The 71,768-nt window shown below is 48.0% G+C and overlaps 2 protein-coding genes across 3 annotated transcripts in view; both read right to left on the bottom strand.

Annotated features, from left to right (window-relative positions):
- SIN3B (SIN3 transcription regulator family member B) overlaps positions 1-28,362 on the bottom strand; it is a 37,851-nt gene extending 9,489 nt beyond the window's left edge. Inside the window, exons 1-12 of one of the 2 annotated variants that reach the window (XM_060093838.1) lie at positions 28,245-28,362; positions 27,905-28,011; positions 26,475-26,628; positions 20,652-20,786; positions 19,687-19,887; positions 15,430-15,573; positions 8,709-8,831; positions 7,537-7,626; positions 6,960-7,078; positions 2,908-3,115; positions 1,497-1,613; positions 1-94 (exon numbers count right to left, since the gene is read on the bottom strand). The exon at positions 1-94 is cut by the window's left edge and continues 145 nt beyond it. In XM_060093838.1, coding sequence (XP_059949821.1) covers positions 1-94; positions 1,497-1,613; positions 2,908-3,115; positions 6,960-7,078; positions 7,537-7,626; positions 8,709-8,831; positions 15,430-15,573; positions 19,687-19,887; positions 20,652-20,786; positions 26,475-26,628; positions 27,905-28,011; positions 28,245-28,349 — 1,597 coding nt within the window. In that variant the 5' untranslated portion in view covers positions 28,350-28,362. The remainder of the gene's footprint in view (positions 95-1,496; positions 1,614-2,907; positions 3,116-6,959; positions 7,079-7,536; positions 7,627-8,708; positions 8,832-15,429; positions 15,574-19,686; positions 19,888-20,651; positions 20,787-26,474; positions 26,629-27,904; positions 28,012-28,244) is intronic. The other variant, XM_060093839.1, reaches the window with a different exon arrangement.
- A 3,863-nt stretch (positions 28,363-32,225) lies between these two features.
- NWD1 (NACHT and WD repeat domain containing 1) lies at positions 32,226-67,780 on the bottom strand. Its single transcript, XM_060094452.1, is given in 13 exon segments — positions 32,226-32,285; positions 33,032-33,240; positions 40,946-41,068; positions 43,858-44,055; positions 46,024-46,100; positions 47,563-47,766; positions 56,777-56,888; positions 56,891-57,788; positions 57,790-58,049; positions 61,723-62,020; positions 65,194-65,310; positions 67,701-67,744; positions 67,747-67,780. Coding segments are annotated over 13 exon segments (2,634 nt in total).
- Between the last annotated feature and the right edge of the window lie 3,988 nt (positions 67,781-71,768).

Below are 71,768 nucleotides of genomic sequence, written 5' to 3'. Positions count from 1 at the left end.
TCTCCTGGTCTTCCGGCGCCATCCGGGAGAGCTTCTTCTGCACGCTTTCCAACACCCGGATTGTGGCCAGGTTGGTCTCCAGGACAACGTCTAACTATGGAAAGGAAAGCAGAAAGGGGTCAGCTGTCGGGGCATCACCGGGGCCCTAGGGACGGGCCTGGGCTGGCAGAAGGGATGTGCAGAACTGAGGAGGGGACGACAGACATCAGGGTGTGGTGGCCCTGACATGGGTCCGGAGGACTGGAGCGAGCATAGCTGGTTACGGGGGTGAGGGGGCGGTCCAGACCTGGGCGATGATGGCATCACCTGGACCTCACCACTGGTGGACCCATCTGAGGAGGGGAATGGGTCCTAGGCTGACCCTTTCCCCAGGCATCAAAAGCTCGTTACAGGGCTTCCCTGGTGGCGCAGTGGTTGAGAGTCCACCTGCCGATGCAGGGGACACGGGTTCGTGTCCCGGTCTGGGAGGATCCCATATGCCGCAGAGCGGCTGGGCCCGTGAGCCATGGCCGTTGGGCCTGCGCGTCCGGAGCCTGTGCTCCGCAACGGGAGAGGCCACAACAGTGAGAGGCCCACATACCGCAAAAAAAAAAAAAAAAAAAAAAAAGCACGTTACACTCAGCAATGAAGAGGAAGGGATGCGTGGTACATACGGCCCCCGGTGACTCCCCAGAACATGTGCTGGGGGGAGCCAATCCCCAAAAGTTATATACCATGTGACTGATTCCACTTAGGACAAAGTGAAGGAGATGGAGGATAGGTTGATGGATGCTGGGAATTGGGGAGGGAGGTGAATGGGGATATAAAGGAACAGTGTGAGAGATCCTCCTGGTGGGGGAACTGTTCAGTATCTTGGCTGTGGTGCTGGATACATGGACCTTCACAGGTGAGAGAACCACACAGAGCTAAACACACATGCACATGCTTGTGCATAGATACCCTGCCCCCCCCGTGCCCCCCACGAATACGAGTCCAACTAGGGAGACGTGAATAAGATCATGGCTGGGTCAATGTCCACATCCCAGCTCTGACACTGTGCCAGAGATTTACAAGCTGTTACCACTGGGGAAAGGGCACCCGGATCACTCTGTGTTATTTTTTAAGCTGCATGTGAATCTACAATGATCTCGGTAAAAATTTTTATTAAAAAAATTAACTTAAGTGAACCTAATTTTAGTTAATGAAAACACACACACACACACACACCTCACACACACACACACATACACACACATCCTCACACACACACACACACACACACACTCCTCCCACACACACACACACACTCCTCCCAATGCCTAGCCAGCCTGGAGGCCAGCAAGGCAGAAAAGGGAGGCTTTCAGGAGCTGCCCCCTGCTGGAAAGTGCTGGAATCCCTGATACTCTAAAGGAGACCAGAGGGCTCAAGGAGGATCTGGATACATCCCCAGGGTGCAGAGGAGATGAACTGGGGAAAGCGAGGGCAGGGCCGTGGAGAAGGTGGGCCCGCACACACACCTCGAAACGCTCGTCCTCACAGCGGTGCAGCTGCTCCTCATAGGGCGTCTTCTTGGAGCTGACGAAGGTGGAGTCCTCTGACCAGGAGGGGAAGGACACCCAGGTGTCGTTCAGTACCTGCACCAAGAGGAAATGCCGTGACCAGCGCGGCAGGCCCCCGCTGCCAGAGTGGTTTACTGTGTTGTCCAGCGTAGAAGATACGAGGATAAGTAACAATACTGATTTTACAGGAAATTACCTTATCATACAAATAGTAAAATTACTTTTAAAGTGGTTTTAAGAGAAAATGTGGCTTTGATCAAGTGAACAAATCTTACTATCAATACTCTGGGGTTAGCAAACTTTCTCTGTAGAGGGCCAGATAAATATTTTAGGTTTTGCAGGTCATTTGGTCTGTCAGGTCTACAGGGATACATCGTTTTATTGTGCTTCACAGATACTGCCTTTTTTTTTTTTTTTTTTAAAGAATGTGAAGGTTTGCGGCAACCCTGCATCGAGCAAGCTCATCGGTGCCATTTTTCCAACAGCATTTGCTCACTTTGTGTCTCTGTGTCACACTCTGGTGATTCTCACAATATTTCAAGCTTTTTCATTATTATTATATTTGTTATAGGGATCTGTGATCAGTGACTCGCTGAAGGCTCAGATGATGGTTAGCGTATTTTAGCAATAAAATATTTTAAATTAAGGTATATACATTGTTTTGTTCAGACATAACACTACTGTGCACTTAATAGGCTACAGTACAGTATAAACGTAACTTTTATATGCACTGGGAGACCAAAAAATTTGTGTGACTGGCTTTATTGCGATGTTTGCTTTATTGCAGTGCTCTGGAACCAAACCCACAATATCTCCAAGGCACGCCTGTACTCAACTCTGCTCTTGTCCTGGTAAAGCAGCCGCAGGCAGTATGTAAACAAATGGGCATGTCTGTGTGCCAATAAAACTTTACTTACAAACACAGGCAGTGGGCCGGATTTGGCTTATGGGCCATAGTCTGCTGACTCCCAGACTACATATCCTGGAATCCAGCAGGCACTCTTGAATTCTGGAAATGCAGTAAGCCTGTCTACTAACCCTGAAAAAGTGTTCAGTGGTCAAGCTAAACAGAAACATGCTGAGGGCAGTGAACCTGGAACAGAGTGGGCTCAAGGCAGAAATAAATCTCAGTCTAAATGACGGAGGAACAAGCCAAACCCTATGCTGGCGCCGTGTGCTCTGCGGCTTGCCAGAACCACCAGCAGGGTAAGAAACTGTCATCTCCACCCATGCATTTTGTTTTGGCACATCCCGGGCACCATCCACCATTCATTATCGGGGGGATCGACACTCGGTCTTCCATGTGGAACACAGGAGGGGGTAAGGAGCATGCAGCACACAAGCTGACGTGAGCCCCGGGAAGCGCTACCTCCTTGCAGATGGCCGTCCTCCCGCTGCACTTGGGCTGCTGGTAGGTTTTGGGGAGCGCCCGGTAGCTGGATCCGATGCGCTTGCATGAGGCGTAGTCGATTTCCCGGCTTATTCCATCCCCGGATCTGTCACTCATGGGTGGGGCGAAGGACAGCTCTTTCACCCCCAGGAAGGACTTGAACTGTGCAAAGAGTTCTGGAAATTTCCTTCAGAAATAAAGACAAGTCGGAGGGAGGTGGGAGGGACAAATTAGGAGTTTGGGATTAGCAGATACACACTACTATATATAAAATAGATAAACAACAAGGTCCTATTGTATAGCACAGGGAACTATATTTGGTATCTTATAATAACCTATAATGGAACAGAATCTGAGAAAGAATAAATAAATATATATATCTGAATCCCTCTGCTGTACACCAAAAACTAACACAACATTGTAAATCAACTATACTTCAATTTTTTTTTTTAAGTCTAAAAAAAAAAAAGAAAGAAAGACAAATGGTAAGTAGCATCCCAAGGGCCTTCTGAGAATGATCTAGAGACGTTAAAATGGCTTCATGTTGATGCCGGCAGTTAAAGATGGTCAGAATCAACATGAGAGAGGAGGGGCGAGAGGCAGAATGAGCATCCAACATGTGTGAAGTTGCCACGTGTGTGAATCTGCCCTCCAGCCCTCTGTCACCAACCAGGCCCCACCACTTGCGGGAGGTCCTTGAACACGCCAGATAAGATGACCTCGACTGGCAGAAGCTGGGGTCAGCGATGTTCCCTGACTGGAAGAGGCTGGGCATTAGGCCAAGGATCAGCAAACTAGTCAACCTCCCCACACCTGCCTGTAAATAGTGGGTCACGTCCACTCGCTTAGTATTGCCTGTGGCTGCTTGCGCATAATGCCAGAAGCTGGTTAGCAGTGACCCTTGGCCCTTGACAGATAAAATCTGCTTCCCAGCTCCAGGGCCTTCCTCCCTCATGAGGGAGACCCCCTCCCTAGACAAATTCTCATAATGTAATGGTCGTGCATGTCGATGGGAAGATTTTAACGCAACTGACCCCCAATGTCATCTGCATTAATGTTTAAATGAATATCAAATCCTACAGAAAGGGTGCAGGTATTTTGACAGCTGGTGTGATGATCCTGCCATGACTAAGCCTGGCAGTCTCCCTTCATTAACTATATGCCCCGAGGCGGCCCGCCTGTAAGGACCCCCGCCAACTCAGCTCACAAGGAAAACTCTCAAGCCAACGGAAATGCAGGGAAGGAAGACATCAACAACATCGGTGCAGAGGATGCCTGAGGTTACAGCAGGATAAACCACTCTGAAGGGGAGGCTTACCCCACTCCAGCCCCAACTCCAGCCATGCTGTCACCAGGTGGCAGCTCTCTGGGCCACTGCACTCAGCTGCCCGTGGGTGTACAAACCCAGAAAGAAGCTTGCCCATGCAAACAGAGGCCTCATGGTGGGGAGGGGGGTGGGCGTGAACGCTAACCCAGCTGGGCATCAGGTCAAGATGAGCGAGCAGAAGCCGCTTCATCTCTCCAATCTGCTGCACACCCCCGTGGCCCTCTCCCCGGCTTGGAGTCCCTAACTGCTGCTCACATGTCGAAACGGGAATAGCTGACCCTGACCGAGCTCAGAGCACTGGATTCTGACCTGCGCAGATGTACTTCGATGTGAGCGTGTCCAAATCCACGTAAAAAACCATCCACATTTTAGCCGAGACTGTGTGACGCCTGCCACCCTGCTCTGGGTGGTTTTTCAGAGCGTTAACAGACCTTTAGCAGCCCCAGAAAGTTAACCCAAGTGAAAAGGTCACCCTGATGTGTCTACACTCTTGGGACCACCAAGGAAGCACCTCCTGATGACCCTAACTCGACCTTTGACTATCCCAGCCCAAGAGCATAATCTCAGCACGGATTACAGGGGGAAACTGGAGATAAACATCCATTGTTGCAGACCCTGCTGAGAAAACCATGGTACATACACTGTGCAGTCGCTAAAAACGATCGTTTGGGTCTAAGAATTGCTGAGTTTAAAAAAGAAAAAAAGAGAAAACTACAGCCCAGCCTGACAGTGTGATGCCATTTATGTGAAACTGAACAGCCACACTCAGATCCCGAGAGCAGAGGATGAGCAAAGGGTGGGCTTCCAGACCGCATCCCCCTGAACTCGCCCATCACCACGCAAAGCTCTCTTATGAGAGCTTATCCTGGAAAGAGTGAGAGGTATCCGTTCTGGGCCTCAGTTTCCTCAGCTTAAAATGTATTGAGACACATCGAATGTGTTTTAAATTCATGAGTTCACATAACGCCAAAGAAATTGGTCCCCTTTTCAGTTCCTAATTGGCCTGATGAGACAGGAAAGCGACTCATCACCCTGACACTGTAATAAAGGGAGAAATCAAGCATCTACCTTGGGTCACCAAAAGGTGATAAATACTGTTGAGATGCTCTCTTTTGCAACCCGCGGTGAATGAATAAACAAAGGAATAAACCACAGAAAGAACTCAGAGGATACCACTGCCTCCTGACAGACAGACAGATGTGGGGGAATGTGAAGGTGCATTTGGCAAAATGCACCCACGCCATGGGGATGCCAATGCAGACACGGTAAGGAATAAACTTGCAGAGGGAACCTAGAGATGAAGAGGGACGTACAAGACGTATTAGAAAACAAAACCCAGACCACGAGGTGAGACTGAGCCGTGCGTTTGGCGGTGTCCGCCTGGGTTGGCTGCGCTGTAATTAGTGTAGGGAGGTGGTCACTCCCAAGCCAAGGGAGGGAGCATGACTGAGATGGCAGGTGGAGGGGCTCCTGGAGGTTGGCAATGGTCCATTTGTGACCTGGGTGGTGGGCCTAAGGGTGTCTGCCTAATAATGATTCACCAAGCCGTTCTTCTGTTACGTGGTTTCCTGGATCTGTGTTTTATTTTACATTTTTAAAAAAAGTTTAAAAAACTTTTTTAATTAATAGAAAGGGAATCAGGTAGCTGTCCCCAGGGGCCAGCAGCCTCTGGGGTTGTCTTGGGGGCTAAACAGGACGCCGCACACGTCATGTATAATGCGCACTCACTGTGTTCGAGATGCTATTTTAAGGGTCTTCAGGCAGAGCCCATTTGAAAGTTTCTGAAACCCTGCGCAGGTATATTTATGATCCCCCTTTGACAGAATGGAAACTGAGGCTCAGGCGGGCCAGGAAACTCGCTGGGCATGACAGGGCTGGTGAGTGGGAAGCACACTGGGAGCCAGCAGGCTCCCCTTCCCACAGCACAGGTGCATGACCTGCAGATGCACAGTCACCTCCCAGGACAGCTCTGCCCCCTCAGAGGCTGCCGGGCCCTCGGGGGGCAGCTCACACAGGGCAGCAGGACGTGCTGGAAGTGGGTAACGGATCTGCTAACGGAGTTTCTCTCTGGGCAGCAGGGATGCTGTGTGGTCATTTCATTCTTCCCAGTAATTTCTGATTCTTAGAATTTTAAAAAGCATAATGAATCTCCAGGGAATTATGCTGGGTGAAAAAAGCTGATCCTGAATGGTTACACAGTGTGATTCCATTTACATAATACTTTTGCTATATAAACTTTAGAGAAGGAACACAGGTTTTAGGGGTTGTCAGGGGCTTGGGGTGTGGGAGGGACGTGGGTGTGGGTCTCAAAGGCCAACGCAAGGATCTTCATGGTTCTGAAGCTATTCAGTACCTGGACAGTGGTGGTGGACACACCAACCTTCACAGGTGATACAGCCATACACACACACACACACACAGGTAAAATGGGAAACCTGAAAAGGTGGGTGGCTTGTGTGAATATCAACATACTGGCTATGACACTGACTAGAGATGTTACCACGAGGGAACACTCCCCAGGACCTCTCTGTGTTCTTTCTTACAACTGCTGGTGAATCTATAATGATCTCTGTAACAACTTCAACTTAAAGACAAGATCGAAAAAAACACGTATACCGTTTTCCAAAAACAATAGCCAAAAGAAGGGTGAAAGGAGTTTACGGAAACAAAACCCAAGCAGGGAGCCCCGAGAAGTGTTGCTCACCCTAGAAATGGGCTGACCAGCTGGAGGAGCTCAGAGCCCGACACAAGCTCCTGGTTGAAGAGCGCGATGCAGCGGAGAAAGTTCTCGTAGACCTCCTGGCTCTTCAGCACCCTGCGCACCTGCGGGGAGAGCGAGTCAGGGGGCCCCTACCGGGCCCAACTCCTGCTCCTGAGCATACCTGGCTCTGCTATCACCAGGTGCACACAGAGTCACCAACACAGGCGTGTTCTAAAGGGGCCGGCTGTGGTCTGCAGCGGACTGCTCTCCGTGCAGTGATCTTTGGCTCAGATAGCATGTGCCTAGAGCCATCTCACTGGCTCTGCCCACTGACTCTGGACAGAAGCCTCAGGACCATCCCAGCTTTAGAGATGCCACACAGCTTCTGAGTGGCAGACACGTGCCCCCAGACTTGGTGTGGGCTCTGAGCTCTGCCTTTCCCACCTGTTTCGCTACCTCCTGCCCGCTGCCCACCACTGGCCGCCTGCCGCCTGCTCCCAACCCTGCCTGCTCAGATCTGAGCTGGGCGAGGCCAGCCTGGACGGGGGAAGGCCCAGAAGTCATGGGTCCCACCGGTCACCTTGTCAAAGAAGGAGAACTCCTGCAGAGTCCCGTACTTCCCCACGGTGGCGATGGACAGGTCTTTGGTACCACGGAGTTTCATTTTCTTCTGTGGAGAGAAATTCCATGCCATGGATGCTGTGTGCCTCCCACGGGCAGCCCCTGTGTCCATCTTTATTAGAATCATAACATCACCAACACTGAGCTCTCCTGATGGGAACCGCCATCAGGTGCTGGATGAGGTCTGCCCAAGACCCCCGTGGATGAACCTCTCAGGACCACCCACCTCAGCCTCCATGACCTAGTGAAGGGTTAAAGGTCACACAACCACTCTGCCCACAATCTGGGATCTAACTTTCAGCAGTTTAGCTCTTTTGATGTCAGGAGGGATTGTCATAGAGTAAGAACAGCCAGGGAAACATGCCCCTAGACACTGTATCAGAAACCTCTTCCCCTGCCTGTTTTGTCCTGTGGGCCGTGATGGTGATGGGAAGGGGACTTGAACTTGGCCACTCTGCTGAGACATCGAGGACACTATAGAACCATCTCCCACATGCCTGAAGAATGATGGGGGTGTGTCAAGAGGACACAAGAGCCAGCCCAAAGGGCCACACTGGCCAGATCTGGGACGGTTTAGGCATCCAGATAAACAGTGATAGTCACGGATTATAACCCGAGTCTATGATGATACACATAATTAAATAAATGGAGATGAAAAAAAGCTCTTCCTTACAGTAGAAAGCCAACTAGTAAATGCATAAGGAATGATGGAATTAGAAAATCACCATCACAGGTGATGAGAACAACAGGAGCTGGACCTCAGGGCCTCTCACCCCCTAGCAGGGCACCTTGTGCAGTAACCGACCTGCACAACTGTACATAAGGGCCCTGCCTGTGAAAGAGTTGTGATGGTGAAAAGGAGCAGACTGAGCAGTACATCCGGTTTCTGCGAGACGAGGTGACACTCCTTCTCACACAATCTTGTGAGCCAGGGGGAACAGGTGACCAGCCACCTCACAGGTGAGTCGACTTCTCAAGGTCCCACAGCCAGTGAATTTCAAGCTGGACTAGAGCCTGGACTCAGCCTCATGCCCCAGGTCTCTGCATATTGCTCCTCAAGTCATCTACGGACAAGGCCAGGCTGCTGGGTGTGCACGCATGCACACATCTATGTGCACAGCTGACAGTTACCTTGGCTGGTGCAGACACGGGACGGAGGAGTGAGGGCCGAGAGCGCTTTTTGCTGTGTTCTAGATTCTTCTCGTGCTCACTCTTTTGGACACTGTTCATTTCGCACGGCCCATTTCCTGTGAACTAAGGACACAAACACAGGAGGTGGTCAGCGTTGGAGAGACACAGCCGGGCCCGTCAGTGCTGGTTCTCATTGTATCCTAGTGCATGGAACCACTTGCCGCTCAGCTCGTGGCCCCAGCAAGCACTGTCTGCCACGGGCCAGGGGCTCTGTCCCAGTGCGAGGTGACCCTGGCTCTCAAGATGCTCACGTTTACTGGAGGAAAGACCCATGTACCCAGCTCACCACAGTCGCACACTGTGAGGCTGGGAGAAAGCTCATGGAAGGCCTCGATGGGCGAGGGTCCTGACAGGTGAGGGAGGGCTCAGTGGGGAGATACTGAAGCTGGGCCTTGGCGTGTGGGGCTCACCCAGCAGACCACTGACAGGGTGTCTACCTGTATGTTCGAGCGCACCACCGAAAGGAAAAGAATTTCAAGCTAGAGGACCAGCAACATGCAAGGTCCTGGCAGCAAGAGGAAGAAGTTGATGGTGCCAAGTCACTGGGGCAGGGGAGGAGGGGCTCCAACCAAGTTTGCAATCTTTCCTGTGAATAAGAAAACACATCTTGGGGACAATGTCATCACTTGGTGGGGTGCTCACTGATAGTCCTCCCAGGCTCTACACCAAGCACTGATTAACAGGTCAGGGTGCTGGCAATATTTATGAAGAATGGTTCTGGAAGGATCTATTTGGCATTTGCATCTGTATGAAAGTCAGAGCAGGCAGGGGGAAGGTGAACGGACCATGGATTTTCTTCAGGGCTGGGCTGGAGAGGCACACTGCAATCACCCCCACTATGTTCACGTTGCCTGCACCCACTCCCGCCACGGGGCCTATATGCAGAGACACTACGTGAAGGGTGTGCTGTCAGCCCAAAGCTTGGGCTGGGTGAACAAATCATGGTGCATCCAAACCAAACAGAGGCAACTGTCAGCTATGAGTTAGCTCTGTGTCTCTGTGCCCACTGTGTCACTGCTAGGGACAGGCATACATGATACACTGTTATGACAAACCGAAAAAACCCCTAGGGGCAGAACAAATGGGACGCCATCTTTTTTAAAAGGATAAACATTTGTTTGCACATTCAGAGGAGGTTTCTGGAGAGATACATACTATAAGACACTTGTAAGTACTTAACTCTGAGGAAACTGAGGCTAGGAAAAAGGGAAGTTAACTTTTCATACTTGATGCTCTCACGAATGCTCGATTTTTCTCATGAGCATGTACTTTTTTTATATTCATAATTATAATAATAAAGACCTATTGTTTAACTACAGGCAAAACCTGTCCCTTAGAGGATTAAGCTTCTTTGGGGGGATTAGTTATCCAAAGACCCAAGGCTGCTCCAAGAACCTAATGTGGAATAATTCTCAACTGGTATTTGCTGTAGATCCCAGAACAGGTGCAAACACCAATCCCTAAAGGAGGGGGACAGGTGACGATATGACGCGCTGAGTAGGACTTGGGGGGGTGGGTTGGGAGGAAAGGGGGTAACCCACTGCTCGCCTGGCTAAGCTCACCCAGCTGGAAGGCAAGCTCAGTACCATCGATCTTCCCCTAACAGTTCAGGCAGTTCTTTTGTTTCAGTTAAATGTCCCAATGTACAAATGCCTGAGGCAGAAGACCCCCAAAGACCATTCACATAGGGACTGGCTCGGCTTGCGTTTGTAAATAAAATTGTACTGGCACACAGCCATGCCCATTCGTGGACGTACGGGCCTGTGGCTGCTTTCTTGCTACCACGGCAGAGCTGAGTCTCTGCCACAGAGACTGTCTGGTCTGCAAAGCCTAAGATACTTACTGTCTGGCCCTTTATAGAAAAACTTTGCTAATCCCTGATCTAGGCGAAGCAGTCGAGTTTAATTAGGACAATATCAAATTTCACCTTTGGTTTCTTTTTCCTGCAGTTTTAACAGAAATCTAAAAGTTAATGAAAAGATCACTCTATATGACAAATTATTTATGAGCGTTTTAGTAATTTTTAAAAGTTGATTAAATCTTTTAAAATGTACAAGACAGTTCTAATTACACAATATACACTTAAGAAAACACTGCTGAATTGATAACAAATGCCATTTAAAGAAACTCTGTGGGCAGGTGCTTTTCTGAGAGAAAAGCTTATTTTTCTAGGGTGGGCTTTGTCAGTGTCCAACTTGGTAAATGCCAAGTTGTGTCCACCAGGGGGCACTGCAACCACGGCCCTCAGAGGACGAGAGGCTCTACTCACCCCCAACCCTGACCCATCAAGATGATAACTCAGGAACCAAGGCCTGCAAAGAGTTCATGTGAGCTGTGCAGCAGCAAAAGCTGGCCAGGGACTTTCTTCCCTGAGGCCATGAGGGTGGGCTGCCCCTTGACCCTGAAGCATTGACAGCAATGACCCTGGGAAGGCCACCCAGGGATGCCACTGTGCACACATCTCTGCAGGGATGGGGTTCAGGGGAAAAGCTGCCAACGCCAGGGTCAGAGCTGAGATTTAGGCCAAGATCCAAGAGACCCAAAAACTATCCACCAACTGTACAAGGGAGCAACACAGGGCTTTACAGTAGGTGACAGCATGCAGCTTGGGCTCCTAGGGACACAGAGGCCCAAGCACCCACAACCCTGGGCTAAGCCAACACAAGAAGGGTGTGAAGCGGGAAGGAGGTGGTGAGACCCCTCTACTCCTCAGCCACGTGGCCCCCGGAGCCAGTTAGGAGAGTCTTTGATGAGCAGGAGCATACAGAGAAGGAAGATGGCAATGATGCTAGGACTGCCAAGGACAGTTATTTGGGAACAGGGAGAAAATAACCAAGTAGGGATTCTGAAGTTCAGAGAGATCCACGGGGCAGATAATGGACTCAGAGGAGAAAGCTAGATTCGGGGATAGGGCCGTGAGGAGGCAGCTGGGCTGAGAGGCCCAGTGTAGAGGTGAGCTCCCTGCCCCTGGGGAGCCCAGACACGGGCTTCCTTCAACCGCCCCCCGCCCCCCCGGTATCCCCCAAGAGCCTCCAGCAGGCCAGGCAGCTGGCTGGTCCTGGGGATGCAGAGGGAGACCCTGGGAGGAGGGGATGAGACGACCAGATGGGATTCTAGGCCTACTTTCCCAGCACAACCGCAGCTGCTCTTTCCGGAACACTGAGCACGAGCCAGGCCCTGCGAGAAGCACTTAAAGGACAACAGCTCAGTCCCCACCTGAGCAGGAGGGCCGGTCAGTCCCGTGTGAGAGAGAAGGCAACGAGGCCTGGGAGGTGACACGGCCTGCTCAAGCCTGCCTGCAGCACCCAGAGCCCGAGGAGGCCCAGGCTGTGTGCTCACGGGGCTCTGTCCAGGCCCCCAGGATACCCAAGGCTCCGGGCAGGTGGGCAGGACTGGTTACAGCTCCTGGACTTGTTTTCAGCCCAAAGGATGGGCACAGAGCTTCTCTGACTCTGACTCAGGAAGTGCTTCTGGGTGGAACCTCCTCTTAGGGATGGTGCTCTGTGTCCCAGAGACAGTAACACGGGGACAAGCCCCGACCTGCACACCGGAAGTCTGCCCAATCGACTAAGAGTCTTGAACAGCATCCAGACTCAGACTGCTATCACCCCCGAGCCCCTTCCTTCAAGACCCACTGCCCCCCAGCCCTGTGCCCGCACTGCATCTTCATTCAAGAAGCAGACCCGGGAGAGGCGGTGGTGACACAGGAAGGTGGGAAGGGTGGACTCTTGTGTGCTCACACCCCAAGTTGTCATCAAGGGCAAAGAGGAAGAATAAAAAGAGGAAAGAGAACACTCAACAACCTAGGAATAGAAGGAGCCTCCTCAACTCGAGGGTGTTTACAGAAAACCCACAGCTCACATCACACTCAATGGTGCAAGATGGAAAGCTTTTCCTCTAAGGTCAGGAGCAAGATGTGGACGCTGACTCTCACCACTTCTATTCAGCATAGTACTAGAAGTTCCATCAGAGCAATTAGGCCAAAAAAGGAAATAAAAGGCATCCAAATTGGAAAGGAAGAAAGAAAACTATCTCTATTAGCAAATCCTAAGGAATCCACGAAAACTATCAAAGCTAATAAACTGGATACGGCAAAGTTGCAGGATACAAAATCAACACAAAAAAGCAGTGGTGTTGGGCTTCCCTGGTGGCGCAGTGGTTGAGAGTCCGCCTGCCGATGCAGGGGACACGGGTTCGTGCCCCGGTCCGGGAAGATCCCACATGCCGCGGAGCGGCTGGGCCCGTGAGCCATGGCCGCTGAGCCTGTGCGTCCGGAGCCTGTGCTCCGCGGTGGGAGAGGCCACAACAGTGAAAGGCCCGCGTACCGCAAAAAAAAAAAAAAAAAAAAAAAAAAAAAAAAAGCAGTGGTGCTTCTATACATGAGCAATGAATAATCCAAAAATGAAATTAAGAAAACAATTCCATTTACAACAACAAAAAGAACAAAATATTTGGAAATACATTTAACCAAGGGGGTGCAAGACTAACACAATGAAAAAAACTTAGAAACACTGCTGAAAGAAACTAAAGACTTAAATAAATGGAAAAATGCTGTGTATTAATCTTGTTAGGATGGCAATACTCCCCCAAACAGTTGAAAGATTCAATGCAATCATTTTCAAAATCCCAACGGCCTTTTTTGCTGGAGTGGAAAAGCCAATCTTTAAATTCATATGGAATTGCAAGGGGCCCTGACTAGCCAAAACAATCTTGAAAAAAAAACAAAGTTGGGGGACTCACACTCCCTGATTTCAAACTTACTACAAAGCTACAGTAATCATGACAGTGTGGTGCTGGCCTAAGGGCAGACATGGTGATCAATGGATTAGAACTGAGTCCAGAAATAAACCCATAAAACTATGGTCAATTGATTTTTGACAAGAGTGCCAAGACCATGCAATGATGGAAAGAGAACAGTTTCCTCAACAAACTGGATTGCCACATGTAAAGTGGACCCCTATCTCACCATATACAAACATTAACTCAGAATGGATCACCAACCTGAATAGAAGAGCTAACACTGTACAAGTATTAAAAGAAAACTTCAGGTAAACCTTCATGACCTCAGAACTAGCAATGGATTCTGAGATTTGACACTGAAAACAGGAGCAACAAAAGAAAAAATAGGTAACTGGTCTTGACCAAAATTTAAAACTGATGTGCATCAACACTAACAAGAAAGTGAAAAGACAACCTACAGAACAGAGGAAAATATCTGATAAAGGACTAATGTCAAGAACATATAAATAACTCTTACAACCCAGCAACAGAGACAAAGTAAAAAAGGTGCAAAGTACTTAAATAGACATTTCTCCAAAGAAGATAAACAGATGGCCAATGAGCACATGAAATGCCCAATATCATTACTCAGCAGGGAAATGCAAATCAAAACCGTAAGATACCATTTCACACCAACTACAAAGGCTATACGTTTTTTTTAAAAAGGAAAACCTCAAGCATTGGTGATGATGTGGAAAACTGAAACCCTGGTATGTTGCTAGTGAGAACGTAAAATGGTCCAGCCACCGTGGAAAACAGTTTGGCAGTTCCTCAAAAGTTAAACACAGTTACCACATGAGTCAGCACCTCCACTCCTAGGCATAGACAGAAAATAACTGAAAGCAGGTGTTCAAACAAAAACTTGTACATGCGTGTTCATAGCACGATTCACAATGACTGAAAGGGGGCAACAACCCAAGTGTCCACTGATGGATGAATGAATGAACAAAATGTGGTCCATCCACACAACGGAATTATTATTTAGCCATAGAAGGGATGAAGTTCTGACACATGCTACATCATGGATGAACCTTAAAATCATGATGCTGAGTGAAAGAAGCCAGACACCAACCAAAGGCCACATGTTGCATGAGTCCATCTATGTGAAATGTCCGAACAGGTAAATCCATAGAGGCAGAAAGCAGATTGGTGGTTGCCAGAATCTAGGGAGGGGGGGATGGGGAGTGACTGCTAATGGGGACGGGTCTCCTTTTGGGGTGATGGGAATGTTCTGAAACTAGAGAGGGGTGATGGCTGCACAACATTTTAAATATTCTAAATGCTACTGAAATGTACATTTTAAAATGGTGAGTTTTATGTTACGTGAATTTTCCTTCAATTTTTTTTTTAAAGCCATAAGTTCATAGGAAAAAAAAAAGAAAAAGAGGAAATGGAAAGGGCAGGTCAGCAGGCCTCAGTCCACAGCAAAGGGAGAAAGGCTGACAGTGCAGTCTGCGCCCCCAACCTCCCCATCGCAGGCCCCTCCTCCGCTATCAGCTCTCTGCGCTCCCACCCCGAGTCACTGCCAAGCCTCCACCCAGTCCCTCCAGGGGGGTAGGCAGTGAGCCTGACCCCTCCTGCACCTTCCCACAAGGGCCTGGTTACAGGCAGGTCTCCACGGGAAGACGCTCTGCCTCCCAACCAGCCCTCGTCGCCTGGCTGCTGTCTGTCCAGAGAAGCCCTTCTGAGGATTTGCGCCAGCTCCCCATGGAGGTGGAGCCTGCACGGGGGGCTCATGCGTGTCTGCACTGGCTGTGGCTTCTGAGGGAACCCAGTGTGTCTGGGGAGTGGATAAACCTGGCCTGGCCTGGGGGCTGCACTGGCAGGGGGTTCTGGCTGATGAGAACGTGGCCCCAGACTGGCGTCGGCGCTCTGTACTCACCAGGGACCGCTTGGCTTCGGGCAGGAACTGTCCAAACTCGGAGAGCAGGTCCTCCTGGCCGCGGAAGAGGTTGGCCACCTCGGTGAACACCTCCTCTTCAGACATGCCTCGGAACGGACGGCCCTTCGTGCTCAGCTGCTCCTTCTGCCCGTGTTCAGGGGAGGGAAAACGAGTCGTTAGCCAAGGAAGCAGGAGGCACCCTAGGCTGTGACACTCAGGCATCCCACTGTGGAGGAGACAGAGGGATGACTCACGAAGGAGAACTGGCTGGCAGAGCCCATGACTGCTGCCACCAGCAGAGGTGGCCCAGCCCGCTGCCCTGCTGACACCTCCGGGTGTCCCCCAACCACTCCCCCGTCCCCCACCCCCTGCTCTGGAGAACAGCCTGTGCGCTTGAGTCTTGACCCTGCTGCACAACGTGGCCTGAGCCCCGGCCATGGATGCGGCCTGTGCTGGGAGTGTGGAGGGGATGTGAGAGGGGACGGTCATGGAAGGACCTGACCTCAGCTCTCAAGCACCCTCGAGCAGAGGCTGGGGAAGTGCAAGGTCAGTGGCAAACCCACGGTCCTCCCAAGGTCAAGGGAACTCATTCTGCTGGGCAGGGGACTGAGGAGCTAGCTCTGGGTCTGGAAGGGGCAGAGGGTGAAGAAGGAAGGGAGGGGACTTAGAGGTCAAAGGACCTGTTCCCCCAGAGTCACTAAGACTCTGGAAGGAAGATGGCTTGACCTGGAGCTTAAAGCAACAAGATGAGGACTAGACGGGACCCAGGTCGGCAGGGCAGGTAGCAGCGAACACAACTCAAGCCGGCCATCAGAAGTTAGTCCCTGTCAACTACACCCAGGAACGTGACAGAGCATGAGGCGCTGGTGTCGGGCCCTCCCAGAGTGCCCAGCAGCAGGGCTTCGACACCCCCCCTCCACAGCTGCAAAGAGGGAAGAGACAAGGAATGGGGAGCCCTTTGCACGCCCTCTCCTCTCGGCCCTATGTACCCTGAGGAAAGCTACTTTCCAATCCTGGCACACGGAGCACCCGTTTGCGGGCAGAAAAAACTGCCTCCACCCCCTCCTGACCAAAGTTACCGGGACACTTGAAGGCCAAAGAAAAAAACAGGCAAAGACCATTCAGCTCAGAGAATAAATACAAATCATCCCTATACAGATGAAACAGTGATCAGACTGAGTGATGTTTGAAGAAATACAATTTAAAACTGTGTCGCAGCATTTTTGCTCATCAAATTGCATAAGGACTGGTGATTTCTGATGAGGGTGTGGGGAACTGGGCACTCTCATTACAAGGCGGAAAGGAAGATTGCTGCCACCGGCAGAGGGAAGCCTGACGCCATCTATGATCATGTGCTGAGCGCACACCCTCTGACCTAGGGACGCACCTTCTGGGAATTTTCCTGCAGAGAGAGTCAGTTCTGCTCTAACAGTTCCACCCGTTTTGAACACAGATCTGTTTGGGACACGGACTAGGGAATGATTTGAGCGTGGTATGGATTCTGCATTTGCTGAGGCAGGATTTTGTCCAGGAGCAACATGGGGTGAATGTGGAAAAGTGCACCCGGCTGAGCCAAGCCACCTGGTAATACACGACCTCCGACATACACACGCCCCCAGCATCGCTCCCTCAGCTGCTAGAGCCACTCTGCCTGAGCCCCCTCTGGGGTGACAACCCATCCCATTTTAGGAAACCTGCTCCTGGTACCTCACAGTGACCCGCAGGCTGCAACCTTTCCACACCCATATCTACACATGACACTCAGGTCTTTTCCAAGGTCAGGTGCTGGATGTGCTGCAATATTCACATCATGCTTAGCCATTTAATGCACGTACAATGGCGCTATCGGTTTCAAGTAGGTGCCTATCTTTTTTTAATGTGTTGCTGACACAGTTTTTGAGTCTCACGCTCTGATCCCATTTTCCCATAAGACCTGTGGTTGGTGAGCATTTATTTGCAAAGCACGGTCATTTTGGGGGGACGTCAGGGCAGAACTGGCTGTGCTCATCCAGGCACACGACATATGTTCGAAGTTGTATAAAGGAAACAGCTGTCCATGGCTGACCTGAGGCAAGCACTGTGCTTGCATCAGTGACCTCGGTTAACCGTATTTAACCGGGATCAGCACCACCAGCGCTATAGCCATTTTATGGATTAGAACCCCGAGGTCCAGGGAGGTGAGGGAAAGGGCTCTGAGGGGGCGGGGGGCACAGCTAAGGTCTGACTTGAGGCCCAACAGAGATAAAAAACAGTAACGTGTGGCCCTAGAGCTGCTGTTTTGGCCTCACAGTGTCTTTTAAAAATCCACATCAGTGTTCGAAAATCCAGAAGAACTCACACAGAAATTCAGATTTCCAGCTCCTTTTGAAGAAACAGGCAACCTGAGAGTCGCCAGGGGGCTTGTTCAAAAAGCAGATGCTGGGCAGGACCTGGGGTGGCAACTCTGAGGGGAGGCCCAGGCAGCTTGCATTTCCAACCAGCTCCCTGTGGCTCTGGCTGGGGAACACTGAGCTGTACTTCCTTCCTCACGCTTTCTCCAAATCAACCCATGGCCCTTCGCTAGGACCTTGGATAAGTCACTTCTCTACACACCAACAAACCGTCCCCCCTCCCCCCTCGATTCCCATCAACATAACAGATACCTGCCGGCCTTCCCTCTAACGATCCTTCCACCCCTGAGATGTGGTGACCCCACGAAATCTGTGAAGAGCCCATAAACACTCATGATCACAACATCACCCCTCCACACAGACTGATGTTCACAGCTGCCACTTGCAACCACTTATCTGTGAGAAGCAGGAAGTTCTCAATGCCGTACAAGGACCGTGCAGACACCGGACGTGAGGCTGACAGGACCAAGCATGTCACTGGCACCACTGCCCACAAATGTTTAGAGTATTGAAACAGTTTCAGTGGGTTTACAGGGAGCAATTGCTATCAATCTGATCCTAAACATTTATGCTAAAAAGACTCCCATGTTTTTATTTCACTTATCAAGGTTGTGCAGAAGATTTCATTTTTAAAAGTGGGTTCTGATGCTTAGAAAAATAAAAGGCATCAGAAACTCCATGTCTGGGTGAGGATGACATCCGAACTCCTTGCATGACACAGATGTCCCTTGCCACCCGCCTGCCTGCACTTCCTGCTAAGTCCCCTGAAGCCAGCTGCCTGTTCCGGCCCCTGGGCCTTTGCACAGGCCATTCCCAGCACCGAGAGTCCACCTTTTGCCTGACGGTTCTGACTGATTCGCCAAGATTCAACCTGAGTATCCTCTCCGTAACCCACTATGGGGTCAGCAGCCCTCAACCCTGACACACCTGTCCTACACACAGTCCTTCTTGTCCACCCTAATCGTTTCCAAGTTTCCTCCACCTCTCAACTGAACTCCTAAGCAACAGCAACCATTCATCCCTGTCGACCCAGCACCTGGCACAAAGCCCGGTTGTAATCAGCATAAATAAAGGGTAGTTTATTGTCTAAACAATAACTAAGCCATCTTATAAAAAGAAAACTATCTTCTTGGGTTCTTCTTTAATCCTCTAATGTGTGTTTCCTATTGAGGGTGCAGAGGTGCCTCAAGGGGCAAATTAAAATCAAACCTAAATAGAACTCCAACAGGTACACCCATGTTCACAGCAGCGTTATTCACAACAGCCAGAATGTGGGAGCAACCCAAGTGTCTGCTGATGGATGAATGGATATAGAAAATAAGGCGTAGCCATACAATGGAATATTACTCAGCCTTAAAAAGAAGGCCATTCTGACACATGCTACGGTACAGACGGACCTTCAGCGCATTATGCTATGTGAAACAAGCCAGGCACAGAGGACAAATACTGTACAATTCCACTCCTAGGAGGCCCCTATCGGTGGAGTCAGATTCATAGAGACAGAAAGTACTGATAGAAGGGTGGGCGCCAGGAGCTGCGGGAAATGAGGAAGGGGCAGTTAGTGTTTCATGGGGACAGAGTTCCAGGTTAGGAAGATGAAAAAGTTCTGGAAATGGATGATGGTGATGGCTGTGCAACAATGTGAATGTACTTAATGCCACTGAATGGTACACTTAAAGTTGGTTAAGTTTTGTATTTATATATATTTTACCACGGTAAAAAAAAAAAAATGCTAAAAAAAAAAGAGCTAATCAGAATTTTCCAGGATTTCATGAATTCAGATTAGAAAATCTGAATGTTTCCAATGCACCTGATATTGGATGATGCCACAAACACCCACAAAGAAGCGTGACCTACAGCTTCTTACCTGGTAAGTGTGCAGTATCTCCAGGAATGACCTGTAGATTTCTGGGTGATCTAGAAAGCGGGTCTTAATCTTGTTCACGTAGCTGATGGCGTTGTTGAATTCCACGGAATCTGACTCCAAGGGCACCTGGGGTTTGTCCTCCTTATATAGCATCTGCTGCTTGACGTTCTCTGCACAGTCGCTGTGGTTGTGCGAATTCTCCTGACAACAGTACGACAGTGAGTTACTGTTGGGCCCGGCACCGGGAACAGATTGTGAGAAACGCCAGACTGAGCCACTGTGTGCAAGAACAGGCAAAACTTAGCACAGAGCCAAGTTTTTTACGTCGACGCAGAAAAAGGTTACTTCTGGGGGCCTGGAGAGAGAGAAGCAGGGAGGGGGCACCCAGACAGAGACAGCCCCACCTCGGCGTTCTGAGTGCCTGAGCGTTCCTGGGACAGTCTCACGAACTCACCTCTGCCTGATCCTTCCAACAGATGCAAAGAACATGAACCTGAGAGGCACACTCTGTACACTTGGAGAGATTAGCATTCGGGAGAGATTTACAAAGAGTGGATTGTTTAATCCTTTTTGGAGCAGAGTAAAGTCTTCCCACACCTCTGGCCAGCAAGACTGTTTTCAGGTGTGAAAGCACCTGCTGTCAGCAGGCGTGAGACTGGGACCCTGCAGGTCATGGGGGCCCACTGTCCAGGTTGCCCAGGGCTGTGGGACTTCTGGTGCTAGGCCTGGGGCAAGTCACTTGAGAGGAGAGAGATGGGCCCTGAGCAGTCATCAAGCACGCTCTCCACTGATGTGCTTTTCTGTCAGTACCAATAAAAATAAAAAACAGACACACGTCTCTCTCCTGGGAAGTCGGAATCCTAATTCACAGTGGGACAGGACCACCCCCCAAAGGAGGTGATATTTATGCTTCTAAACTGGAATTTTGTGTGTTGTCCTGAGGGCGGCCTCCCTCTGCCACTGACCACGGCTGGGCTGTCGGGAGCGACCCTCGGCATCCTGCAGGTCCCCAACTGGGTCTCGGGCAGGCTGGGATCCTTCCAGTTCAGCTTTAGGTCTTTGCTAACACACCACCTTTCAGCGAGTCTTCCAGAACCATCCTGCACCAAAATAAAATGACTCTTACCTCCCAGCACTCTGAGCCCCCTTCTTGCTCTATTTTTCTCCACAGCACATATCACCTTCCTACAGGAAACATATTTTACTTATTTTTTTCTCTCTCCAGCCCTGATCAGAAGGCAAACTCCAGGAGGGCAGGGATTCTATTTTGGTCAATGCTATATCCTCAGTGTCTGGAACAGAGTGGGCTTCATCCACTGTTGGGGATGATCAGATGGACCGATGAAGGAAAAAATCCCCTGTGGCGCCTGGCACTGCCTCTGGCACCCACAGCTGACCCTAGACTCCAGGGGACGCCGGGCACACTGCTGCCCACTGCTGCAGAACTGTCATCACAACAGACACCTCCACCAGGCACACCCGCCGGCACCTGAGTGGGTCTACTAGTGCACTGGGGCCGCCACAACAAATACCACACACTGGGCAGCGTCAGCAACAGACATTTATTTCCTTGAAGTTCTGGAGGCTGGAAGTCCAAGATCAAGGTGCCAGAAGGGTTGGTATCTCCTGAGGCCTCTTGGCTGGTAGACAGGTGTCTTCTCGCTGTGTCCTCACAGGGTCATTCCTCTGTGCACACATATCCCTGGGGTCTCTCCTTGTGTCCTAATTTCCTCTCCTTATAAGGACACCAGTCAGACTGGATTGAGGCCCATCCTAATGGCCTCATTTTGCCTAAATTATCTCTGTAAAGACCCCATCTCCAAATACAGTCACATTCTGAGATACTGAGGGTTAGAACTTCAAGATATGAATTTGGGGGTGGGGTGGGGGCACAATTCAGCCCATGACAGTGGGTGTAGAGGCAACTCTAGGAAGTCTGAGCCGAGGAAAACAGACACAAAAGATCCAGAGCAGTCACAACTCTAAGCACCGTTTCTCCCCGGCACTAGAATTTGTTCTATGACACTTTGGGGACGCCGTTCCTGATTACCTTTGCTTAAGCTCACAGAAGTCTGTGCTCATGTTCCTTCATGGTACACAGGCTTGGAGGCAGAAGGAGCTGGAAGGAGTTCAACAGGGGCAGGGGGGAAGGGAGCAGCCCTTGAGCAGCCTTGGAGCCAAGGTTTGCTTCAGAGGAGGCTGTGGGGAGCTCCCTCCCCACCACTGCGAGGGGGCATTTTCAAGCACCATGTGCCTCTTCCAGTTCCCTGGAGTGAGTCACCGTGACAAGATGGGAGAAGCACCCCTGGAGACCAGGGTTCGGCAAAAGGCCAGACAGTAATGGTGCAATTGCTGTGGCAAACAGTCTGGCGATTCTTTAGTAAGTTAAACATGGTCACTAGGTGACTGAGCAATTCCACTCCTAGGTATCCACCCACAGAACCAAAGACAGGTGTTCAAACAAATCCTTGTACATGCATGTTCATAGCAGCAGTGTTCACAATCGCCAGAAGGTGGAAAAAACCTACGTGTCTGTCCATCAACAGATGAACGGATGACCAAAAGGCGGTCCATACCTGCAGTGGAATAGTATGCAGCCTTAAAAAGGAATGATGCTCTGGTATAACATGGATGAACCTCGAAAACATGCTGAGAGAAGGAAGCCCAGACACAAAAGGACATATAGTATATGATTCCATTTATATTAAGTATCCTGAACAGGAAACTCTACAGAGACAGAGAGTGGATTAGTGGTTGCCAGGGGCTGGTTGGGTGGGGGCAGAATTGGGAAGTACCGTTTCTTTTTGGGGTCATAGAAATGTTCTGGGATTAGTAGTGGTGGTTGCATGGTACTGTGAATACACTAAAAGCCACTGAATTGGACACTTTAAAATGGTCACAATGATGAATTTTATGTTACGTAAATATCACAATTTTAAAAAAAATTTTAAGTAATCTGAAAGATGTAAAAATGACCAGCCATACAAAAATAAGCTGGCTTTGTTCCCTGGGCCACAGTTTGCCAACCCTTGGTCTAAACTTTTTAGAACAATCCAGGCTTTTGTCTTCTCTGTCTGCTGTGGGTGGCCTCGACCAGGCACAGTTAGAAACGCCTCCTAGACACTGATAAGCGCCCCACGTGGCCGACTTGTCCATCTGAGTGTCCACATACAGCCCCAACTAGATATTTAAGAGATGCCTCAGATGGACTTTCCAAACACAGAACAGCCCCCCGGCCCACCCCCACTGGTCATCCCAGCAGGTGCTGCCTTCACCCAGAGACTCAGGCATCCCAGAATCACCCCTGGTGATCTCACTGATTTTTCTCGCTTTTGCTGACACCCACCCACATCACCGTCTGCTCCAACTGGTTCCCACGCCCCTCCCTAGCCTCCCAGATCCGCTCTTGCCCCCTCAGTCCACTTCTGGCACAGCAGCCAGAGCAGCCTTTCCAGAACTTTCCCCTGGCTTCCCACGCTCCTGGCTCTCTCTCCTACACTCTCTGCTTCGGGCTCTGACCGCACCAGCTTCTTGGCTGTCTCTCAGGCACACCCACTCATTCCCACCTCAGGCCTCTATGTCCCCACCAGGAAGACTCCCCGGGGGGCCACAGGCATGGCTCCTGCTCCCCTCACTCAGCCTCTGCCCACGGCACCTTCCCAGGCCTGGCCCCTGCTGTCACCTGCAGCACTGAACTCCTTCCTGTATTTCACATCTGTCCACGTGTGTCTCACGTGAGTCCCCACCTCAACCATGCAAGCGCCCTGAGAGCCAGGACTCTGAACAAACCTCAGCGTCTGGCACAGAGGAGGTGGCCTACACCTGCTCCATGGGTGACTAAGACAAACACGAGAGGCAACCTCCCAGGAACTGACTGAGCTTCAAATGACCCTTCCTGGAGGGAAGACGGCCGGCTTCCCTTTGAACGTAAAGGGGTCACTAAATTACAAGCTGCACCTCAAGGTTTATCTCTTTACTTATCATTCAAGCAGCCGTCGTCCCAGCCAAGCACAAGAGGGCCGGCCCCAAGAGGCAGGGTCCATCCTGAACAAGACCCAGCAGCCAAGATTCATCACTTTCCCACTGACATCCAGTGTCTCATCCCTCTGATGTCCCGAAACAGGGACAGTCGTGAACAAGACAGACGTAGTCCTCCTGTCTAATCTGGAGGACTCAGTCTGCCAGGGAAGGCAAACCAACACGAAACAGTGGATTTTTTCTTTCTTAGCTTTGCTATGTTATTTTGAAGTGTATAAAACGAGGTGCTGTGCAAATGACTTGGGGATGGGAGTGGAGGGCTCTCTGAGGAGGTGACGTTACAACTAAGGCCAACCAGATCCCAAAAGATGTTGATTCAGGAGGCTGCAGCTGCAGCAAGGGGACGTTCTTCCTGCCATGGTCCCCGGCCCCTCTCTGGCCACACTTCCCACATCATGGCACATGTCTATCTTCCCCTTAGATTAGTGCTCTCAACTGGGGTGATTCTTCCCCCCAGGGGACACGTGGCAATGTCTAGAGACATTTCAGGTTGTCATACTGGGGGAGGGGGCGCTACTGGTATCAGGTGGGTGGAGGCCAGGGATGCTGCTCAACACCCTACAGAGCACGAAACGGCCCCCACAAGGAAGAATGATCTGGCCCCAGTGGCAACAGTGCCAAGGCTGAGAAACCCTGCACAAAAGGCTCCCCACAGGCTGAGACTTATTTATCTTCCTCAGCACCTAAGAACTATTCCCTCCTTGTCTATAGTTGACAGGATACATGACGAGATGAAAAACGGAAAACACACACACACACACACACATACACACACACAGGGAGCTATACTTCAAAATAGTGAAGCTAGAAAAACCAATTAAAAAAAAAAAAAAATCACCAGGGCACTGGCGAGTAGGGAGCCCTATAAAGTTCTCAGGCTACCGTGGATTCGAAAAGGACTCTAGGAAGGTGAGAGGACATTGCGTTTGCGCCTGGCGTGAAGCAGGGCTGGAAACATGGCAGGTCCGTGGATGTGACTGAAACCATGTGGGCGGCACGTGTCCCGAGGGAACGAAGGGCACGTAATTCTCCCCCTGAGGAAGGGGCCCTACATATGGCTGTTGCCAGGCTGCAGCAAGACCATAAAGCCCTGGTAGGCAGCTATCAAGGGAAAGTTCTCATCAAGCCCGTCTTCAAGTTAATAGACCTGTGGTCACGAAATCCACCTAGGGGCCGACAAGACTGGTCCGGTCTCCTTATCTCTCCAATAGTCCTCGAAGCTGTGTGTGGAGCAGCAGGGGCCTTCTGGCTACTTAAGGGAAGGTGAGGCTCATGTGGAAATCCAGCCCCAAGAGCAGTTACTCCAACAGGTCTTGATAAGGTGAATCCCACACGTGGAGTGCAATTTAGGTCTTGGACTCTGGCTCTTTCTTAATGAGCAATGGTAATGACACCCAGTGTTTACTCAGCGCTTCAGATTCAGGAAAGTGCTCCTGCACACACTGCTGCAAACGAGCTTGCTTTTCTCCCCTAGCCATGACTGTTCTGAAGATTAATCTCCGCTAAGGCTTTTATCATCTGGAGGAAGGAGCGCTACCTCTGGCTCCTGGGGCTCCATTTGCAAACATGAAATGGAAGCTTTTGGAATTCAGTAGCCGAAGGCTTCCAAGTTCCTTTTTAAAACTGTGGTGCACTCCTCGGCTTTAATGAGACAATGTACTGATGGTGGAGGTTGCCTTGTGTAGAGAAAAGGCAGAATTTATGTGCCAGCCCCCCTCGGAGAGGGACCAGCCACTGCCACATTGCCTCTCACTGCTGTCTTTTCAAATCCTGACTCCCTAATTGATAGGAAACTGCAATCTCCTTTATCATCAGAGAAACCTACAAAATGCATCCAGAGTAGATTTTTGCCTTCCCTGCAAAAACCCCTGGGGCAGAGATGGAGGAGGTTGAAAGAGCTCGTTCACTTACACCAGCACTTCTCAATGCTGTGATTTTTGCTCCCAGGAGACACCTGGCTATGTCTAGAGACATTTTTGGCTGTCTTGACTGGGTGAGGGCCTAGTGGGTGGAGGCCAGGGATGCGGCTGAACACCCCACAATGCCCTGGACAGCACCCCCGCAGCAAAGGGTTATGCCCTAAATGGCAACGGGGCCGAGGAGAGAAAAAGACAACCGTTACCTTATAAAAGTAAAGCTCAAACAGGCTTTCTTTTTCTCAGGGGATCTGGTGAGCAAACACAAGAAGGGACTGCATAGACAGAAGAGGCAGCAACCTGTCACTCGAGAAAGAAGGGACCAAAGCCACAAGCCTGAGCTCAGTCAGTGATCCTGTTGGCAGGTGAATGAAGCACAGCAACAATAAACGTGTCTAGTCACACATGCATCTCCACCGCTTTATTTTGTGGGTGGCACCGAGGATGATCAGAGGGACCACAGGCCCAAGTACAAGTGTGGCTGGCCTGCCTAGTGCGCTCAGGGGGAGAGCCTCAAACCAAGACGTCCATGACTGTGGATGCGATTATTTTGACTGGACGTACAACTGTGTCAGGAGAATGCCTCCCTGACACACACAGACACATCCACTCTTGATTTAAATCCGCCAAACGCATCAATTTGGGATGCAGAGGCTGCCCATGCAGGTGTTTCAAGCTATTTTGATTTCTGCTAGAAGCATTTTAAGAAAAAGATCGGCTCTTCACTAGCTTTCCAGCAGTGAAATACACGAGCCACGCTGTCCGGCCTGTGTATCTGAGTACCACGGCGGGCTGTGCTAAGGCCACATCACTCAAACCACTGCAGCGGCATACCTGGCTCGACAGAGGCGACTGTATGTTTAACTTGCCGTTCTTGGGAATGTCTATTCTGTACCCGAGAGGAAGGAAAGCGTTGAATCCAACAATCAGGTCAGGGTGTTCGTGGAAGAGCTGTGACACTCGTCGGATGACTCCAGGAGTATCAATGCTGGAACGAAGAATGACAGTGGGCAGAAGCGTCTCGGGAAGCAAACTGAAAGCAGAATCGACTCCTCCCTTACCCATGCCATGGCACGAGCTCCTTAACAGACAGTGAAGCACCCTCAAATGTGACTGGCGTGATTCTGCCCACAGTGATCCACTGCCAAGGCAACCGGGCCTGGGCTCCCTGTGCCTTCCTGGCAAAACCCACAGAAAATGTACACAGCACGGCTCCCAAAACACTGCAAGCACATGTGCTAGGTTCTGAAAACGTCAGGACAGCCAGCTGCAAGTCCTGGGCTCCAAGAAGTGACAGAAGGTTAAAGCCCTCTAAATGGGAGACAGATTCATTTCATATGAATTAGGAGACTATGACACAGGAGTTGTTCCCAGCAAGTGACTATAACGTATAAATGTCAAAGGCCCTGCAAGTATGAAAGCTGCTAAGAACCTGAGGGGAGAGACAGGGTCTCCCTTAGGGCTGCAGTCAGGGCCAAGGTCTTAGCATCATGCTTGTGGAAGGAAACCAGGCGGGCCCTGCCGTATTTCTTCAGAGGGGGAAGCAGCACAGTGGGGATGTGACACTTTAGAATCTAAGTCAGAGGCACCGAGGTCTGGTCCCGTCCCTGCTCCTAAGGTGGATCTGGGCAAACCGCTGGCCCACTCTAAGCCTCAGTGAACCCCTGTCAAACAAGCTCACTATCCATCGGGAGGTCCCCCGTCTATCTCTAACCCTCCTGATTCTGTGCCTATGAATACAGCTAATGTGTTTGAAACGCCTTCTAAGTGCCAGGTTCCTTACTAAGCATTTTATGCGCAGTATTTCCAAGCGGGCCTGGCACTGAGGTGAGGCAAGTGAGGCACTCACCTTGGGGATAAGACTTAAGAGAGTGCGAAAACATTCGACAATCAAGATAAATAACATTTTCACGCAGTGCTTGAAAAAAAAAATCTAAAATAATTTTTAAAAATCCCCAACGAACAAAATTCTTTTAAACAAATCAACATTTTGAGTAAAGACAGGATCCGACTCTGTGCTTGCTCGACTGCCTCACTCGCCGCACCCCATCACTGCCCTCGTTCCAGGAATCCCCGCAACAGCTCTACAAGGGGGTACCTTTCCGTCTCTTTTTTGGAAGAAGGAACTGAGGCTCCCAGAAGTTCGACAACCTGCACAAGGGGTCACCCTGTTGAGGGGCAGCCGGGGTTGGGGGCTCCCACCCCGCTCAGGCAGACTGAGGCCCAGGGTGGACCCCCGGGATGGGTAGGGGCCCCGCTGGTACCTTTGGCTTTTGAACTCCTTCATGATCTCCAGGAAACCATTGTAAGTGGCAGGGTCGCTGCCGAAGCGGATCTTCACCTGGTCCAGGTAGGTGAGGGCGTCCTCCACCTGAGGGGAGGGGGGAGGGTCCAGGTGGGCCGCGGTCGGCGGAGGAGGGGACAGGAGCGGGGGTCCCTGGCGGGAGGGGGACGGGCCGGGCATCCGAGGGGCGGAGGTGGGGAGTCGGGGGTCCGGGGCCGCGCGGAGGGGAGGCCGAGGGCCGGGCGGGGCCCGGTGGGGGGCGCCGACCTGCGGGGGCTGGACGACAGGGTTCTCCCAGGGAGGGCTGGCCCACCACTTACGTGCACCGGCAGCTTCTCGTGGCCCGCAGAGCCCGAGCGACCCCAGCGGGCGCCGCTCAGCCCCCGGCCCGCGGGGCCTCCGCCGCCGCCGCCAGCGTGCGCCATGTTGGAAGTCGGAGCTGCGGCCCGCCCCGCCCCCGCCCGAGGCCCGGCCGCGCATGCGCTGGCCCCGCCCCAGAGGGGCGCGGCCTGGTGACGCCAGGGAAGGCGGGGCTTCTTGAAGGTTCCCTGTAGGATCTTACCCTTAAAACTGAAATGCAATTAAAACGCTTTACATACCACGCGTGGGCAAACCAAGACCTGCTGCCTGCTTTTGTCCGGTCCCACAAGCAAGCTCAGAATGGTTTTTACAATTTTCAAAGTTGGAAAAAATCGGAGAAGGCTATTCCGTGACACGTGAAAATTCTATGGAATTCAAATTTCGGTGTCTGTAAAATAAAGTTCTGTTGGAACACAGGCACGCCCACTCGTTTACCGGTCATTTCTGGCTATCTTTGCGCTACAACAATAGGGTGAATAGCTGCGACAGATGCTAAGATCTACACGCCTGATATATTTCCTAAAAAAGTGTTCTGGACCCCTGCTTTATAGAGTTGATATAACAACGGGATATGGGCACACAGCACCCTAATACAGGGCCCTAGGGTGAACTTTTGCTAAATTGCTCTTGACTTAGTCCTGATCCTATTATCTTCACTTCTCTAGTCCTGATCCCATCACTTCCCCAATGGACCAGTTCGGGAGTCTCTTAACCAGTTTTTCCAGTCCCAGTGCTATCAAGAACTGAGATCATTCCACAGCTGCTTCCAAATCTCCAAGATCTTCCTATTTCTTGTGAATGAAATCTAAGCACCTACATGCAGCACTGAAGGTAATAAAAACCTGGCCCTTAGGAACCTGTTCCTGCAGAATTTTCCACCCAAGCAAGCTGCCCTCTCTCTGTGCAGAACCTCCTGTCAATGTCTGCCTAGCTTGGCTGCTTCCTGGCCCTGTACATCAGCACATATTATTTCCCTTGCCGAAAGCCCCGTTCTATCTCTTCATTACACAGAAAGCACCCTACACATCCTGCAAACTACAGCCCAAATGTCCTCCCTTTCAAGAAGCTATCCGACCTCTCCTCTGCCATCCACAGTGTCTTGCACATCATCTTTATTTGGTATCTCTTTTTATATGTGAAGAGGTGCAGGAAAGCTGAGTTGGCTGCCCATTGGCAATGAGTGCATCATTTGCCAGGGGTCAGGAGTAGTACGGTGAACAAAACTGACAAGGCTTTTACCCTCACAGAGCCATCAGTCTTTCAAGAAGGATAGGAATCAAATAATCACAAACAACAGATGTAAGGTTTCAACTGTAACAGATACTTCAAAGAGAAGGTACAAGTGTAATAGTTACTATGTTCCAGTTACTATGGCTGTGTTACAAACCATCTCAAGAAGAACATTTATTTTTCTCTCCAATCTACAATTTGGGCATGCTTGGCAGGAATAGCTCGTCCTTAGCCCCTCAGTGTCAGCTGGGTGGCTGGAAGTCTGAGACTGGAATCCTCTGAAGGTTTACTCACTCACATGCCTGTCAGTTGCTTCTGGCTGTAGGTTGAGACCAGTGCTGGGGCTGTTGCCAGGATTGCCTACGTGTGGCCTCCTCATGCAGCCTGAGCTTCCTCACAATATGGCAGCTAGGTTCCAAAACCAATCATCCTGAGAGGAGTAAGTGAGCCGGGTGGAAGCCTTATAGCCTTTTCTGATCTACCTTTGCAAGTCACACAGAATCAAAAGTCCCTCCCAGGGCTTCCCTGGTGCTGCAGTGGTTGGGAGTCCGCCTGCCGATGCAGGGGATGCCGGTTCGTGCCCCGGTCTGGGAAGATCCCACATGCTGCAGAGCGGCTGGGCCCGTGAGCCATGGCCGCTGAGCCTGTGCGTCTGGAGCCTGTGCTCTGCAACAGGAGAGGTCACAACAGTGAGAGGCCCGCGTACCACAAAAAAAAAAAAGTCCCTCCCAAATTCAAGAGAAGGGCTGACAGACTCCAGAATGTGGTGAGTGACCAGGTTCTGGAATAGCATGGGGGATAGGAAATATTGCCATGACCATTTTTGGAAAATACCTTCTGCCACCCAAGGGACTTAACCCAGACTAGCAGGGGATGAGAACAGCTTCCCAGAGGAAGCTTTCCATTCTAGCTGAGTTCTGAAGGATATATAGGTGTTCACCATGAAAGTCAGGGGGAATGGCTGTGCAGAGGCCCTGTGGTGGGGAAGAGTGTGGCACATTTGAAGAACTTAAAAAAAAAGGAAAAAAAAAAAAGACCAGTGTTGTTGGACTGCAGATGAATGGGAGGAAGAAGGAGAGAAAGAGAGAGAGAGAAAGCAGGATAAGAATGGAAAGGACAGAGGGGGCAGGCTACTCATTCTTATGAGATGAGGTAAGGCTTTTGGTCTTGGCATTTAGTGCTGGTAGAAACTGCGCATGGGTTCTGCACAGGAACTGTTTGAGCAGCTTTGAAGTTGGAAGCAAGTACTCTGACTACTCTGCAGGGAAGTGATTGGAGGGGAGCCAGGGAGGGTGCAGGGAGGCTGTTTCATCATTTAGGCAGGCAAAGGATCATGGTGGTTTAGACCAGGATGGGAGCGGAGGAGGTGGAGAGAAGGGTGTGGAAGGGAGGGATATTTAGAAGGTAAAGCAGAGAGGAAGTGGCGCTGGGTGGATGTGGGGGTGGGGGGGAAGGAAGCATTGAGGATTCATAGCTCCCAGCCCACAAAGGGATTCTGCTCAGTTTCACTGCATTCGTGTCTGAACAGCAGCTAACGTGGCCTGAACTGCATTCGGAGGCCACCAGAGTCTGGACAGCCCTTTCCACACCAACACCCCCTGGCAACAGTCCTTATCCTGAGAATCAACGACACATGTTGGCTTCCGATACGCCCTAGGGTCCTCACACAAGGCCCCCCTTCCACAAGGATCACTGAGTTTTCCATTCTTTCACTAGGTCTCACAGGGTCAAAAGAAGCCCTCACTCATTTGGAGAATGGACAGCCACCAGCCAATTCCACCTTGGGCGTGTGTGAGTTCTGAAGGATGCATGAATATGTGCATGTTTGTGTGTATGAGTGCGTGTGTTCAACATGTGGGCAATAGTACACATACATCTTTTCATTCTCATTTTTATAAAGCATAAAAAGTTGCTAAGCTAATTTTTTTCTTTACTATTCTCATCTACACAGATTAACTTGAAAACCTTACAGATAAACTACAGGACCTATTGTATAGCACAGGAAACTATAGTCAATATCTTGTAATAACCTATAATGGAAAAGAATCTGAAAAAGAATATATATATATATATGAATCACTTTGATGTATACCTGAAACTAGCACAACATTGTAAATCAACTATACATCAATTTAAAAAGTTAAAATGGTTTGTATAAAAATTAAAATTTTTAAAAAAATTTTTTAAATAAAAATTAGAAAAAAATTGAAAATCTTAGAGTTGACAGTTTAGCTAGAGAGTTTAGATAAATTTGGAACACAAATGTCCTTACCATTTGTCTAATTTAATGGCATTAAGGTAAGATCCTTAGGTGGGTCTTTTGTTGGACAGTATTTTGGCAAAGTTAAGAAGATCAAAAGATCTTATTTTGAACTAACCTAAGTCTTCCCAGGTGACAAACATTAGGATCAAAATCTCTCAAGTCCAGAATCACGTGTTGTAGCAGAATTCGAAGGCTGCTGGAGATTCTCATGCCCTGGTGTGAGTGCCCTGCCCCATCTCCCATCCTGGAGTGTGGGAGGGCCTGGGAACGTAATGGATGTCACGTTTACATTTAGGTTATGCTACACGGCAAAGGTGAAGGGAATTTGCAGGTGTATTTAAGGTCCCAAATGAGTTGATTTTTAATTCATCAGGAGACAGATTATGCTAGGTTGGCCTGACATAACCAGGGGCACCCTTTAAAAGACTCTGGAAGTCAGAGCCTTGAATCAGCAGAGAGGTGTGATCCTGTTGGCCTTGAAGGAGGCACCAGCCATGTCATGATCTGCCTTTGGAAAGAGGCAGCTTCTGGGAGCTGAGAGCCACAGTCCTACAGTTGCAAGGAACTCAGTTATGAAAGAGCATGGACCAGGGCTCTGAGCCTGACTGTGAGATCCTAGCCCCTCTGACACCTTGTGAACCCTGAACAGAGAGCCCAGCCACACTGTGCCCAGACTCCTGATCCACAGACACTGTGAGAATAAATGGCTGCTCTTTTCAGCTGCTAACTTTGAGGTGATTTGTTATGCAGCAATAGCTAACTAATACTCCTATGAAGTAGTCATATCAAAACTGATGAAGTAGTCTTGTCAAAACTGTTTACTGGGCTTCCCTGGTGGCGCAGTGGTTGAGAGTCTGCCTGCCGATGCAGGGGACATGGGTTTGTGCCCTGGTCTGGGAGGATCCCACATGCTGTGGAGCGGCTGGGCCCGTGAGCCATGGCCGCTGAGCCTGCATGTCCGGAGCCTGTGCTCCACAATGGCAGAGGCCACAACAGTGAGAGGCCTGTGTACCGCAAAAAAAAAAAAAAAAAGGTGAAAGGTCTTAAACTTTAGGATCAGAAAGATCTATCAAGATCATCTAATCCAACTATGAGTTTTGAAGCCCTTTATGGCACCCTCTCAAGTGGTTGTGTACCTCTGTTTACAGTCCCCCTGTCCCATATCAGGGACCCCCTCCTTATATAAACACCATATGCCATCTTTGACTGCTCTGGTCTCAGCTGTACTTTGCAAACAAGGCAAGTATCTGTTACCTTTGAGCTAGATGCTGAATGCACAACCTTCTTTGCTTCATCCACATGAAGGCTCGAGATCTGAGGTTCAGTGGGATCTTTTGAGCTTCCATCCCAAATGGTGAATTTCTCCTGGCCAGAGAGTAAGTTCCACAAGCACAGGGTGTGATCCTTCAAGGTAGAGATGGCAAGCGATCCTTTGGCAAACACTTTCACACACCTCACCTCTCCTGCAGCAGGCCAGGGTGGAGGATAGTATATTAGCTGGGAACATTTTGACCTTCCAACTACCATAACCTCTGCTGGCTTGGAAATTCCCTGGTTTCCCAAAGGAAAGATGGGTAGATTAGGACATATCTCAATTACAAATAATGGAATGTGGCAAAGCTAAACTGAGTGTAACAACTGGTTGGGATTAAATCAATTGCCCAAATGTTGAATCTGTATTAAATAGAGATCATCGAAATGTATAAAAGGTTATCATCATCCAAGGAGTATTTAAAATTAATAAACAAAAAGAAAACCAAAATAAAATTATAGGAGAAGATTTCATACTCTTGGAGAGATATTTTTCTAAGGAGAACAATATTTGGAAGACATAAAGGGGAAAAATTGACAAACTGGATTATATAAAAGTGTAACATTTCAGGAGGATAAACTTGAAAGGCATATGACACATTAGGAGGAAATATTTGCAGTATATAACAGATAAATGGAGACCCTCTTTAATAAAGAGTTCTTACAAATAAGCAACAAAAATGCAAACAACTTACAAATTGGACAAATAATATAACAAGAGATTTACAGAAATAGTACAAGTGGACAATAAACATTTGAAAATGATATTCAATCTCATTAGTAGTCAAAATGCAACATGAAATACCAATATCATTATTATCCATAGTATTGGCAAAAACTATGAATTAATTGCTGGAGTGCTGGCAAAGGTACAAGAAATCAGTTAATCTCATACCATGCTGATGGGAGTATAAGTTGATATAAATTTGCAGAAGGGTAATTTGGTGACATTTATTAAAAGTTAAAGCGTTCAGGGCCTCCCTGGTGGCGCAGTGGTTAAGAGTCCGCCTGCCGATGCAGGGGATACGGGTTCGTGCCCCGGTCTGGGAGGATCCCATATGCCGCGGAGCGGCTGGGCCCGTGAGCCATGGCCGCTGGGCCTGCGCATCCGGAGCCTGTGCTCCGCAACGGGAGAGGCCACAACAGTGAGAGGCCTGCATACAGCAAAAAGAAAAAAAAAAAAAGTTAAAGCGTTCAATATCTTGGTTTTGATAATATACTATAGTTATGTAAGACTGCTAGCCTGGAAAGGTAGATAAAAGGTACATGGGAATTCTCTGTACTATTTCAGCAACTTTCTCTGAGTCTATAGTTATTTTTAGAATAAAAAGCTAAGAAAAAGAGGAGAAAATGAACAATATGCATACAATTTGACTCAGAAATCCCGCTTCTAGGAATGTGTTTTACAGAAATAATAGCATAAGTGTGTGAAGATGGAGAAGGACTTTAACTGCAACACTGTCTGTGTAAAAAGAAAACTGAAAACAACCTGTCTATGAAAAGGGAGTTGGTTAAGTAATATGGTACATCCATGTAAAGAATATTAGGCAGGCATTAAAAATAATAAAATGGATATATACATACACCTAATAATAATTATTATTACAACAGCCAATACTTAGTGCTTTCTGTGTGTCAAACATAGTTGTAAGTGGTTAACATGCATTAAACTCTTTTAATCTCATGACAACTCATGAGGTACTATTGTTATCCCATTGTATAGATGGGGAAACTGAGCCACAGCCGAGTACGTTAACTTATCCAAAGCCACATGGTTAATAAGTAATGGAGCTAGGATCTCAGCTTGGAGCCCAGGCTCTCAATCACCACAAAACATTGTTACAACCTACTGCAACAAAAGCAAGTGGCAACCCAGTATATAAAACAGCATGATGTAATTTTTGACAAAAGCTCAAAGGACAGAGCTATGTCTGCATAAGCCTAGAGAAAAATTGCTAATGGCATATAACAGACTGTCTGCACTGATCACTTCCCGGGGGATACTGAAGGGTGAGGGGAGAGTAAAGGAAGGGAATTTTACTTTAGAATTCATATGTCAGCAGTATTAGGGGTGATTTTTATTTCTTGCAATTGTGGTATTTTTCAACCAAAATTTCTATAAATAATAATGCTTTATCATATATCCCCATACATAGGATACTATATCACTGCTAAAGTGAATTAGAGATATATACATGATATGGAAAGAGGCAAAATATGTGATGTTAATTAAAAAAAAAAAAGACCATGGTTATATATAGTCATATAAGCTTGTGCAACCTGGTTATTGGAGATATATATATATATATATATATATATATATATGCAGTTGTAACGAGATGGTCAGTAACACACCATTTCCATCACATGGATATAACAGCCAAGAAGAGAGATAAGAGTAGAGTGTGGTAAAATATTTAGAAAGTGATGAGCTTTGAGTATTTATTACCTTGTTTTAATATAATCTATTTAATTGTATGTTTCTATAATTTAATGTTTAAGAATGGCTGTGTTTGGGGCTTCCCTGGTGGCGCAGTGGTTGAGAATCTGCCTGCTAATGCAGGGGACACGGGTTCGAGCCCTGGTCTGGGAGGATTCCATGTGCCACAGAGCAACTAGGCCTGTGAGCCACAACTAGTGAGCCTGCGCGTCTGGAGCCTGTGCTCCGCAACAAGAGAGGCCGCTATAGTGAGAGGCCCGTGCAACGCGATGAAGACTGGCCCCCGCTTGCCACAACTAGAGAAAGCCCTCGCACAGAAACGAAGACCCAGCACAGCAAAAATAAATAAATAAATTACTAAACTCCTACCCCCAGCATCTTCTTTAAAAAAAAAAAAAAAAAAGAATGGCTGTGTTTGGACATAGGGGGAGAGGGAAGTGGGGGAGGGATGGACTGGGAGTTTGGGGTTAGTAGATGCAAACTTACATACAGAATGGATAAGCAACAAGGTCTTACTCTATAGCACAGGGAACTATATTCAATATACTGGGATAAACCAGGATGGAAAAGAATATAAAAAAGAATGTATATATGTGTATAACTGAGTTACTTTGCTGTACAGCAGAAATTAACATAACATTGTAAATATACTATACTTCAATTTAAAAAATTTTAAAAAAAAGAATGGTTGTGTTTGACAATCACCTCACCAAATTCTTGAAAATTTCAGACAGCTCTCACAAGCCAGTACCAACCACCTCCAGCATGCTGTCACAGGATCGGAAACTTTCACTTCCCCTATTATGTAGGTCTATAATATTTTCCGTTTTTTCAGTAAATTGATTATTGAGCTTTTCTGATTACAAATAATAAGAGTTTGAGGACTTTAAAAAAATGAATCAAGGTCACCATTGGTAAATGGGCTCAGGTCTTGAAGAGATGGCTCTCACACACAGATACAGAGATTGAATAGACCTCTAGGAAAATAGCTATCCTGATGATGGTAAAATAGAGGGAATCTTATTTGACAGATACTCTGTCAGTATCCACCCCACTCCAACCCCTCAGACAGAAAGAGTAAAATGAAAACATGTAATGCTGGGAGCTTTGGGGTTGGAGAGTGTTTTAATCTGTTACAATCTGTTTGGAAAGCAATAAGATAACACATCTCAAAACCCATAAGAATGTTCATACCTTTCAATTCAAGAATACCACTCACTAGAAATATTCAACAGAACGGAAAAATATTGACAAGAGTAAAAACAGATTCATCCCAGTGTTATCCAAATAGCAGATAACTAGAAATAGCCTAAATAGCCAAAATAATTTTTTAAATAGTTTAATAAATTCTGGAACACAATCTATCGAGAGAAATGAAATATTTTTGGTGCAGTTAAGCATTATAAAGATGAAGATTCAATGAATCACAGCAGCATTATTCATAACAGCCCCAAACTGGGGAACAATGTAAATGTCCTTCAAGTGATGAATGGATTAAAACCTCTGTTCCTTCCATGCAATGGAATACGGCTCAACAATGCAAAGGAACAAACTATCCATACATATAACAATACAGATGAACTCAAACATGTTATGTGGAGTGAAAGAAGTCCCATGCAAAAGACCACTCAGTATACAATTTCATTTATATGAAATGTCCAGAAAATACAAATCTGTAGACTCAGAAAGCACATCAGTGGTTACCATGGGGCTGGGGGTGGGAGCAGGGAGGGACTGAAAAGGGTGCAGAAGGGATATCCTTGGGGTGATGGAAAGTTCTACAGCAGGATTATGGTGATGGTGGCACAATTTGGTAAATTTACTGCAAAATCATTGACTATATGTTTAAAACAGGTGTATTGTATGGTATATAAATTATACCTCAATAAAGTTGTTTTTAAAAAGATTCCATGAAAACAAGAATGTTTATGGCAAAATGTTGAGAAAAAAATAATAAAACCATGTACATACTTAGATTGCAATAATATAATATTTTAACATCTTTATTGAGATATAATTCACAAGCATAAAATTCACCTATTCATGTACAACAGTATAATTCACTGTTCTGAGAAATGAACGTTCCCAGAGTTGTGCAACCATCACCATAGGCTAGGTTTAGAGTATTTTCATAACCTCAAAAACTGTCACTCCCTCCCTTTTCTCTCCTTAGCATTTAAACCATCTTAAATTGTATAATCAGTGATACTAGTACATTCATGATGTTGTGCAAACGTCACCTCTATCAGGTTCCAGAACATTTTTGTCACCCAAAAAGGAAACCCCGTCCCCATTAGCAGTCTCTCTCTATCCGCCTTCCACCAGCCCCTGACAACCACTAATCTGCTTTCTGTCTCTCTAGATTTACCTGTTGCAGACATTTCATATAAATGAATCACATATAATGTAGTCTTTTGTGAGTGGCTTCTTTCATTTGATACAATATTTTAAGCTCCAGCCTTACAGCTTCCTTGCTACTCTATCAATGTTCCAACCTCTTCTTCTCAGGGTCTTTGCACTGGTTGTTTCCCACACCTGGGGTGCTCTACCCTCCTGCCCTTTGCACACTTATTCATAGCTGTTGTATCTTGGCTGAGTGTCCCTGCTCAGAGAAATCCTTTCCCTAACTTCCCTAAGTCAGTCACTTTGGTTATTGTAGCTCGTGACACCCTGTTTTCCTCATTACACTTATTGCAATTTGTAACTACATTTTTGTCCAGCTTGCCTTCTCAAATACATGGATCTGACTCAGGGCAGGGATCAGGGTGAGGCAAGTAAGGCACTTACCTCGGGTGCAAAGTTTAAGGAGGTACCAAATTGCTGAGTTTTCCTTTTGCCTCTCTCTCCAGTATGGATTGACACAGCACTATTACTCATCCTGTCTTTAAGACAGGTTGATATTTATTCATCGTGGATTGTTTTGCATTAATTTTTTGATTTTTAAAAACATTTTTAAAAATTACATTTGCAGGAATTTCCGCAGTGGTTAAGAATCCGTCCTGCAATGCAGAGGACGCCGGTATGATCCCTGGTCAGGGAACTAAGATCCCACATGTGGCAGGGCAACTAAAGCTCGCGTGCCACAACTAATGAGCCCACGTGCTCTGGAGCCTATGTGCTACAACTAGAGAAAAGCTCATGCACTGCAAGGTAGAGCCCGTGCGCCAAAACAAAAGGTCCCGCGTGCTGCAACTAAGACCCAATGCAGCCAATCAATCAATCAATCAATCAATAATTGCATTCGGGAATTCCCCAGCGGTCCAGTGGTTAAGACTCCATGCTTCCACTGCAGGGGGCATGGGTTTGACCCCTGGTTGGGGAACTAAGATCCCGCATGCTGGGTGGCATGGCCAAAACAAAATAAATAAATAAAAAATAAACACATTGCATTGAAATATTATCATGATGACCAAGTTTTTTTTTTTTTAACTTTGGGATGCTCCTAAATTTTACACCCAAGGGGTGTGCCTCACTCCCCTTACCCAAGTTTCGGCCCTGATCTGTCTCTCTTCAGCCTCAGATCAGGGCCTGGTACACAGTAAGCACTCAATAATTGTTGGAATGAATCAACCATAGCTGTGATGGTTTTGTAGAAATGAAAACGTTACTTAGGCTCTGAGAGACTGTGGTAGACAAATTGCATAAATGACCACAATCCTTTACCCTCCAAGATCTATACCTTTTGTGGTGTGACTTTGCTCCTCCCATCAAGAGATGAAGTCAATTTCCCTACCCATTGATTCTGGATTGTTCTTGGGACTTCCTTTGGCCAATAGAATGTGAAGGGGTGCCAGTTCCAAGGCCAGTTCCAGGCCTTCAGAGACCTTGTACACTTCTGCTTTCCCTCTTGAGACCCTGCCTCTGCCCAGGCTCACCTGCTGGAGGATGAGAGATCATGTGGAACAGAGTTGGGTTGTCTCAGCTAGAACGTCCTGAACCAGCCAGCTCCCAGACGCCCCATAACTGACTACATATGCAGGAGCAAGCCTGGCTGAGACCAGAAGAGCTGCCTGGCTGAGCCCAGCCTGAATTGCCCAGTCACAGAGGTGAGCTAAATAAACAGCTATTGTTTGAAGCTACTCTGTTTTTTTTTTTTTTTTTTTTTTTTTTTTTTTTGTGGTATGCGGGCCTCTCACTGTTGTGGCCTCTCCCGTTGCGGAGCACAGGCTCCGGATGCGCAGGCCCAGCGGCCATGGCTCACGGGCCCAGCCGCTCCGCGGCATATGGGATCCTCCCAGACCGGGGCACGAACCCGTATCCCCTGCATCGGCAGGCGGACTCTCAACCACTGCGCCACCAGGGAGGCCCTGAAGCTACTCTGTTTGGGGTGGGTTTTGTTTTTTCTTTTTTGTATTCTTTTCCATTATGGTTTATTACAGGATATTGAATATAGTTCTCTGTGCTACACAATAGGACCTTGTTGTTTATCCATCCCATATACAATAGTTTGCATCTGCTGGTCCCAAACTCCCCATCCAACCCTCCCCTGCCCCCCTTCCCCTTGACAACCACAAGTCTGTTCTCTATGTCTGTGAGTCTGTTTCTGTTTTGTAGATGTTCATTTGTGTCATATTTTATATTCCACATATAAATGATATCATATGGTATTTGTCTTTCTCTTTCTGCCTTACTTCACTTAGCATGATCATCTCTAGGACCATCCATGTAGGTGCAAATGGCATTATGTCATTCTTTTTTATGGCTGAGTAGTATTCCATTGTATGTATAGACAGACAGACAGACATATATATATATATATATATATATATATAGATATATATATATATATACCACATCTTCTTTGTCCATTCATCTGTCAATGAACATGTAGGTTGTTCCAAGTCTTGGCTATTTTCAATACTGCTGCTATGAACATAGGGGTTCATGTATCTTTTCAAATTATAGTTTTGTCCAGATATATGCCCAGGAGTAGGACTGCTGGATCATATGGCAACTTTATTTTAGTTTTTGAGGAACCTCCATACTATTCTCCACAGTGGCTGCACCAATTTATATTCCTGTTTGGGGTGTTTTGTTATGTGGCTATAGCTAGCTGATGCAGGAACAAAGGCCAGGGTTTTTTTTTTTTTTTTTTTTTTTTTTTTCTTTTTGCGGTATGCGGGCCTCTCACTGTTGTGGCCTCTCCCGTTGCGGAGCACAGGCTCCGGATGCGCAGGCCCAGCGGCCATGGCTCACGGGCCCAGCCGCTCCGCGGCACATGGGATCCTCCCAGACCAGGGCACGAACCCGTATCCCCTGCATCGGCAGGCGGACTCTTAACCACTGCGCCACCAGGGAGGCCCAAGGCCAGGGTTTTAATACAGAGAAATGAATTGGTAGTGAAGGGGCCCCAGGGGACTGACTGTTGTGGGACTCTAGGAGGAAGCTGATCATAAACTCCACTTCCTGAGCCTCACCTGTGTGTCCAGGTAGGATGTGGATCACCTGCTATTCTTCCATTTCCCACACAGCTATCATGCCCTCCTGGGTGCCAACCACCAGCAGCTTCTCTTCCAGGCTCCATGCTATGGCAGTGATGCCTGCAGCCACACAGAAACAAGAGCTCATGTGTCTGAGTGCTCAGCCATGAGGTACTCTACTGGGCCCCCCACTTCACAGATAAGGAAACTGGGGCACAGACAGAGTCAGTTCCTTGTCCAGAGTCACACACCTAGAAGTGGCAGAGCCAGGATTTCAAAGCCAGCGCTGTCAGATGCCAGATGCAGACTCTGGGTTGAAACGTTTATGTTGATCTGAGGTAGGAAAATGGACTAAACCACTCCTCGGTCATAAGTGTCTCTAGTTCAGCGGTTCCTACCCAGCGGCGATTCTGCCCCCCAGGGCACACTGGGAAATGTCTGGAGACATTTTTGGTTGTTACAACTGGGGACCAGGATGCTACTGGCATCTGATGGGTGGAGGCAGGGATGCTGCTCAACATCCTGCAGTGCACACGATGGCCCCACCCCAGAGAAGGATCCAGCTGCAAATGTCAGAGATGCATGGTTGAGTGCACAGTTGGAGAAGACTCAGGAATGGAATTATATTGGCTGAGGATGAGAACCCTGCTTTCGACTTCTCTTTGAGTTCGATCTGTGTGGGAAAAGAAGGGCTGGTGCCCCACAGAAAAAAATATTTGCCAATAGTTTGAGCAAACACAGCCCAAGACTCTCTGCTGGGTGGATCCTGATTGGATCATCACTGAAGACAGAGATGGACCAAGTTACACTGGAGAAAACATCAGCCCGAATATCAGGAGACCAGACTTTCTGAATGCCCTGATTAAGTCCTTTTCCTACTCTGTGCCTCAGTATCCTCATTTTTAAGGTGATGGGGGAGGTGCTGAAATCAGAGCCAGTCCAGGTCTGAGAATCCAGAATTGTGTTTCTACCTCATCGGGATAGGGCATGAAGAGATGAGATTTTTTTTTCTTTCTTTTTTTCCCTTTTTTCTTGGGTGGGGGGGATCACACTCACTGTGTGACCTTGGAAATGTGAACTCAAACTTCTCATTTTAAAAATGAAGAAACTGAAGCCCAGAGTGAGTAGGAAATTTATCAACTTCAACATGACTAGAGCTCGTACAAGTGGCACAGTGGATCTGAAACACAAAACATTTCCCTACTGAGATGAGAAAAAGAAAAAATTCACTTTGAGCTGTAACTTCCTTTGCCTACGCTGTGGCAGACATCATTAATCAATCACCACACTCTCTGTGATTTGTCCCCCCCAGTAGCCATTCTATCATGCTTCCTTCAGTAATAAAACCCACAGCCCACAGGTTTTAGGTGAGTACGTGGTTACTCAAAGACCATTTTTCTCAAGCTCCCTTACAGTCGAAGATGGCCAAGTTCTCACCAGCAAGACAGGAGCAGAAGTGGTAAGTTCTGCTTCAAGGCCATGCCTTTGAAGGGAAGGGGCCTGCCATCTACTTCTCCTTCTCTCTTCCCACTGGCTGGAATGCCATTGTGATGGTAAGAGCTAGAGCAGCTATTTTGGGCGATTAAATGGAAACCTCACATTGAAAATGGCAGAGCAACAAATTTGAAAGACTTTGGGTCCCTGACCCCCTGCAGATATCATATTACCTTTTCTTATGCCTGGACTATTGTGTGTGAGAAAAATGAACTCCTGTTTTATTTAAGCCACTGCTACTTTGGCCTTTGTTACAGCATCAGAACTTGTATTGTAACCAATATACCATTAAACAAGATTCAGTCTCAGAATCCTTCTCAACACAGCATTCTAGTAGCTGTGCCTAAATCAATTCTTCCATGCATTGTCCTTAGCATCTTTTAGAATTTCTGATTTGGAAGCTCTGTGCCTTGGGAGTGTAGCTTTCCCTACAAGGCTATGTGGCACAAAAATGGCCTGAGTCACAATAACTGGCATTTGAACCAAAGCTAACTGTATTCAGTGATTAATGTGAGAGATTATGGGTGGGCAGATAAAGGGATGGATGAATGGAGGTGAACTGGTGGATAAGTGGACAGAGAGATGGCTGGTTAGATGAGTGGGTGAGTGAATGTGTGGGTGTTAGATGGGTAACTGGATGAATTGTTTGATAGATGGGTGAGTGAGTTGGCTGAGTGTGTGAAGGGGTAAAATGACTGGATAGAAGATGGCAAACTGGGGGAAATGGAAGGTAAGTGGTGTGGATAGAAGGGTGGAAGGAAGGGTGACTATTGGAAATACGGACAACTGATGGGTGAATGGATGGATGGATGGGAAGGAAGGAAGGAATAAAGGAGGGAGGAAGGATGGAAGGACATACAGAAGGATAGATGGAAGGAAGGGTGGAAGGATGAATGGATGGAGGGATGGGTGGAGGAATGAACAGACAGATGGATAGCTGGATGGAAGGAAGGAAGGATGGAAGGAAAGACGGATGGATGAGAAATGGATGGAGAGAACTAAATCCTCTTGTCCTTCTGACATTCTGGTGTCCCAGGGAGAACCTACAAGTTCCACCAGCCTCTCAGGGTCCAGTCAGTCACCAGTTCCTAGTTTCCAGACTTACTAGTATGAGGCTGTAAATCTCAGAAGCTATCTATAAGACGGGCACCGAACTCTTAGAGATGAGACCCCAGAGGCAGTTGGCATGCCCTCACTCTGGGCTCATTAGCAGTATTTACACTAGTAATCCACAGTCCCTGGGGGGCAGAGGGAGCTGAGTCAGCATGAGACAGGAGGGCCAGGTCCTGATGGCACCCTTGGGCCTTCCCAGCTGGCAGAGGGGAGACCCAGAGAGCAGCCCCAAACACCTGCAGTCCACTGCCCCCACGCAGGCAGGGGCCTGGCTGGATTTTGGCTACGCTTGGGAGACGCACCTTTGTGACAGCCAGTGAGGGTTGCCCGGAGGGGTCCTCCCGGGGGCTGGAGGAATTCTCTGAGGGGCACCAGCACAGGGTGTGGGCACATCCGGAACCAGCTCTGCGCCTGTTGGCACAGCTGTCCCACTAGCGCTGGATGTGAGGTGGCGAAGAAATAGAGGCTGGCCAGGAGTTCTGTATACAGGATGCTTCTCTCTGCAACAGAGGAGATGCTGGTTAAGGGGAGGGGCCCTGCTTCCCTGGGTGGAGCCCCCCTCCTGCCTCCTTTTCTGTGCTCTACACACACTTGCCCCTACTTCAAGTGCACCAGGTGGTTTCCCCCTCTCCTACCCTAGACCTTGGGTTTCCAGATAGCAGGGAGGATGCCTGTCTTGTTCATTGCTATGTTCTGAGTGCCAGGCACCCAACAAGTGTCTGTTAGAGAAATAATGATCACTTCTCCAGTACTTCATAGTTACTGAGTGGGTTAGTGTCCTGTAGCTGCTATAACAAGACAAGCTGGGGGGCTTCGAACAACAGAACTTTCTTCTCTCACAGTTCTGGAGGCCAGAAGTCCGAAATCAAGGTGTCGGCAGGGCTGTGCTCCCTCCAGAGGCTCTGGGGGAGGATGCTTCCTTGCCTCTTCCAGCTTCTGGGGGCTTCAGGCGTTCCTTGGCTTGTGACCACATCACCACAATCTCTTTTTAAATTGTTAATTGTTTATACAATTTTAAAAGGTTACTCTCCACTTACAGTTATTACAAAATATTGACTATATTCCCCATGTTGTACAATACAGCCTTGAAGCCTATCTTACACCCAATAATTTGTACCTCCCATTCCCCCACCCCTATTTTGCCCCTCTACCATTTCCTCTCCCCACTGTTAACTACTAGTTTTTTCTCTGTATCTGTGAGTCTGCTTCTTTTCTGTTATATTCACTAGTATGTTGTATTTTTTTAGATTCCACGTACAATTGATATCATACAATATTTGTATTTCTCTAACTTATTTAGACTAATGCCCTCCAAGTCCATCCATGTTGCTGTAAATGGCAAAATTTAGTTCTTTTTTATGGCCGAGTAGTATTCCATTGTATACATATACCACATCTTCTTTATCCATTCATCTGACATTTAGGTGTTTCCATATTTTGGCAATTGTGAATAATGCTGCTAGGAACATTGGAGCACATGTATCTTTTCGAATTAGTGTTTTTGTTTTGTTTTTTTACCCAGGAATGGAATTACTGGGTCATATGGTAGTTCTATTTTTTAGTTTTTTTGAGAAACTTCCATGCTGTTTTCCACAGTGGCTGCACCAATTGACATTCCCACCAGCAGTATAGAAGCGCATCATCCCAGTTTCTGCCTCTGTCTTCACATGGCCTTCTCATCTGTGCGTCTCTGCATTTTTCCTTTTTCTGTTTCAAATCTCCCTCTGCTTCCTTCTTATTAAGACACTTGTGATTGCATTTTGGGCCCACGTAGATAATCCAGGATAAACTCTCCATCCCAAGAATCTTAACCACATTTTTTTTTTGCCATATAAAGTAATAGTCATAGGTTCCAGGGATTAAGAAGTGACGATATCTTGCCAGGAGGTGGGGAGGTGGGGGGCAGATTTTTCTGCCTACCACACGGAGGTATCATCACTATTATCCCAAGTGCCCAAGCATATAACAGGGAAAATTGAGGTATGAAGAAGTTAAGCAACTTACATAAGGTCACACAGCCAGTAAGAGGCAGGAATCTGACCCCCAAAGTTTGATTCCAATGCCAAGTGAAGACCAGGGACATTGAAGGTCGACAGTTCATTTTGTCCCTGTTGTTGGAGCATCCTAACTGTGGAGCCTGGGGCAATGGTGGCAATGCCCTGTGCCTGGGTTTGCTGGTGGGTGGAATGGGGCAGGGCCAGGATCAGGGGCAAGTTCCCCACTCACCACGGGTACAAAAGTTAAAGTGGTGCCAACAAACTCAACCATCAAGATAAGTACTATTTTAATGCAATATTTTAAAAAATCAAAACTGATGCGCCCGCCCCCTCATCCATGATGAACAAAATATCAGTCTTTTAAAATAAAAACAAGGACAGAAATGGCACCACACCAAGTCATCCTGGAGCCTGAGGCAATGGGAGAAATAGGGAATACCAACGGGCTTTCAGGAGCTGGCTGTACAGTACTGGAATGTGGGGAGAGCGCATGGTTGCTCAGCTGCGCCATCTGGTGGGGACATTCATTCCTACACCTCCTCCTTGTTCTGGGCAGCCACAGGTTGTCAATCAAGACAAAGCGAGAGAGAGGCATGGACATATATACACTACCAAACGTAAGGTAGATAGCTAGTGGGAAGCAGCCGCATATCACAGGGAGATCAGCTCGGTGCTTTGTGACCGCCTGGAGGGGTGGGATAGGGAGGGTGGGAGGGAGGGAGACGCAAGAGGGAAGAGATACGGGAACATATGTATATGTATAACTGATTCACTTTGTTATAAAGCAGAAACTAACACACCACTGTAAAGCAATTATACTCCAATAAAGATGTAAAAAAAAAAAAAGAAAGAAAAGAAAAAAAAAAAAAGAAACACTGCAAAGAACATACTGTGATTTGGGCTTTTAAATCTTCCCTTAAAATGGGCATGTAAGCCCAAGGCTGTTTTCCTGGGAAATCACTCCCTTCAAGGTTTAAAACTGCTGGCGAGCGTGAATGTAGGAGAAAGGTGTAACTGATCATGGGCACCAGTGTCTCCCACTTGGGTGGGATCCTAGACACACTTTAGTTCTATCCCACATTTTGCTGATGAGGGAAGCAGAGGACAGAAATGGCTTCTCCAAGGCCGTTCACGTCAAAACATCGGTGCTGTCACATGACTATAACAGGATCCTCGGATGGCGCCATGGGGACAGGCTCTGCATGAATTGACTAGCAAAACTTTCCCAGCAGCCCTAGGTGGGAGGGTCGACCAACATCCCCATTTGGCAGGGAAAACTGAAGGCTGCAAGGCGGGAGTGAGGATGGGGGAGGGGTGGGGGTAGTTAGGGGCTTGCAAAGTCACACTGCCAGTAAGTAGCAGAGCCCAGATTTGAATCAGCATGGTGGGACTCAAAATCCATACTCTTGGACTGGTCCATGTAGTAGGGGTGGACATTTGGCAGGGAGCAGAGGCAGACAGATGATGCAAAAGAGAGCCAGCAGAAATAATAACTAAGAGTTAAGATAGATGGAAACAACATGCAATGATGAAATATGCAGGGGTGTGGTGGCCAGGGGTGTCCAGCATCAGTGGTGGCCAGACAGGCTTCTCGGACAAGCAACAGTTGTCAGGTCTGAGCAAGCCACGGAAGGGATATAGGAATTAAGCACCTTTATAAAACCCCTTGTAAAAGCCCTCAAATCAAAACCAGCTGGGATGGGAATTCCCTGGCAGTCCAGTGGTTAGGACTCCAAGCTTCACTGCTGGGGCCCGGGTATCCCCGGTTGGGGAACTAAGGTCCCACAAGCCGCGAGACGTGGCCAAAATTAAGAATAATGATGATGATGATAAAAATAAAAATAAAAAACAAGTTAGTTGTGTTAGAGCTGATGGTAAATGCTGCACTATGTGGACTTGGTTTCCTGGGAATGGGGAGTGAAGAAGGATCTGGAACAAGGAGGAGCCTGGTCAGTGAGTCCTCGCTCTCTGGGTCCCACCTAGACAGTGTCACCAGCCCGCTTGACCTACCTGTGGGCGACGGCCAGGAGTATGAAGCCATCCATGGGCCACCTGGCCAAGCAGTTACCCAGATCTCGACAAAGCCTCACTCACAGCAAGGGTGGGAAACGCAGCAGCTCTTTGCTGGGCGGGGTCCAGTCTTGGTACACGACCTGCAGGACCTCGTCACCCAAGGACAGGACATCCTTCATCTCCACCTCCGAGAGCCCATGTCTGCAGGGAGAAAGGACGGGCATTGGAACACACCTCTGTCTTCTGCATTTGGAGGACTCAGAAGTCGAGGAAGGGACAGCACTATGGCATCCTGCCCATCACCAATGTGTTCACTATGGGGATCATTATTTGGACAGTGCCCACGCCCAGCCGGTACCAGACAAATTTCCTCAGGGTTGGAGAGGAATCAGAGTTCATTTCAGAGCAGATGAGAGAGGGAGGCTGGCTTCTGCTTACAGGGAGTACAAACACCTTGTGTGTGTGTGTGTTTTCTATAGCTAAGACAGCAAAAGAGATGATTTATTGTACACATGTTACATTCAGCCACAACTGAGAACAGAACTAGTCCAGAATGTCACAGGTCCAGGGCAAAGGAAGGGACTGTTTTGATACAAGCAAGGTGGGTCTCTCAAAGGTGGTCGAGGAGATCAGAATGGCCATAGATGTTCCAGATCCACTGAGACAAGTTCTAGACGGTAGGCAAGCAGTCCAACAATTTGTACCAGTGTCCCTGTCCTCTGGCTTCCCTTGTTTCTGCTCCTGTGGCTTCCATGGGTGTACAAGTTTACTTGGACCTCTGCTTCATCCTTCTTTTGCGCTTCAGCCTGAGCATTTGCTTCTTCTTCCACTTTGCTCTCAGGGTGCGGAGGTTTCTCACAAGATGGCGCTAAGGCCAAGAGCTGGTTTTTTTAAATTCCCTGATATTGATCAAAGTCTTCATTTTGATCAAAACACTTGCCATATTCTTTACACATATAGAATACCTGCTCACTTGGAATTTTCTACTCTCCAACGAGGTGGCTATTAACATCAGTATTCTCTGCGATCTCTTCCACTGAGACCATCTCATCTTTGCCAATCACCGGTATGTCACTGGTGGTGTTCTCCACACTTTCTCCATTGGGGTAGCCAGGCCTTCTCCCTAACCTGCTTTTCTCCTCTTGACAGGTCTTTCCAAACCAAAATTCCTGAGAGCCACACCACTGGGGTTTACTTGGTAGCACCGTGGTGTGGGCCTGTGTTTCCACAAAAATTTCCTCCATCAGAATAGAATCTTCTGGGACTTCCCTGGTGGTCCAGTGGTTAAGACCCTGTGCTTCCAATGCAGGGAGCACATGTTCGATCCCTGGTCAGGGAACTAAGATCCCCCATGCCTTGCAGTGTGGCCAAAAGAAAAAAAAAGAATAGAATCTTCTTTCTCACTCTTCAATACACCCTCAATACAAACCAGGCTTGGATCTTCTCTTTGTGGTTTCAGGCACAATGGCTTATCCACCAGATCAAGATGGGACATCCCAGCAGGCTTTCGACATGGATATCCCAGGGAAGCATGGCTGCATACTTCTCTGGCATCACATCACTGTACAGGGCCCTCTGGGCAGGGGCCAGGCCAGTCCATTCATTCTCAGGGAAGCAGCTGCAACCTGGAAGGCCACTGACATCAGTAAAGTACTGGCATGTTTGCTTAACCACTATTCACAGAGTGTCATCTCTGTGCTGTCCCCTGGAGGACAGAGAGCTAGACGCCCATGAAGCTTGTCTTCTAGTGCAGAGAGCCACATAGAAAATAACAGAAAAAAAAAAAACCACAAAGAGTTTGGGTAACACCAATTGCTAGGAAGAAGATAAGCCAAATCACATGAAGGAGAGTGACAAGGTGAGTGGCAGGGGAGAGATGCTTCTTGGAGCAGGTGGGTCCCTCTGAGAAGGTGTCACAAGAGCTGGGATTGTGCAGGAGGGAAGGAGCCAGTGTGGGAAAATCTGGGGCCAGGGTGCTCCAGGAAGGGGGATGGGACGCAGCCAGGTCCAGCAGGCCTTGGTAAGGAGTTTGGATACTTTTCTAAAAGCATTGGGAAGTCACTGGAAGGGTTTAATCAGGACAGAAGAAATTCAGTCTCATTCATGATTTTAAAATCTCATTTCAGACAGGTGTTCCTACAAAAACCTGTACAAGAATGTTCACAGCAGCACTAGTCATAATTGCCAAAAGGTGGAAATAATCCAGATGTCCATCAACAGATGAAAGGATAGAAAAATGTGGTTGCTATGGACTGAATATGTGTGTCTCCCCCAAATTCATATGTTGAAGTCTTAATCCCCAAGATGATGGTATTAGGAGGTGGGGCCTTTGGGAGGTGATTAGGTCATGAGGGTGGAACCCCCACGAATGAGATTAGTGACCTTATAAAAGAGACCCCAGAGAGCTCCCTGGTCCATTCTGCCATATGAAGTTTCAGTGAAAAATGACTGTCTGTGAACCAGGAAGCAGGCTCTCACCAGACACCAAATCTGCTGGTGCCTTAATCTTAGACTTCCCAGCCTCCAGAACTGTGAGAAATAGATTGTTTATAAACCCACCCAGTCTTATGGTATTTTTGTTATAGCAGCCCACATGGACTAAGACAGGGGTGTATCCATACGATGGAATCTTATTTGACCATAAAAAGGAACAAAATGCTGATACACACTACAATACAGATAAACCTTGAAGACATTCTGAGTGGAAGAAACTAGTCACAAAAGACCACATATTGTATGATCTCATTTATATGAAATATCCAGATCAGGATCCATAAAGGCAGATCCATTCATGGTTGCCAGGGGCTGAGGGAGGAGGGATGGGGAATGACAGCTAACAGGGACAGGGTCTCCTTTCAGTAATGATGGAAACGTTCTGGAACTAGATAGAGGTGATGGTTGCACCACATTGTGAATGTACTAATGTCACTGAATTGTAACACATTAAAATTTTAACTTTACATTGTGTGAATTTTACCTCAATTAAATAATTTCACTTTGCTAAATGCAATGAGGAATACTGAATTGGCTCCAGGACCAGAAAAAATGATATTGGTGGAAAAACTGGTGAAATCCAAATCAAGTCTGGAGTTGAGATCATGGTCACGTATCAATGCTAATGTCCTGGCTTTGACAGCAATGCTGTGGTTATGTTGGATGTTAACATGAGGGGAAATAAGGGGCAAGATCTATGGGAACTCTGTTCAACCTTTTTATCTCCTCTGTAAATGTAAAATTATTTCCAAATAGCGGTTTACTAAAAAAAAAATTCTCATTCTTGCCTCTCTGGGGAAGGGCTTGTTGGGGGATAAACACAGTGACATGGAGACAAGTGAGGGCCTGGGGCACTTGTTCAGGTGGAGATGGGGATGACCTAGGATAAGATAGGGACAGTAGGAATGGGAAAGAAAAGGTTGGTTCAGGATGTTTTAGAGGCAGAGCCAAGAGGACTTTCTGATTATGGAGGGAAAAAAGGATGTGGAAGTAGAGGAAACAAGCATGACTCCTGGTTATGCAGAAGGTGACCCCACTACTAAGAATGGGGGGACTTCCCTGGTGGTGCAGTGGTTAAGAATCCGCCTGCCAATGCAGGGGACACAGGTTCAATCCCTGGTCCTGGAAGATCCCACATGCCACGGAGCAACTAAGCCTGTGTGCCACAACTACTGAGCCCACACCCTAGAGCCCGTGAGCCACAACTACAGAGCCCATGAGCCACAACTACTGAAGCCCGTGCGCCTAGCACCCATGCTGTGCAAGAAGAGAAGCCACCACAATGAGAAGCCCGTGCGCTGCAATGAAGAGTAGCCCTTTCTCACCGCAACAAGAGAAAACCCCGCGTGCAGCAACGAAGACCCAGTGCAGCCAAAAAGGTAAATAAATAATAAATTAAAATTTAAAAATTAAAAAAAAAGGAATGGGGAATCCTCTGTTGGAGCAGGTTTGGGGGCAAGAGACTTTGCTAGACACAGTCATGAGGTACCACCATGTTTGCGACACCTGCCCCCTCTTAGCCCCTGGCAACCACTAATCTACTTTTTGTGGATTTGACAATTCTGGACATTTCACATAAGTGAGATCATATGTCATACCATCTGTGCTCAACACTGACAACCCGCTGCCTGGGGGCATGCCTCAACCTCGTCTGTCTAGGCTTCAATAGCAGGAGTCTACAATAGGGGGAAGGAGACTCCAAAGGGACGTAAGAGCAGGTGAAGATCTGTGAACAATCCTGGACCGGTGCCATTTTCTTGTCCTCCCTAAACCTGCTCAGCTCAGTATTAGGACCTATACCTCTTTGCACCTCCTCATCCAAGTTCGCAGTTGAGTCTCCAAACTCAGCTGGAGGGAGGCAGAGCAGCAAGCCTTCCTCCATTTGTCAGATGGGGAAACTGAGGTTTGTGTATTCATGTCCCTGAATGGCCAGGGGAAGAGGAATTCAATTCCATCCCTGCTCTTGAAGATTTTGTGTCTCATCAAGTCTAGAGCTATGATGTCCAATGTAGTAGTCACCAGCCACACATGAGCATTTAAAGTTAAAAATTAATAGAATTTAAAATCCAGTTTCTGGATTGCATAAGCTGCCTTTCAAGTGGTCAACTGCCACTGCAGCTTGTCGTTACCACATTGGACAATGAGATACAGCGCATTGCCCTCCTCACCAACATTCTATTGGACGGTGCTGGAAAGACTGGGGAATGTGCCCACAGACAGCTGAACCACTAGGTTAAGAGCCCTCCTCCATCCCCAAAGACATCCCTTTGACGATGTGGACCCAAGGCCTCATCTGCCCCCCACATGGGACCTGCCTTGACTGCACTGCAGACCAAACTCTGTGTGTGAGGTCACACAGCCCTGTGTTTGATCCTGGCTGAGGGATCTTGGCCAGTGATGTCCCTTTGCAAGCATGATCTTGTTATTCCTTCCAGCAGCCATACAGAACAGACACTCTCCCAGCTACCCCTCTGTACAGAGGGGGCTCAGAAAGGCCACAATGCATGCCTAACACAGCATTTCTCAGCCTCTCACTGTTGACACTAAGGGTTGGATCATTCTTTGTTGTGGGGTTGTCCTGTACTTTGTAAGATGTTTAGCAGCATCCCTGGCCTCCACCCACTAGGTGTCGCCAGCAAGATAGATAGATAGATAGATGATAGCTTATAGTTAGGTGTACATAGATGCATGTATGGATGGACAGACGAATATGATAGATTATAGATAGATGAGGTAGATAAATAGATGAATGGATGGATAGATAGGTATTATGGTAGCTGGATAGAGAGATAGCCAGGCAGTATCTTTCATGCTAAGCCAGGGTTTCGCACCCTCAGCACTACTGACAATTGGGGCACCATGATCCTATGGTCGGGGGAGGGTCCTGTGAACTATAGGGTGTTGAGCAGCATCCCAGGTTTCCATCCACTAGATCCCAGTAGCACCCCATCCCCGAGTCATGACAACCAAAATGTCTCCATTGTTAAGTGTCCACCTTGGGGGGCACAGAATCTCCCTAGGTAAGAACAACTGGCCCAGAAGTACTCAGATCTGCTCTGAGAGCTGGCTCTCAACCAACACTCTAGGTCAACTCTGTGTGTAAACATAACATATTTTCATGCAACAGGACATACCAAAATCACCTCCCCTAGAGTCACCCTCCATAGACCACCTCCCTTACCAGGCACTGAAGGAGGGTGGTCCTCCACCCCAGGAGGCCCCCAGCTTTACTAACTGGACCAGACATGGGGCCAAGAATGCCAGTTGATGTCTATCTCCCCAGATTTTGCAACCAGGACTCAAGAAAGAGCCAGTATGATGGCACCAGTTCTCCAAAATGGGAGCCCATGATGCCAACAGAAACTGTAGCAGGCAAGCTACACTTACAGAGGAGAAAGGAAGAGTCTAGAACAGAAGCCAATGTGCAGAGAGGAACCAGAGGGAGAGGTGATGAGAAACTTCCCTGATTCTGTGGCTTTCTGGTTCCCATGACAACCCCACCTTCCATGTAGACTTCATCAGTTTGACCTGATGGCCCACCCTTTTATTCTGGAACATTCCCTGGTCTGTCTCTGTGCTCTTGAAGAGTCCAGGCCAGGCCTCCATGCTGTGGGCATCAATCACAAAACCTGGGGTACAACATGAAATATGGGCTACCCCTCCCTGGAGTTGGCTATGGGGTAGCCCTGCATCTCTTGAGTTTCTCCCATGGCCATGGCATAAAGCCCTTATTTCTAATGTGATAGCGTGAGTGGATTTCTGTTCCTGGCAAATAAGCAAACAAATAAAAAGCCCACTTACTTGGCTGGTCGCTGCCACCTTGATTTGTGGCAAAAGACAAAGGTCCAAAAGAGAAAACTACCCCTCAAGCTGAGAAGAGGAAAGGTGCATTATCCAGCATTTCTAATGATGGGCATGAGTGTCTCCCGATGGCTGTTCGCATTAAGGTAAAGCTTTGTTGCTCAGTATGCCTGCTAATTGGCCTCCGTCCCACCCTCCCGTGGGATGCTGGGTGCCTGTGATGAACACACTCCTCTCTCCTGCTCATTATTTCTGACTCACCATCCACACCTGGCATCTCTGACCATCATGACCCTGGTTTATCGGAATTTGTTCAGCAACTGCATTTAAACCTTCGTTCCTTAAACCCTATAAACACACTGGAATTGGGTTTTCCTATTACTTTTTGCTGATTCCCATGCTACAAAGCCTGGAATTAACTGTAGACCCATGCTTGTGGTCAATTCTTCAGAGAAGTTTGCTTTAAAAAGATTTTTCTGAGATATCCGCACACGTTGCTTATTAATTACAAAGGGGTATGTTGCAAATCTGCGGTAGGAAAAAATGCACAAGAAGGATCGAACATCATCCAAGTTTAACCTGAATGTCATCATGAGGAGACATCAGATCAACCCAGATGACAGTGTACCGACTCCCCTCCACCCCCAGGTGTGCTCCCTGGACCAGTAGCATCAACGTCGCCAGGGAGCCTGGGAGAAACACAAGATCCCAGGCCCCACCCCCAGACCTGCTGAATCAGAGTCTTTATTCAAAAACAAGACCTGAGATACATATACTCATTGAGGGTTAAGGAGCACTGAGCTACAGAAGCGCTGGTCTGTACTCTTCAATAGGACAAAGACAGAGAGTGGAACATTCCAGATTAAAGGAAGCCAAAGAAACTTGACAGCTAAATGCAACATGCTATCCTGGATTGGATCCTGGGATGGGGGCAAGGGGAGGGGACAGCTATAAAGGACATTTTTGAGACAATTGGTAAATTTTGACTATAAACTGTGTATTAAATAATATTATTGCATTTATGATACATTTTCTGAGTTTTAAAATTGTCTTGTGGTGATGTGGGGTTCTGATTGCCCTTGTTCTTAGGATATATGTGATATATTTAAGGGTGAAGGGGAATGATGCCTGTAATGAATTCTCAAATGGTTCAGGGAAAAATTTTGTTTGTGGGTGTGTGTGTGGATAGACAGAGACAGATAGATGAATGGATAGATAGATGATAGATAGATATAGATAGATAGATGATAGATAGATAGAAAAATGGAAAGAAATAGAGAGAGAGAGGGAGGGGAGAGAGAGATGTAGGGAGGGATGTAGGAAGGAAGGAAAGGAGAGATAGGAAAGGGAGAGAGGGAAAAAGGAAAAGGGAGAGAGAGAAAGCTAATATGGAAAATTGGTGATTGTGGGGGGAAGAAGTATGGCAGTATTTCTCAACGAGAACCTATCCTGCCTTCAAGGGACACTTGGCAATGTTGTGAGACATTTTTGGTTGTCCCAGCTGGGGGATACTACCAGAATCTATTGGGTAGAGGCCAGGGATACTGTTCAACATCCTGCAGTGCACAGGATGGCCCTACACACTGCAAAGGATGATCTAGCCCCAAATGTCAATAGCACCAAGGCTGAAAAATTCTGCGCTATGGGAGTTCTTGGCACTACTTTTGCACTATGGGAGTTCTTCCTCTAGTCTATAATTTGAAAGTATTTCTAAGTAAAACGTTTTCTGAAGAAATACTCTAGACAAATGCATAGAGACAGATTAGTGGTTGCCAGGGGCTGAGGGTCGGGGAAGGGGAGTTACTGCTGATGGAGATGGGGTCTCCTTGTGGGGTGAGGAATTGTTCTGGAGATGGATAGTGGTTGTGTAACACTGTGAATGTACTAAATGCTGCTGAACTACGCACTTTAAATGAGTGAAAATTATGGTACGAATTGGACTGGGTTGAATAGTGTTCCCCAAAATTCGTACCCACGGGGAACTTGTGAATGTGACCTTGTTTGAAACCAGTCTTTGGGGAAGTAGTCAAGTTAAGATGAGTTCATATAGAGACAGGCTGGGACCTGGGACCTGGGACCCTTTGCTGCAGTGTTTGCACCTGGCCAAATGTCTCTTCCAGCAACAAAATACAAAGAAACTATAAGGGACTAAAAAGAACTGCGTGCACGCACAGTTGGGAAAATTATGGACAAAAAGATACAAAAAGACCAAAAACCCAGTTGCCACTTCTGAAGAGCTGGGAGCAAAAGCAGGGTACTGAGCATGCCCCCTGCACACAACCCCACCAGAGGGGTGGGCAAACAACCTAAGCCGCCCCTCTGGCTCGACCCCTGGACCTGCCCCTACCCTCACCCCATATAAGGAACAAGCTCACTCCCCCCTCAGGGAGCGAGCAAGCAGGGGAACCTGTTACCTCTTCTCCCTCCCCTCTGCTGCAGCAGGGGCCCCAATAAAGCCTTGCCTGAATTTCTTTTCTGGCCTCTTATCAATTTCTGTTGATTAAGAAGGCCAAGAACCCTGGTCGGTAACAATACTGGATGCAAGTGGGCCCTAATCCAATGAGTGATGTCTTTCCAAGAAGAGGGGAATTCAGACAGAGAGACACACAGGGAGAAGACCACAAGGTGGTCAGAGGTGGAGATTGGAGTGATGCGTCTACAAGCCAAGGAATGTTGAGGGTTGCCAGCAACACCAGAAACTAAGAAAAAGGCCTAGAACGGATTCTCCTTTAGGGGCTCTGGAGGCAGTGTGGTTCAGCTGACATCTTCATTTCAGACTCTGGCCTCCAGAACCACGAGAGAATAGATTTCCATTGTTCTAAGCCACCCAGGTTGTGATTTTGTTATGGCTGCCCTTGGAGAAGAATGCATGTGTTCTATCTCAGTTCAAAAAAGAGTGAAAACAACAGAGACTCACCGGGAAGACACAATGTAGCCCAGCACTCGGGCCACCAGGAGCTGCCCATGTGTCTGCTCCAGGCAGGCACACAGCTGGTGCATCGCTTCCTTAGCTGTGGAGGCCAGAGGGGCGGCACGGTGAAGGAGGCCCATTTCCGGGCCTCCTCGAATTGCAGCCTCAGCCGCCCCGGGTGCCCACACTCCGGGAGGCTGGCCCAGAGCAGGTCCCTCTGCATCAGGCTCAGCGTCCTCCTCGAGGCGGCCAGCAGGAGCTGAACCATCTCTTGCCCTTGGTTTCCAGAGAGGGGTTTCACCTCCCAGTAAGCACCTGGGTCCGTGAGCACCTGCCGCATAGTGTCTAAAACCCCACGCTGTCCTGAGCAGACCAAGAGGATGAGGTGGACCCTTGGGGGGCACTTGAGAGGCAGTCAGGGGACCCTCCGAGCACGGTGGACAGAGGCAACCTCATCCATCGAATCCAGCAGGATCACAAGGGACTCAAAGTTTTGGTAGGAGACGGTGTGGAGGAGGGTGTGGAAAAACTGGACCACCCTGGTATGGGCCTCCAAGACCTGGGCAGGGGGCAGGGGTAGCCCGTAGGCCAGGCACACCTGGAAGAAGATGCTCTGGAGCAGGCCTCGGGCATCGGAGCTCATCTGTGACGTCCCCAGAAACCGCAGAACGGTCACTGTCTTGTGGCCAAGCAGCCCTGGCATTTGCTCAGCCAGCTTGCACATCAGAGCAGTCTTTTCGATGCCCGGGGGTCCAAAAAGCACCAGGGGTGGGTGGGGGTGGCCGTCGCTCTGCTGGAGCTGCTGCCCCAGCTGGGTTAGGAGCTCCTGGTGCCCACAAAAGGTCCGGGGGGCCTCGGCACTGAGCCCCAGGTGGTGGCGGATCTCCTGATAGAGCCATGCCAACTCCCGCCTGCCTGCCTCCTGTTTCTGGAGGCACTTGAGGACCTGATGTTTAGCCCTGGCCACAAACTGCTCCCCTAGCTCCTTTGGGTACTGTCCATGAGCCTTGTTTGGGGGGGTCCACCAGGTCTCGGCTCCATGCCAGGTGGTGGGCCTTGAGAACTCCGGGCTGCATGTCAGCGATGTGCTCCTTGAGGCTGCTGAGAAGGTTCTGGGCGTCTGTGTCCAGGCAAACGGCTGCAAGCTGGTCCACCATCTTGAGGGCGCAGACCTCCAGGATGTGTTTGTTGAGGTCTTGGATATCTCTCAGGAAGACGGTCGCCCCCTGGTCCCAGTCTGTTGAGCTCAGCAGGCCCCATTCTATTTCCCCCTCGATGACTGCAAAAGTGGAGGAGATGGGAAGTGAGTGTGGTCAGCATTATGTCATCAGTTGGCTCGAATGGGAGCACTTGGTAGACACATTCCGGGGATGGAAACATTGGTTCTCAAGCTTAGTGTGTTCCAGAGTCACCTGGCATAACCACAGACAACATGTAAACGAATACACTCCAGTGTGTTCCAATAAAACTTTATTTACAAGAACAAGCAGTGTGCCAGGTTTTGTCATTGGGCCATGGTTTGCTGACCCCTGTCCCAGAGCATGGAGCAGCTGCCCTGAGGACCTGTATTTTCCAGAGCCAAGAGCTCACACTGACTTCTCCCTGGAGGTCATTGTTTTGAAATAGCAGTCAGACTTGAGGAGTTATTTTTGAAGCCTCCCTGGGCTCAACAGAGGATCCCAGCTCTCTAGCTGAGCGAGTCAGGCCCTTGCAGACAGGACTCAGTCTCAGAGCCAAAGACAAGAACCACTCAAAAGTCCTCCTTGGACTGACCTCACATGCCTCTCAGCCCCATGAGTGAAGGTCAGAGATGAAGGCAGCTAACAGTCCCCAAACAGGATCCTTCTTGGACACATTTTGGCATGAACCAATCCAAGACCATCTGTTCTGCCACCAGCAGGCTGTGTGACCTTAGGCAAATCATTGCACCTCTCTGAGTCTCTGTTTCCTCCCTTGTAACATGGGTGTACTAGTCCAACCTTGAAGGGGCTGTTGTGAGGATTTTCTATGAAATAATGCTTGTGAAAAGCTGAGCACCTTATGCTGAAGGAACAAAACTAAACTCAAAAGTTTACAGTCTGTGATCTTATCTTCTATGATATGGTTGAAATAACAAAATAAATGAGATGGAGATGGGTTAGTGGTTACCAGTGCTGGGGTTTGTGGGAAGTGGTGAATGCTGCTCTAAAGGGACAGTGGGGGGATCCTTATGGTGAGGGAACAGTCTTGTGTATTGACCACGGTGGTTACTCGAAGCTACACAGGTGAGAAAATTGCAGAGAAGGAAATGGGCGAGACAAACATACACACACACACACACACACACTCACACACACAAATGGTGTCTGTATAAGTGTGCTCTCTCTGGATTGTAACAATATCCACTTCCTGGTTGTGTAATAATATTGCACTCTAGTTTTGCAAGATGTTACCTTTGGGGGGAAATGGGTAAAGGATACCTCTTCCTCCTTTTTTTTTTTTCTTTTGGCAATTTCCTATGAATCTCTATTTCAAGGTAAAAAATTAAAAAAAAAAAAAGTTGAGCAAGGTGCCTGGAAAATAATGTGCTCTGAAGATGCCGTCCATGACTTGCCCCTGAACTCCACAACTGTTTGTGCTTTCTGCTGATGTCAAGGAGTTTCTATTTGTTCTTTCAAGTGGGACTTCTTAATGGGCGAGGTTTGACATGATTGCTTGGAGATCTCATTGTTGAATGAGATCAAGGCCAGGACAAGACCCTTTAGGTCCCTATAATGACTCCATTAGGTACTACCTCTGACTAGTTCCATTTTACAGATGAGGAAAAGGAGAGTCCAAGCTGCCAAAAGTCAATATGGCTGGAAAGGGGCAGGGCTGAGATGTAAATCCCAGCCCATCCCATACTTGAGCCCAGACGCTGATTACAGTCCCGATGTCAGACATCTCTATGAGAGCAATTAGCTCACTTGGCTTTGTGTCATAGAGCAAGCAATAGCAACATGGTAAGTGCACAAGAAACAGTAGCCTTAACATTATTATCCATATAAAAGTGTATTCAAAATTGATATGTCAGGACTTCCCCAGTGGTATAGTGGTTAAGACTCTGTGCTTCCAATGCAGGGGGCATGGGTTCGATCCCTGGTTGGGGAAGTTCCGCATGTCGCACAGTGGGGACAAAAAAAAAAATTGGTATGTCATTACTAGCCTTAACCAAAGGGTCAAGGTTAGGATCACCTGTGATGTCAAGTAGACCTCAGGTACCCCTGATGCAATGGGATGGGGAGGGAACTTTACTTCTGCAGTCTTCCTCCCCAAAACCTACAATCCCAATTTAATCATGAGAAAATACCAGCCAAGCCCAGATTGAGGGACATTCTACAAAAGACCTGGCCAGTGCTCCTCAAATCGGTCAAGGTCATGAAAACTGTTACAGATCAGAGTAGCCTAAGGAGACAAAGGACTAAATACAATGTGGGATCCTGGGACAGAAAGACATTGATGGGAGAACTGAGGAAATCCAAATAAAGTCTGGAGTCTAGTTACTAGTCATGCACCAATATTAAATACCGATGTTCATTTCTGAGTTCTGGCAAGTGTACCTCGGTCACGTAAGATGTTAGCATTGCGGGAAGCTGGGTGAAGAACATTCAGGAACTCTACACTATCTTTGTAGCTTTATAATGTTGTAACTTTTTTCTTCATCTAAAATTATCCTGAAATAAAAATTTTAAAAATTGGTATGTCTTTACTAGAATGTATATATATAATAGATAATAATCCTATATTTTAATAACATTAAAATACTATTAATAAATATCACTACATTCAATATCTTTAACTAAATCAATATATTAAATATGTTGATAAAATGAATTCATATATTTTATAATATGGGTAATATAAATTCATATATTTAATATTTTTGATAATATAAATTCATATATTTGATAGTGTGGATAATAGAAATTCATATATTTAATAGTGTAGGTAATATAAATACATATAGTTCATAGTGTGGGTAATATAAATTCATATATTTAATACTGTGGGTAATATAAATTCATATACTTAATAGTGTGGGTAATATAAATTCATACACTTAATAGTGTGGGTGATATAAATTCATACATTCAATAGTGTGGGCGATATAAATTCATATATTTAATACTATGGGTGATATAAATTCATACACTTAATAGTGTGGGTGATATAAATTCATATATTTAATAGTTTGGGTGATGTAAATTGACATACTAATAATCCATAAGCTGACATTACTAACTCATAAATAATAAGAAGAACCTATCTCTTGCTGACAGCCTGCAGTGGGGCAATGGCTTGATCACACTGCATTTTTAGAAAAATCTTTCTGGTAGCCCGTGTAGAGGATGGAAAGGGCAGAAGACAAGGCCAGGGGTGAAAGGTAAGGGACCAGCTGGGAGCTGGGTGGTGGACTCAGACAGTCACAGGGGGGAATCCCTATTCTCCCGCTTGGGCAAAAGAGACTCCTTCTTCCTCTGCCTCAGTTTTCACCTCAGAGGCAGGTACATTGATGAAGGACGACTCCTTAGCAGGGGACAGCTCTCGACTAACACAGGGCAACCGACTCTTCCAGTTTTCCTGGAACTGTCCTGGGTTTGGCCCTAAAAGTCCAGCATCGTGAGAGTGGCTCAGTCCCAGGCAAACAGGGATGGGGTCATCGTAGTACACGTCCCCCAAAGCCAGGAGCCTGCTTGGGAAAAGGAAAGGAGCCAGGGAAGGAGAGAAGAATCCTAAGAGACTGAAATTCACCAGGACTTGACTTAACTCTGTTGGATCAGATAAATAATCTTTCTCACAACTAGGGCTCCGGGAGCTAGGTTGGTTTGGCATTTATAGAAATGCAGACTGTGGCGTTTGGACAAAACGTGATGTGTATTTTAAACGGGTGGATGTTTCCTGGGGACCCGCAAAGGGAGTCCCGGCAGCCTCACCTGACCGGTGGTAGCGGTGCCACTTCTCCTGGGTGATGAGGCCCAGCCTGCGGGCCTCCTGGGCTCCAGAATGCAGTGCAGAGGTCAGGGTGGCCTCCTCGGGCCCACGGGCCTCCCCGCTGTCCAGAGTCTGCAGCAGGTAGGTGGGGGGCACAGCGTTGTCATCTGTCTGGAAGCATCATGCCACCAGCTCCAGGTCACGTGGCCTGGCGCTCAGCTGAGCTTTCAGCGCCTCCCACTCCTTTTCCTCGATCAGCGAGGGGACAGGACGGGGGCCGTACTGGTCACCTACAAGGGCCTGGAGGAGAGAGGGGTGTGGGGAGTATAGGTTCAGATCTTGGCTTGGGCACTTAGATCTGTGACCCTGGGTGAGGCATGCCGAGCCCTTAAAGTGGTCCTGGTGGTTGTACCATGGAGATAATTATATTAAAGTAAGCAGATAGGTTAGTGGGTCTCCAGAAAAAGAGCACCCGCAATGGCTTTCTTGACATAAGAGAAATCATTTTGGCCTAAGCCATTTTATGATCATTTTGTGTTCAAGGACAAGCCTGGCTGCAATGCTTGTCCTTGAACACATCTCAGTAATCAGTGATCTTAAGGGAAGTGAGGGAACGCAGGAATAATGGAAAAGCAGTCAAGAGACAATAGTCCAGTGATAAAAAAGAGTCCCATCTCCTCCTCAAGGGATATACATATAATATATCTTTAAGTTCTGCAGGAACTAAGACCCCTACCCAAGTGGAGGGTTGGATGATGATGTGGACCCTCCTGACTTCAGTCAATTGAAACTTGGACTCTGTGAACCTTTGCCTCAATTCTATGCTGAAGTCTCCTCTGCTCAAGCCCCTTCATGAATATACATGTACCCTGAGCTTAAAACTTCCCCAGTTTTGCTGTTCAGGGAGAAAGTGCTTTGGGAAAGGTCCCTGGTGTTCCCCTTACTTGCTGCAAGTCATAATAAATCCTTCTCCTGATCTTCCACTCGTGAGTGAAACAATATTGCCTGCCATGCCAGTAAACAAAGGATGTTGCAGCCATCGAACCATCACATTACAGCCTCCCCGATGGTGAGCCCTGAGGAAACTCAGGAGGGAAACAGGATGCCTGCCATCAAGGAGTCCGCCACTGCACCCACCCCCAAAGATGCACCCTGAGGAGACTCAGGATGAGAAAGCACAGGATACTGGCCCCAGATAGCTGAGGTACATATCAAAGGAATAATTTCAGTGAGCCCAAACTCTTGCAACTTCGCATACATAGGAAAGCAATAAATTACTTAAGATATCTGGTTTTCTTTAACAGTAATCTTTTGATTTTCTTACTACATGGTCTTTGTTGCAAAAACTCCTATCTATATATCCTGGTGTCCCCCTTTCCTCTTTGGAGCAGTCTCTCTCTCTGTGTGTGTTATTTGAGATGCTGTCTCCCAGGCTTGAAGTCCTAAGAATGTCCACCAAAGAAAACATAACTCTCAACTTTCAGGTTGTGCATTTTTTTTTCAGTCGACATGATTTATCTAAGGATCTTAAACTGGAAGACTATCCTGGATTATCAAAGTGGGCCTGAAATGTAATCCCAAAGAGTCCTTATCAAGAGACAGGCAGAGGAAGATTTGACACAAATAGAAAAGGAGAAGAAGATGCTATGACAACAGAGGAAGAGACTGGGGGAGTGCAGCCACAAGCCAAGGAATACCTGGAGACCCCAGAAGCTGGAGAAGACAAGAAGATTCACCCTGAGAAAGCTAGGAAGGAGTGCGACCCTGCTGATACCTTGATTTCAGACTTCTGGCCTCCAGATTGTGAGAAAATAAATTTCTGTCATTTTAAGCTCCCTGCCCCCCACATTTGTGGTCATTTGTTATGACAGCCACAGGAAACACCTTGTTTACCTATTACTAGGTGCTGGCTTGTCCCAGCAATAGAGCTGTGACAAGAATGAAGGCCTCCCTTGGCTCTGCCCAAATCTCATGCTCTGATGTGGCCCTGGGGGCAGGACTGTCCTCAGTAGCAGCCAGGGAGCAGGGCCAGATTGGGGGGAGGTGAACATAGGTCTCCAAAGTGCAGGGTGGATTCTGTCTTTAGAATTTGATATTTTGTTCCTCATGGATTTGGGGGGTCAATTTTGATATTAAAAAATAACATTGCATTAAAATATTAATTATCTTGATAACTAAGATTTTGGAAGGATTTTCAAGGTCCCTGGGCCGTTTGGGCCTGGGGGAAGCTCAGAGATCATCCTCCCTCCTGTCCCTCATCCCCCATGCCACCTGGAAGCTGCATTGTGCTTTTTTTTTTTTTTTTTGAAAAACCAGAAATTGTATTTTATCATCACTCCTCTGCTTACAAAAAGAAACAATAAAACCTCTATGAAGGCTTTCCATGACACTTAACATAACCCTTAGCTTTGGCCCATAAGGCCCATGTGAATTGGTTCCCCCTCCCTGTCTCTCCAAGTTTATCCTGTACCACTAATCCCCTTTTCCATCTTGCTTCTGTCATATTGACCTTTCTGTTTCTATAATAAATGTGCTCATTCTCACCTTGAGCTTTCGCAGTTGCTGATACCTCTGCATTGTGCTTTTGATTGCCTGCAGTTTGGGTTGCAAAATCGAATTCTTCCTGGAGTTCATTTTCTCCCCATCTCCCTTTTTTCTTTACAAAATTTTTTTCTTTTCTTTTTTCTTTGAAACACAACAAAATGATCAATCATCAGGCTCAATCATCAGCAAAATTAGAAGACTGGAAAAAAAATGTGTGAAGGAGATACGTAAGCCAGATGGTACAGCCTTTCAAACATTAGGATGTATTTTAAAGCAATAATTAAAATTGGAAACTATACTCAACACTTTTTAATAACCTATATGGGAAAATAATCTGAAAAAGAATATATATGTATAACTGAATCACTTTGCTGTACACCTGAAACTAACACAACATTGTAACATTGTTCTGGTGTCAGAGGGAGTGTAGTTGGGGACGAGAGAAGACCCTGATTGTTCTCACCTAGAGGGGAAGTTTGCCCCTGAGGCAGGCTCCAGATAGGGCCACAGAGTCTGCTCCCAACACCATGGGGCACATTGGAGAAAAAAATTTTCGATACCCTGTAGATTTCCACTTTCTCTGTGGTTTTCTAGGACCTCAACGTTTCCCAGACAAAGTGAATGAGGTGAAAAACCCAGGGGAAGTTTCGGAGCAAATTCTAAGATCCCTTTGGGCTTCAACACTCTGCTCTCCAACTCACCTGCTGCTTCTACTTGACTGCTAATGTCTGGATCCCAGCTAGCTCTGCAGAAAAATGAGTGCTGTGATCGATTAGCAATGTCTGCCATAGGCAGGCTACGAAGATTGGATATGATAGCAGAAATGCCACCCACTTCCCTCCACTGATGGGTTTGGCTAAGAAGTAGGGGCCATATCCTGGTGGTGGAATGAGAAGTAAGAGCTAATCCATCCCTCCCAAGAGACTCACAACAAAAGCTGGCCCTATGGATGTTTTCTGACACCAGCCAAGCTCCTCCAAGCAGAGTTCCGTGGTCATGTGGTTGGTGGCCTCGGTGTTTCGAATACCCCACCTCAGATCAACCACCTAGAAATAACAAGCGTGGGTTTGTCAGGAAGGTGGTAGGATGGGTGATTTTTTTTTAATTCCCTTTGATAAAGGTGTAAAATTTCTTCAGTAATTAAAAAATTTTTTTAATTAATTAATTAATTTATTTATTGGTTGGTTGGTTGTGTTGGGTCTTTGTTGTTTCTCTAGTTGCAGAAAGTGGGGTCTACTCTTCATTGTGGTGTGCGGGCTTCTCACTGAGGTAGCTTCTTTTGTTGTGGAGCACGGGCTCTAGGCCTGCAGGCTTCAGTAGTTGCAGCACACGGGCTCAGTAGTAGCAGCACGCGGGTCTAGGGCACGTGGGCTTCAGTAGTTGTGGCGTGCGGGCTCAGTAGTTGTGGTACATGGGCTTAGTTGCTCTGAGGCATGTGGGATCTTCCCGGACCAGGGATCGAACCTGTGTCGCTTGCGTTGGCAGGTGGATTCTTAACCACTGCGCCACTAGGGAAGTCCCTCTTCAGTAATTTTTGATAGCCTCTCCTCAAAGAGGGATGTCTGGATCAAAAGAATTTGAATGACACCCATAATCCCAGTGTAATCATGAGAAAAATATCCGACAGACCCAGATTGGAGACATCCTGCAGGACACCTGGGCAGTTATCCCCAAGACTGTGATGGTCATGAGTACAAAGGAGAAGACCAAGGAGCTGTCCCAGCCACAGGAGAGTGGGAAGCTGTGACAACTAAACGCAACAGGATTCCCTGGCCGGGGTCCTCAACCAGAGAGGGGACACGAATAGAAGACTTGGTGACAGTCAAATAAAGTCCAGAGGTTGCTTAATGGTAACATCCTGATGTCCATTTCTTAGTTATGACAAATATGCCCTGATAATAGATGTTTACAATATAGGGGAAGAAGTAGGTGTGGGGCATATGGGAACTCTGTACCATAGGCAACCTTCCTGCAAATCTAAATTCTGAACTCAAAAATTTACTTAAAAACATTAAAAAAATTTTTTTAAAGAGCTTGGGCATTTTCAAACTGTTCCTTTTTAAACGAGGACATGTCCACACTTGTTCTCAGAGCTTTCTTTGCAAAGGAGGGTTTTCGTTTGGCCAGAATCAGATGTGGCAAAGTCTCCTTGGCAACCGCACGCTTGTGGTCCATTTTTGCCTGCTAGGCAGAAGCTGGCTAGGCAGAAGGGTTCAATTCAAGTAGTGAAGCTGACGCTGCAGAAAGCTGGGATGAGGAGAGGGGGATGGGACTCAGAATGCTCCCTGCCTCCCTAAATTCCTTTGTCCAGAGGGAAAGACATAAAATTCCTAATAAAAACAGCATGGGGCGAAAGGACTACAGTACTGGATGTGGCTGGAGGAGGAAGGGGAGAAGGAAAAAGTGTCAGCCACCAGCTCTGGGCAAGAACCTTCATCTCTCTGGGCCACTGTCTCTCCGACTGCGTCTTGAGGATGTTTACTGTGTTAGCCACACAGCACCTGGTGGACATTAAAGGGATGCACACGGGGTGTTTCATCGGTGCTCAGCACCTATGTTTTCCTTTTTAGTGTCTCTGCCATTGAACTATGTCTCATGATCAGTGGCGGGCAGAGTCAAATTCCCATCACAGCGCTGCTTCTTTTTTAGTAATATATAAATGCTGGTGGGGGCTGTTGGTGTGATGGATGACAGTCGTAAATGGCAAGGAGGCAGCATTACCTGGAGCTGAGACTCCAGACAGTTTGTTGATTTCCGCTTGGAAATGTGCAGGCAGCAACATCCCCGCCCTGGGATCGGTGCAGTCTATTTGGGGCCCGTGGTGACTGCCCAGCTGGTACACCATTAGTGTCCCAGGAAAAAGGCACGTCTCACCTGCCTGCCCACCCCGGATATCCCACGGCCCTCTTTGATGCCCCCCGAAGCTGCCCCAGTGCAGGGAGAGCCCGGGAAGGCAGGACAAAACAACAACAAAAGTGCCACGCCCAAGGAGCAGGGTCCCAAGGCAGCCACTCCTAGTACTTTGCCACACCACCTGTGCTGACCGCAGTGCCTGTGGCCACGACCCCTCCACTCTCCTTTTTTTTTCTTTTTTTTTTGCGGTACGCGGGCCTCTCACTGTTGTGGCCTCTCCCGTTGTGGAGCACAGGCTCCAGATGCGCAGGCTCAGCGGCCATGGCTCACAGGCCCAGCCGCTCCGCAGCATGTGGGATCTTCCTGGACAGAGACACGAACCCATGTCCCCTGCATCGGCAGGCGGACTCTCAACCACTGCGCCACCAGGGAAGCCCTGCACTCTTCTTTTTTAAGAGGACTTTAAGCCTCCATGGTGTAACACTGGCACAGGGTGCCTCTAAGCAAAGAGCCTGTGTGACTGCCCGGGTGGCACACCCTCGTTCCCTGACGCTGAGGCAGTGAGGAACAGTTGGGCAATTACCTCGGACATCAGGCCGTGCTTCTGGCAGAAGGTCTGTACTACGGGGTAGGCGGTGCTCTGTAGGGCTTCCCTCTCTGCATCCGTATCTGCAAGGAGTGGCATGGAGGATATGAAAGGGAAGAACCCAGAACTCTTCCCTGCCCCACGGCTCTGCTTTTAGCCTTATTTGCTCCCACCAAGGCTGGGACCCTTCACAGTGAATCAAAAGATACAAAAAACAGGAGGTAAACCAGAAAGACCAACTACGCCCGGGACTTTCCTGTTGTTACTGCTAAAAGTCCCACATCCCAGGAAACCTCTCAGTCCCAGCTAACCAGGATGGTTGGTCACCTTAGGTTAGAATTGCCAGATAAAATACAGGACACCCAGTTGATTTACATTTCAGATAAACAATGAAAAACTTGATAGCATAAGTATAGCCCACTCCATAGGGCCCAGAATTTGCATTTCTGATAAGCCCTGTTCAACCTGCATTTGGGATAAACACCAAATCATTTATTCGCATAAGTATGCCCCTCTCTGCACACTATTTGGGATATACTTACGCTAAAAGATTATTGGTTGTTTATCTCAAATGCAAGTTGAACTGGGAGCCCTGGTTTTGTTGCTGGTGGTGGCGGTTTGGTTTTTTATTTTTGTTATAACTCTGGCAGCCCTACCTAGGGTAAACCTGGATTCTGAGATTTTTTCCACCACTTGACTTCACTGTGTGGCCTTGTGCCAAGTGTCAGGCTATCCTCGGTTTCCCCATCTGTAAAATGGGGGTGATGCTTCTACTTTGCAGGGCTGCAAGCTCCCCAAAGTCAAGAACCTCTGCCTGTCTAGGTCACTGATAATTTCTCAGCCCTCAACCCAGGGGTTCAATAAATGTTGTTTTTGGTATAAATCAGGTGTTTTTGGTTTTGTTTTAATATCCGGAGAAGAGGTTATTAAACATTTGCCAACACACACCATGTAGTCTTTGCCTTCATGGAGCTTACAGCCTGGTTAGAGGAGCCAGACATTAAATAAACACATAACTTGAATAATTACAGCTTATGGGGCCTGAGGCTTCATGGGTTCCAGGACCTGCTGGAGCCCAGTATGACTACAACACATGGGTGAAGTGAGAATCAAACCAGATATAGCTGAGGAGGGAACAGGGTCCCCTTCATATGCAGAGCCTTGTAGCTACGGGAAGATTCAGGCACTTTTTAAGCCTAGAGTGTAGAATGTTCATCATTAATATTCATTGCAATATCATTTGCTACTCAGAGGAACTCTGTCAAGTCAGACTCTGAGCCTAGCTTATGGAGGAGGAAACAGAGGGTCAGGGAGGCTCTCCCTCACCAGTTCCTACGTGGGTCACTGTCCCGGCTGCATTCACATCCAGGTCTCTTAGAGGAACCTGCGAGCCATGACCATTGCCCTGGCATCCCCTGAGCTCCCAGCCCTGCCCAGTCCCTTACCTGAGACCGTAGAGTTGATGAAGATGGCCACACTGCTGGATGGAAGTGCCGGGAGGGGGCCTGACTGACCCTGGAGAGGCCGCCGGCGGGTGCCCGGGCTGAGGGGCCTGACGTTCATGCTGCCTGCCCACCTGGACAGTCCTTCCCCAGGAAAGGACCTGGGCCTCAGAGACCTCACGCCAGTGGCCAGATGGCCTTCCTAGGAAGCCAGCCAGGCAGGGCCATCTGGAGCGGGGCTTCCATCTCACTCTCTCAGCTCCCTTCAGCTACCTGCAGGCTCTGTCACCTCCAGCACCCCCAGGGGGCTGAACCAGTGGCTCTCCACTGCTCTGCTGGGTCTGCGAGCGCTAATGGGGGAATGTTGGGCAGTGGCCTCCCAGCCAAGGCCCCTGGATGTTGACTCCTCCAGGCACCGGAGCCTTTTGCCCCTCAACCAATAGATCCGCACCCCGGGAGCTCAGCGGTCACCATAGCTACTGTGGTTTCCTGGCGCTTGGTGTTGGGGCCCAGGGACCAGCCAGCCTCCCAAACACCTGGGTCTCTTGGGGCTCCATGAAAGTTGAGCCTGGACCCAGGTGTGCAGATGGAGGCCGTGCGATGCTGGGAGCCATGCCCAGTCCTGGCAGGACAGGCAAGAAGGACAAACTCAGTGGAACCCCCCACCCCATCCTGTGCTCACTGATGAAGCACAGGTGCCAGGTGTACTGTTTAAGCCAGCAGTTCTCTACTGGGGGCCATTCTGCCCACCCTAGGGGACACTGCAATGTTTGGTTGTCACGACTGGGAGACGGGGAGCTACTGGTATCTAGTGGGTGGAGCCCAGGGATGCTGTTCAACACCCCACAATGCACAGGATGGTGCCACCACGGAGAATTACCAGCCTGCAAATGTCAGCAGTGCTGAGAAACTGGGCAACCAGCTTTAAATCAACTCTAGCTGAATCTCTGCCTGCAGGAAGTGTGGAGCCTGAGGACCGCCCTCCTTGGTAAGAAGGGAGATTAGCGAGTCTCCAGAGGGGCAGTTAAGGACCTACCCATATGAAACTGAGATGTGTTCTTTGAAATAATCAAAAACACCACTTGGGGCTTCCCTGGTGGCGCAGTGATTGAGAGTCTGCCTGCCGATGCAGGGGACATGGGTTTGTGCCCCGGTCCGGGAAGATCCCACATTCCGCGGAGCAGCTGGGCCCATGAGCCATGGCCGCTGAGCCTGCGCGTCCGGAGCCTGTGCTCCGCAACGGGAGAGGCCACAACAGTGAGAGGCCCACATACCGAAAAAAAACAAAAAACAAAAAACCAACACCACTTGAACAACATGGATGGATCTTGAGGGCGTCATGCTAAGTGAAATAAGTCAGAGAAAAGACAAATACTGTATGATCTCACTTATATATGAAATATAACAAAAGCCCAACTTAGAACAGAGAGTAGAATGGTGGTTGCCAGGGACAGTAGGGTGGGAGAAATGGGGAGATGTTAGCCAAAGGGTACAAACTTCCAGTTATAAGATGAATAAGTCTGGGGATCTAATGTATAGCGTGGAGATTATAATTAATGATACTGTATTATACACTCAAAAGTTGCTAAGAGAGTTAAATGTTCCCACCACAAAAATGAAATGGTAATTATGTGACATGATGGAGTCATGTGAGCTAATGCTATGGTGGTAACCATCCTGCAGTACATAAGTACATCAAATCGACACATGATATACCTTAAACTTACACAATGGTATATGTCAATTATATCTCAATAAAGCTGGGGGAAAAATAATCAAAAACATGATCAGGGAAAGACCTTCTCAGGATTTGACCTTATTGAAAATGCTTTGGTGATCTTGGTCCTGTCCACCCACCTCTCAATGTTAATAAACCACAGACAGGAGAAATGGATACCTTGGCATCCATGGGCTTGCTTGGAGTGCCGGCTCCTCCATCACCTTCTTGGAGGACTTAAGAAAACAGCCTCTCTCCTGGGACATCAGCTGCATCTTCTGTGAAATGGGAGTGAGAACAACTCAGGGATGGGCTAGGGTGAGGAGAGAAAGGCATTCACCTCAGGATCAACACGTAAGGAAGCACAACGTGCCTGAAAATCAAAATGAATGCCAAAAGGTCTGTGGTGAACAAAATGTGAACGAGGTATTTGGGAGAAAGGTATGTAATGTCCCCACTTTACATACGGGCACTCAATAAATAGTGTTATCTGTTCTACCTAAAAGTCTGAACTTTTTCATACCTTTTCCTTCTCTGCCTCAACTTCCCTTCCCTGCCTGTCCACCCAGCAAAGACTCTGCTGTTCAGGGGTCACCAGGACCACCCTAGGTTTGGAGGATTCACTAGAAGAACTTGCAGAATTCACAAAAGCTGTTTTACTCACCGTGATGGTTTATTACAGTGAAAGGATACAGATAGGGACTTCCCTGGGGTTAAGACTCAGGGCTTCCACTGCAGGCAGGGGGCGTAGGTTCAATCCCTGGTTGGGAAACTAAGACCCCACCTGGTGCGGCCAAAAAAAAAAAAAAAAAAAAAAAAAAAAGGATACAGATTAACAGTGGTTGCCTTTGGGCAGAGAGTTTAAAGGCCTTGATTGGAAGGGAAACTTACTTCTCATGATGTAAG

Source organism: Mesoplodon densirostris, chromosome 3 (assembly GCF_025265405.1).
Source record: "Mesoplodon densirostris isolate mMesDen1 chromosome 3, mMesDen1 primary haplotype, whole genome shotgun sequence".
Lineage (NCBI taxonomy): Eukaryota > Metazoa > Chordata > Mammalia > Artiodactyla > Ziphiidae > Mesoplodon > Mesoplodon densirostris.
The sequence above is the reverse complement of the archived record's forward strand: the minus strand, read 5'-3'. Positions and strand labels throughout refer to the sequence as shown.